This window comes from Rhinopithecus roxellana, chromosome 1 (assembly GCF_007565055.1).
Source record: "Rhinopithecus roxellana isolate Shanxi Qingling chromosome 1, ASM756505v1, whole genome shotgun sequence".
Classification (NCBI taxonomy): domain Eukaryota; kingdom Metazoa; phylum Chordata; class Mammalia; order Primates; family Cercopithecidae; genus Rhinopithecus; species Rhinopithecus roxellana.
The window spans coordinates 182,621,967-182,692,034 of NC_044549.1; the positions used below are offsets into that span (position 1 = coordinate 182,621,967).

At 48.0% G+C, this 70,068-nt stretch overlaps 2 protein-coding genes, 1 long non-coding RNA gene and 1 pseudogene across 9 annotated transcripts; 2 read left to right on the top strand and 2 right to left on the bottom strand.

The window, feature by feature from the left end:
• Positions 1-4,943: 4,943 nt before the first annotated feature.
• Positions 4,944-10,441, bottom strand: LOC115899689 (putative 60S ribosomal protein L39-like 5). Its single transcript, XM_030937999.1, has 3 exons — positions 10,391-10,441; positions 9,347-9,378; positions 4,944-5,124 (listed from the first exon to the last, which is right to left on the bottom strand). The coding sequence occupies exons 1-3, from the start codon at positions 10,439-10,441 to the stop codon at positions 4,944-4,946; spliced, it is 264 nt and encodes an 87-aa protein (XP_030793859.1).
• On the bottom strand, positions 8,835-28,264 carry AMOTL2 (angiomotin like 2). Of its 6 annotated transcripts, none has more exons than XM_030934080.1 (10): positions 27,293-27,416; positions 23,691-24,470; positions 20,483-20,789; positions 19,264-19,408; positions 18,780-18,872; positions 14,512-14,807; positions 13,077-13,384; positions 12,256-12,476; positions 11,373-11,476; positions 8,835-10,737 (listed from the first exon to the last, which is right to left on the bottom strand). In XM_030934080.1, the coding sequence occupies exons 2-9, from the start codon at positions 24,422-24,424 to the stop codon at positions 11,379-11,381; spliced, it is 2,202 nt and encodes a 733-aa protein (XP_030789940.1). In that variant the 5' UTR covers positions 24,425-24,470; positions 27,293-27,416; the 3' UTR covers positions 8,835-10,737; positions 11,373-11,378. The 6 variants fall into 6 exon arrangements, with proteins under 6 accessions (XP_030789940.1, XP_010363151.1, XP_030789927.1 ...); XM_010364849.2 differs by lacking the exon at positions 11,373-11,476 and adding an exon at positions 11,512-11,691; XM_030934067.1 differs by lacking the exons at positions 11,373-11,476; positions 27,293-27,416 and adding exons at positions 11,512-11,691; positions 26,637-26,655.
• Positions 27,455-30,735, top strand: LOC115898688. 2 transcript variants are annotated; one of them, XR_004058371.1, is made up of 5 exons: positions 27,455-27,829; positions 28,105-28,387; positions 29,475-29,608; positions 29,771-29,855; positions 30,212-30,735. It is a non-coding gene; the product is annotated as an uncharacterized LOC115898688 (long non-coding RNA). The 2 variants fall into 2 exon arrangements; XR_004058372.1 differs by lacking the exons at positions 29,475-29,608; positions 29,771-29,855; positions 30,212-30,735 and adding an exon at positions 28,615-28,863.
• A 25,467-nt stretch (positions 30,736-56,202) lies between these two features.
• On the top strand, positions 56,203-56,610 carry LOC104663573 (annotated as a pseudogene).
• The last annotated feature ends 13,458 nt before the right edge of the window (positions 56,611-70,068 follow it).

A 70,068-nucleotide genomic window follows, 5' to 3' on the forward strand; every position in this document is an offset into this window, starting at 1 on the left:
TAAAAACATTTAACACTCTTTCAGGATGGAAACATTCAACAAACCAGGAATAGAAAGAAATTTCCTCAGTCTGATAAAGGGCAACTATTTTCTTTTTGTTTTAAAAGCACCACAGCTTAACGTTGTATTTAATGGTGAAAAATTGAATGCTTTACCCCTAAGATCAGGAACAAGGCAAGGATATTTGTTCCCACCAATTCTATTCAACATTGTACTGAAGCTTGTGGCTAGAGTACTTAGGCAAGAAAATGAAATAAAAAGCATCAAGATTAGAAAGAAAGAACTTAAACTATCTCTATTTGTAGATGCCATAATCTTGCAGTATATAGAAAATCCTAAGGAATCCACTAAAAAACTATTAGGACTAATAAGCAAGTTCAGCAAGGTGACAAAACATGAGATCAATATGCAAAAATGAATTTTATTTCATGTACTAGAAATAAAATATGAGAAAATGAAATCAAGAAAACAATTACATTTATAGTAGTATTACTAAGAATAAGATATTTAAGAATAAATTAACAAAAGAAGTGTAAGACTTATACATTTTTCCCACTACATTCTAGTGGCAACAGTTGAGAAAATGGAGGGACATCAGCCTGGCCAGGCCACATTGTCAGGGAGGTACAGGCACACCCAGCAAGAATTCTCTGCCACAGCCTTGGGAATTCATGCCAGTTTGCAGCTGCTCTGCCTGACTTTAGTGCCCTTTTGCCCCATTTAGGAAGGTGGCCTTGGCTGTGATCACAGCCCTGCAATTAATGTCTCTATTTCAGGTTATGTAGGTGATGGGAACTCAGTGGTACAAAGTCCAGAATGGCCTCTTATTTTGAGAAACTTTCCAGGGATCGTGGCCTCTTCAGGCCTTATATACAGGCTGCACCTTGGAATGTTGGTTATCTACTACTTCCTGTTGCTGGCAAAAATGCAAGTTTTAAAAAATAAGTCTTTTATTTTAGGACAGTTTTAGATTTGCAGAATCATTATTAAGATAGTATAAATAGTTTCTGTATACCCTGCACCCAGTTTCCTCTATTATTAACACTTTTACATTAGCAAAGTACTTGTAACACAATTAATTGTACATGTAGCACAGCTAATTGTCATTAACTAAAGTTCATGTTTTTTTTTTGTTTTTTTTTTCTGTTCCAGGATCACATCTAGGATACCACTGTACCTTTAGTTGCCATGTCTCCTTAGGTGTCTCTTGCTTTTGACAGTTTAAAACGCAAGTTTTAGCTTCAACATGATGGTGTTGAGAAAGTCTGAGATCTGCAGTCAGACAAGCCCTGACTCATATCCCAGCTCTGCCCTTATTAGCTGAGGACCTACAGTAATTTCTTTAAGCCCTCTGAGCCTCAGTCTCCTCATCTGTAAAATGGAGGCAATAAAATCTAACTTGCAGGGCTGTATCTTGCAAGATAATACATGAAAAACACCCAGCACAGTGCCTAACACACTGGTGTGCTAAAAAAAAAACACTGTTCATAATGTGTCCCCTGCCTCACCCATCCTTCCCAGCGCTACAATCCCTCCTAAGCCACTGCCCTCTTCTCCTAGTCTTTGCTGTGCTGAGCAAGAGCCCTTGCTGCTGACACACACTCCATAGCTCTGGTGCTGCATAGATCCAACCTAACTCACTGTCATGGGAAAGCAACACCTACTAACACTGGCTGTCTCATAACAGCTGGATTTTCCCAAGTCTTTTCCAGTCAACCTTAGGTCCCAGCATGTGAGCCAGTGCTCCTCGTCATGGTGACCTACTTGTCAGGAACGCACAAGGCTGTTGGCTCCTGACCTTGTGTCAGTACCCAGAAGCTCTGAGTGTACTCCTACCCAGACCTGATCCTCACCCTGGTCTTGCCCTTCTGACGGGCCTGGTGGTGAGGGAACAAGCCTGCTGCCTGCTCCTTCAGGGCTGTATTGGTGGGGCCACCAGGACACATGAGTGAATTTTGTCCCATTCACCTGTTTGCCATTGACTGCAGATGCTGAGTGTTTGCTCAGAATAGAAACTCTCCTGTAGGAAGAGTGAGTCCATGTTCAGGTGACACATGAGTGCCTGCCTGAGAGGTGTGTGTTGGGCATGGGTGTGCATTCAAGCCTCCAAAAATGTGTATGTGTGTGCACGTGTGTGTATAAGTGCTCATGCCCATATTGTGTACCTGAAGGCTTATGCTGGGTTTTTGTAGCAGGTATGCATGTGGACAAGCCCATGAGTGTATGCCATGCCTGTGTGTTTGCTGTGAAAGTGTTTGTATGCATGTGGTGTGCATGAGCAGGTGTGGAAGTGCATTCAATGGAGGAAGGAATCTTCATCCTGCCACGTCTCCTGTGCCATATAACCTGGGCTCAGATGCAGAAGCAAGTCAGGTAGATAGAACCTTCTTCACAGTCATGGCCCTGTGCCTATAGATGCAGAAGCAGGACTCAGACCAGCTCCTGGGTTAAAGCACCTCTCATGTTCAAAGCTGGAGGTAGATGCGCTGAGCACAGCAAACAATGTCATTTTATTAAAAGAACAGCCTGTGTTGTGAGTGACCCACATATCAGGTGTTGAGAGCTGGTTTGTAAAGAAAGAAGGTTCTGAAAGGAGAGGGGAGACCAGGTAGAATGTAACTGTAGCCCCACTCAGGATGCTGGTGGGCCTGGGGCGATTTGGGGGGCCTTTCCTTCACATGTGTCCCTCCTACAATGCTCCTTTGCTTCCTGCCCCAGCCCCTCACCCCTCGGGGGGCTTCAACCAGTCGAAGTTCAAGTTTATAAACTCTCTTTCCTTTTATTAAAACTTCTATCTGGAATGCGCCTTTCTCAGTTACACACATGACTCACTCCCTTACCTCCTTCAAATATTTGCTCAAATGTCACCTTCTTAATAACTCCTCTTTAAAACTGCAACTCTCCTGCAGCCCCTACCACCTTGCTTCAAACTTCTCATCCCTCTCATCCTTCCCTGTTTTCCCCCAAAGCTCTTATTACCTTGGCACACAGTGCGGACCAGCACTGCAAGAGGACACACATACAGAAATTGAGGGGATGCATTTGGAAACTTCTATGCCATATCATCTCTAGCTATAGGATCTCTAAATTTGACATTGCTCAGAAATTCAAATGCAGATAGAAAAAAAAATCAACTGGTTTTTCACCACAGAGAGTTTAAGAATTATTGTTCTCCCATACTCTGTAAAGTTTAGTTTTCTGTTTGTCTTCCCCCACCCCACTCCTGCTAGAATGAAGTTCCATGGGGCAGGGATTTTTTTCTGCTTTATTCCCCACTGACTCCCAGTATATAGAATGGATGTGGCACATGCTGGGTCCTTAATGGCTATTAGTTGAGTGAGTACATGTGCAAGGGAAGGTCTGAGAGGTGAGTATCTTTCACTGGACATGGGATGGGATGGCAGCAAAAGTTCAACCACAGGCCCCTGAACTGACCACACTGTTCCCAGGACCAGGCCTTGATGGTCCAGCTTGGGGGCTGCAGGAAACAGGTGCAGGCCTGGAGCACAGGCCTTTGAAAATGCTGCCCCAAGTAGAGGTACACTGACAGGTGTGAGGGCCAGAGTCTTTCTTGTGGCACAGGACAGGTCCTCCTTTCCCATGAACTTGGGAACAGAAGGGGCAGGGACTGGGAGACAAATGCTTCCATTCCCCAGAAGGCATCACCAACCTCTCCCCCTCCCTTTATTGTGGTGCTCTGGCTTCCAGGGAGGAAGGGGAGGGAGGTTGGCACCTGGGGATGGCATGGAGGCTCTGGGAAAGCCTTTCCCTGGACCTTGCCTGGCTCAGATCTTTGTGGCCTTGATCGACAACCCCTGTGAGTTATTCTAGGGACCCAAACACTACAAGGCATGGCTGGGAACTGCTGCCCTGATAACAAGTGTTCCACCCCACCCTACCCTTGCCACTGCCCCTGCCCCTATCCTTTCCTTCAGGGAGCCCAGGGCTGTCAGGGCCAGGCAGGAGAAGCTCCAGGCAGGTGCGGCCCTCCTAGGGGTGGAGAGAGTTCTGATTCCGCCTGCCGTTCCCATGACTGGGGCTGGCTACTGCCCACATGGCAGTCAGCGCCTGGGCCTGACTCAGGTACCAGCCATCTGGCAGGGCCAGTTCTGGGCTCACACACCCACCTCCACCTCCACCTGCTCATCCACTCCGCTCCCCAAGCCCTCGGGCTCAGCTTCTCCTTCTCTGACCTGAAGACTCCACCCACAGAGTTCCTTTTACCTTCTCCCACCTCTCCCACTTTCAGTGAACGGCAAAGGGGCTCGGGTGCCTGGCCAAGGAGGAAGGGCTTGAGACCTTTGGTCAGAATATCCTGCAGGGCTACTGTTCAAGCAGGGCCACCTGTGACACCAGCGCAAGGACAAGAGTAAACGCCTGTATCATTGAAAAGTTCGATTATGTCTTTTTACCTGTGGCTCCTTCTCACCCAAGAGGAGCCGCAGACTAATGTCTGCTAGCAAGAGCTCCTCCATCCTGCATGCCCCAGCTCTCCTCCCCATCATGGTCCTGTGGGAGCAGAAAGGAAGCTGCAGAGGGGCGACTGCCAGGAGGAAGTGATGTTCAAGCTGGAGGAGAAAAGAGATGAGAAAGGCATGCGAGGAAAAGGATTGGGATGTGCAAAGGCCTGCAGTTCAAAGAGGCCACAGTGCACTTGGAGCCACCCCTGTGCAGTTTGTATGGCTGAGCGTGCACACAAGGCTGGTGAAATCCGGAGCCCCTGGGAAGGAGGCCTATTTTTCTTTTTTGAAATGAAAGGTCTCACGTGTTTATTACGGAACCCAGTCAACCAGCATGTTCCTAACAGATTCAGAGAGAAAAAGTATACTCCCAAAAAAACACGTCCAACTGTCCAGATAGTGGTGACATTTTCAGCTTGACATGGTAACGCGATTGTGACCTTCGGACAGCACAAATACGTGTGCCATCTCATGTGCAATTCCTTACAGACCCAGCTTGATTCTTCTCCAATGTCTCCTTTTGGAGTTGTACCTGATTTTATTACCAGTTTTCATCCGAATCCACTGGGGAATGGGACGATTTTGCTTTTGTTTCTTGGCCAGGAATTGCTTAATCTTGAAAGTCTTGTGAGAAGACATGGCGAGAGGCGGAGCCAAACACACACTACGATGGTGGAGAAAGAAAGAGAGGGGTGCCTGTTTTTCTTTTTAAGTTAAAAAAGATTATTATAATTTTCAAGGCAAACCTAGCTGTGGTTTTTGTAGTTAGTCACTCTATGGTTGATATTTTGGTATTTTTGCCATAATGCAACATGCTCTGAAGATTTCCATAGTACACTGTGTTGAGCAAGCAAAGGCTTCGGAAGAGAGACTGGGCAGGGCTCTTTTCAAGGCTCCTGAAGCTTGAAAAGAAGGCCAACTTGATGCAAGAAGAGACAAACCTGTGCAGGGAAATAACCAAATTATTGCCCAACACAAGTGGAATGTGCCCCCAGGTAGGAGCCTTTGGACTTGCAAGAGGCATTTATCTCAGGACAGATCATGACACCGGGCTGGCTCAGAATCAAAAGCTGACGGGTCCACAGACTAGAGTAGAATGTGTCCCTGTTGCAATCAAGTGCAAGTGGCATGGCTCTCCAGGGCACTCCGAGAGCCCACTGTCAGATATGCCCCACTCCCACTCCCGCTGGGGGCTGGAGGTTTGGCTGGTGGGTGAGAGCAGGGTGCACATGAGAGTCAATTACAGTTTGGTCCTCAGCGAACTGGTCAGCCCTTTCGTCCAGGCTCTGCGGTGATAACCCCATCATGCACCTGGACCCCAGGCTCCCTTTATGGGTACCTCCGCCCTACAGAACGGGCTGTTTTTAGTGGGTATCCAGAACCAGCCACTTCATCTGCAGAAGAAAAACCAACTTCATTGACTTCCAGATCCCAGCCTCACCTGGGAGAGACAAGGATGAACCGAAGTCCTGGGCACTTCCCAGAGCTCCATTCCCATCAGGGAAACACAATGCCCAATGCCCAGGCAGGCAAAGATTTACTGTGAAGCTAATGAACCTTGTACCTCAGGTGCTCACTTGAACAGGCCCCTTCCAAAACTCTAGACCTAATTTTGTATTCACCACTTTGCATTCTTTGTCTTAAAGAAGGTCCTCCAAATTATATAAGCTTCAGACCTCACAAAAGTGGACCCACCCCTGCCAATGCTCCTTGACTCCAGAAAACCTTAGCAGACATGGGCACCTCAGGGCTGACGGGCCTTCTTTCCAAACCTCAGGACCTCCACCCTGGCAGCCTAGGGAATGAGATGTCGGAGGCTCCAGCTCAGAGCAGATAGTGTCCTGGCTGCAGTCCAGCAGAGGTGCTCTGGGGTTGCTGGGCCCAGGATGGGTGAAAGGGGACTGTCTGCAATAGAAAGTTCAAAGTGTCAGCCTAGGAAAGAGGAGCCGACAAGTGTGAAGGCAGCAGACCCAATAACACTTCTAATTGTGTCCATATGGCCCACTGGTGGCGCATTTGGTGATGACCTGTGGTTGACCACTGGCTTAAAGTAGATGCTGTGATACAAAACACCACTGAATGGTGTACTTCAAAAGGGTGAATTTTATGGTATGTGAAATCTATCTTGTTTGGAAAAAAAAAAAGATGCTGAGCGTTCAATTGCTGTGGCACTTCTCCCATGTGTTAGATCCAGGCACGGCATGTCCAGGAATGCACTGCTGGTTGCGGGGGTTTCTGGACCACCTCCAGAAGGGTCAGGCACTCCCAGCAAGGCCTGCTCAGAGACGACTTCATCCTGGCCAGCCCCTTACTTGTGCTAGGAGATGGCAGAGTGGTACTGCAAACTTTCCTGTCTAGGTGGAGTTCTTCGGGGGCTGTAAAGTGGCTTTGGCTATCTCTGGGTGATGGCCCCATTTTTCTGCCCTTGTCTTGGCATATTTTCACCAAGCTTGCTGAGCCTGGCACGTACTTATGCCAGGGAAAGAGTTAACAATTAACCAGGAGGTGAGAGAAGTGAGAGAGGCTGGGGCAGCTACTCATAGGCTGCCCTCCTGCCCTTGGAGCCATGGGCTGCCCCCGAGCCACATCCCCAGCCCTGCTGGTGGAGGCACTGGGTGGAGGCAGGGCAGGCAGGTTAGGGCTGCCCCTCAAAGAGGAACTTGGGCTCCAAAGGGCCCCGCTGAGCCACCTGGGTTCTGGCCCAGGCTCCATCCCTTCACAGGTGTTAGACACAGAGGGCAAACACCTCCCTCCACAGGGCCTCACCATCCCTGCCACAGCCTGCAGCTTCACTAGCTCCGGAACTTCATTAGACTGCATTTCACAGGGCACCGAGCAGCTCACTCATCCCCTTTCCTGAGAGGAAATGTCACTCAGATGCACTGGTGACCATGTGGCTAGAGAGCACCCATGCCCTGCAGGGACACTAGCCAGAAGATATCGGTGCCCCCCACATCTGTCTCTGGGACACATGGTGAGGCACGCATGTGCACACATGCACACAAATGCACATGTATGTACACGTGCTGGGTACACTGGGACTGATTTCCTATTCTCTTTGGTCTGTGCCAAAGAAACATTAATGTGACTTTCCACAGACTGGATCTCACAGAAGGTGCAGATGCTTTGGAAGCCCCTGGCCAAAGGTACTGGGGTGAGATGGCACTGTTGTCAGGGCTTATTGTTCACAGGTCTGAGTTACCAAGCTGTGCTTTGGAGCTCCCTGCCACAGGCACTGACATTTTGTTTTGGACAGCAAGTCTCAGAAGATGTAGCCATGGGCTGGTGTGGCCCAGGGAGGAGCAGTGGTGGGAGGGTGAGGAGCCCTATTGTTCAGGCTGCCTCCACGGACCAGGCCTGCCTGAGTAACCTGACTCCAGTTCAGGACTCAATGGGAGGAAGGCCGGCATAGATACTGCCTCAGTGGCAGGAGGCAGGCTGGAGGGTTGGATGGAGGTGTGGCCATGGGGTGGGTTTGATGCCTCTGCATGGAGAGCTCCTCATCCAGTGGGGCCTATCACCATCTGCAAAGTTGCTGGAAAAGTTTTTGGATGTTTCCAATTCTTCCACCTGCTTGTCTCCATACTTTTGGCTGGTAAGCTGGCTCGGGAAGACACCTTCTCTAGGATCTCAACTTAGTTACTCATCAACATGGCTCCTGAGTTCCTACACTAGCCCTGAAGACACTTCGTTCACGGCCATGGTGGGGAACCGTTCGACATGTAGGCTGTCTGGTAGCCTGCTGCTGCCTCATGGCCAGCTGACTAATGGCCACATGCTGACGGGGAACCTCAGTGTCCTGCCACACTTGTGGAAGCACAAGGCAGGTATTTTGTTTCTGATACAAGAACAAGCAAGACTGAGAATGGTTTTCTCTTTTTTTGAATTGGAACAATATGCTTTCCTGAGCATCAGGAAAGAGTGGTGATGTCACAGCAAAGGAGGGAGGCAGTGGCTAAGAACACGCCACGTCCTTGAATGTCCTCTGCATGATGCCCGGCCTTCTGGATGGTTCGGACAAGACTTTATATGCTAGGTGGGAGTGGGAAAAGGAGTGGGGGAAGGATAAAGCCATCTTTGGACACCCACTCCCACTGTGGATAACCACAGCATGTGGCCAAACAAAGCTGATTAGAACAGAGCTACTTGGGGAGGCTGCCATCTGCCAGGCCCTCCTTCCCCTCCCAGTCTTCAAGAAATGTTACCTATGAAAGGGGAAAAATGCCAACCACATCCTCATTCCAACTGTGCCCTTAATGTAGCTTCACAAAATTCCTAGATTCTATTTTGGGTCCTTGAAGAGACTGGACTATGACTTGGGTGGCCCCCCAAAATCCTCACCCTTTCCCTTCCCTCAGTGCAAAGTCTCACCTGTGCAAAGACATCACTTTTAATTATTTTTTTTAATTAAAATACTGTTATACCCAGTGGAATGCGGCAGCAATCCTGGTACAGGGTGGCATAACAAAACAGCCATGTTTACATTTTAAATATTTACGATAACTTAAAACATACAGACACACATCATGGTCTTTGGCAGAAAACGTTCACAGCACAAAAAATACTTTAAAAGAAATACCAAATATTAATCCAAAATATATTAAGTCGTTTTTTTTTTTCTTTCACGATATTTTTTGCCTTTTTTTCTCTTTTTTCTTTTTGCTTTGTAAACAATGCACATGAACCAAATGTATTTTTCAGCTTTAAACGGGGGTAGGGGAATTTAAAAAAAATATGCAATTGTCCAGCAAATGCAAATGTTTAAAAAGGAAACTTGAGGAACCATGGAAATAAAACAACACATACCAAACCTAAAAACGATAAAGGAAGAACACAAAGAATCAAGGAGAACTAAAAACGGTAAAGACAAAACTGCTAAAACCCACCAATAGCTCCTGGGGCTGAAGTGAGGGATTCTCTAGGACCAGAAGTCGGAGTCACTGCTGCTAGCAGGCTGCCATGTGGGTGTTGCACCCCAATTCCAAAGCATCTGGTCCTGCTTCAGGGCACTGGGCATGGGTAGCTTGAGGAGCCAGCCTCCTGGGCACTGTTTTGTGATGGGGGCTCCATTCAGATGACTATTTGATTCTGGTAGCTCATTAACTAGTTTTCAACCGCTTTGCTCCTCTCCCAAACCCTCCAGGTGGGAACAAAGACACTTATGCGAACAAGACAACATCTCCAGTTTCTCAGAGAGAACTGGTACTGGGGAGGGCCACTGAAGCCCACCTGGGGGCATGGCAGATGTCTGTTCAAGGTGGCTCATTTCATCTGGCTCAGGGTTTATGACCAAACTGACAGGATGTCCCAGGGACAGGAGCTGTGGAGCCACTTCAAGAGGCTGGTGGTGGGGGTCCCGTGGGCATTTATAGGGCTCAAGATGGAGGAAAAGGCAGCCGAGATCCTGGGAATCAAGCAGCTTTAACATCCACGGGCCAGGAACTTGAGGAGGAGGCATAACTGGGAGGCCAGTCAGAAGTTTCAGGAACTGTGACAGTAGGAAGAGGGGAGCACAGCCCATGGAGACACATCGGAACCTGCAGGCCTCAGTCTTCTGTTCCACAAGAAAGGGAATTATATACAAACTGCACACTGTCTCCCAGTCCACTTAATGGTCCCTAACCCACAGCAAGTGAGAAGGTGAGGCTGTGGCTTCTCCAAGACTAACACCCTTAATAGTCCCCAAAAGATTCAAGTCTTAGTATCCCAGGAAGGCAGTGAGGAACTGAAGAGCAGATGAGGTTGGCTGGAACCAAACTTAGCCAGAGAACAATATGGCTGACTTAATTAGTGAACCAGTCCGCCTGGTGTCCACGGGCAGCCGTCCTTGGAAATTAGTCCCCCAACAAACACAGCCCCTCCCTCCCTGCCTGACTGACAACTGGCAGGGCAGAGGGAGCTCAGCTCCTTTCTGAGCTGTCAGTTGTTACCCCAGTAGCAGGCCTTGGGCAACAAGTCAAGGCTGAATCCTCATTCTCCATAAGGCCAGGAGGAATGTGGGCTAAGAAGCAGAGTCTTCTGCGGGCGCTGGTGCTCTCACAGCTCTCCTCTCCCCTGGGGTCCTCCTCCTGAGTTCCTGGGACCAGATGGTCAATAGGAGTGAGCGTCTGGCTGGGGAAAGGGACAGAGCAGCGGCTGACAGGCTGCTGAAATGGCTGAGAGTGGCACAGGGCAGAGGAGGGGAGCGAATGGCTCAGAGTCCTGAAGCACCACCTCCTTCAGATCAGTATCTCCACCATGTCTGACAAGTCCTGGACTCTGGATGTAGCTACAGATTCTGGAGAGAGACAAGAACACGGGCACATGCCAATGAGTGTTACTAGATTGCTTTTAAAATCCTGGCACATTTTAAATACAACGATCTTTCTTCACCAACTTTTCCCACCTCTGCTGCCCAGGTTCCCAGAACGTGGCCAACCAAGCACATTGCTCTGCACCCTCTCAGTGCTCAGCCCAGCCCACCAACCTCTGATGTGTAAGATGCATTTGTTTCTAACTTTGAACTGGTTGGAGGGCTTAGACAGAGCAATGGAGAGCCCTGAGGGAGGGAGGCTGCAGCATTCTTTTCATGCCTGTGGTTTTCTGAGATCATGAGGCACAGGCAAATATGCAAAGGCCAATGTGAAAGGGGAGTGGAAAAAGAAATGGCATCTTCTCAGATTTCTCTTTCCCGGACTCTCAACAGGCTTCCAGAGTGCCATCGGCATGACTTGCAAGCTCCATTCTCTTGGATAATCAAATTGGAAATTAACTATGTAGGGAAGACCATGAAAGAGGAGCTAAAGTGCCTCCCATCTGGTTGCTTTCTTTCTGAATTCTGGATCTGCCTCTAATCAGGGTTTCCAATTTCCCTGTTCATGCAACCACCCACCCCTCATGTTCACAGTGAGGTGGGCCAGGCGCGCTGCTCACCTCTGGCTATGCAGGGCTCCCCATGGAGTGCAGGCAATGACCCGGAGGGGGCTGGGAAGATAAGGCTTTGGTGTTCCAGTTCACACCCCAGTGCTCCCCTGGCCCTGCATAGCACAGAAGTGGGGTCAGGAGGACTTACCCAGAGAGGCTGCTCTCTGGCTACTGCTGCACCCCAGAAGGCTGTCAGGCTCCGGTGGCAGGCAGGTGGAGGTGCTGTCTGGGGGGCCATCAGTCTGGGTGCTCCCATCTCTGCTTCCGTGTTTGGCATGGGCAGCAGGGGGAGATGTGACCACTGGCTCCTCTGTGGGTGCCCTGTCTGCTGGGAAGGTAGGTGGATGGTTATTGCCATGCCTGTAAGATGTGGCCCTGGTGAAGGACACTGTAAGTTAACTGCCCGTACTGGGGAGTCAAGGTGGAGTGAGCTGCTCTTGATCTGCAAGAACTTTAAGACTAAAAATGCTCCTATTTTAAAATGGGAATAACTACCAGATTGGATTGGCTTCCAAATGTTTCGGGTGTTGGGACCCTTCTTTGTAGATTAAATCTTCTAGAGTTTCCGTGGCATCTGCTTAGAAGGAAGAGTGGAGGGGGCTTGCCTAGAAGGTGCATCTGCACAGGAAGCTCTCTTTTTCTCAGTTCAGTGGCTGGGGCTGAAGCATGATAGAATTTATGGCGATGGGGACTAAGTACCCCTCTTCACACCGGCAGGAGAGCCATGGGCTGTAGAGTCACTAGACGCAGAGAATAAGCCAGCTCCCCTGGGAGACAATCAGGAAGCCCTGGCTCCTATGAGCCTCAGTTCTGGGAGGAAAGGTCTGGCAATCTGTGTTCAGGCCCAGGAGAAACTACCTCTCAATCTATCCCAACAGCAGCCTCCTCTTACCTGTAGTCAGCCGAGCAGGGGCGTCTGCTGCTTGTCGCTCATTAGAAGAGAGCCCTTGCCAGCCCTGGGTTCCTGCTGCTGCAGCCACGAAGACAGATGGCACCGACTTAGCAGGCCGTAGGGAGCCCTGGGTGGCCTTGCCAGGGTCTCTCCTGGAGCGCTGCTGAAGGACCTTGATCACTGCATCCTTCTCCAGGATCTGGGCATGGAGCACCTTTAACCTGAGGGGTGACAGGCCATGCCCACACTGTCAGACCCATAGATCCAGCAGCCTCCAGCCTTCCCGCCTCACAGGAGTTAGAGGAAAAGCACCCCCACTCCCCTAACCCTGCCAGGCTGGATCCTTCTGTGCTTGTATCAGGGACCTAGAGGGGGCTTGAATATGGTACCACAGCTCTGGCATTTGATGCTCTTAGAGCCCAGGCTCTGAAAACCACCAGTGCATAAGGCCCCGGGCCCTTCCCACACCAGGAAAGGCAGGCCATCATGGATGGGTTCCAGAGTCATCAGATGATAGCGGCGGCACAGCCCTCATCCTGGAGGGCAGCACTCCTGAGAGGGGAGGCAGGACCCAAGCCCTAAACGGCACCCAACACCTCCACAGTAAGAGTCTCCTGGGTAGACCAAGGACTCGGTATTTTTAGGCAAATGCAAGTTTACAGTGCCTGGTGTGCCAAGCATGCAGGTTCAGCTCAGAAGCAGGAGGGACTGCTGAGCTGTGTGGGGAAAGTGGCTTGTTTATCAGGGATCAAGGGCAGGGCAGTGACTGGACATTGCCACCCGCCTCCCAAACCTCAGGTGCCTGGCCTGCAATGCCGAACCTGCTTTCCATCTCCTGGTGCCTGTGGCCACCAGTGAGCAGACCCTCATTGAAGCTGCTGCTGGGCGAGGGCTGCGGGGAGTGTCGGATGAGAGTGGTGTCACGTTGGGCAGCAGCCGTGGCAGCCGCATCCATGGCAAACTGCCTCATGGCACGTTCCTCCAAATACTTCTGTTCCCACTTGGTCATGTCGGCCTCCAGCGCCAGGATCTGCTCCTCCTTCTCTCGCAGTTGTTCTGACAGCCGCAGGGCACTGAGCTCTGGGGACCCACCACTGCCACTGCCACCACCTGGGGCGCCTGCCTGTCTCTGCAGAGCAAGGAGTGGAGACCGTGGTCAAGGGTGGAGGTTGGGGTGCGGCAGCCACTGGTCTTCACCTCCACACAAGGACTGTCACTCGTACGTATGCGTTGTTCAGCCATACACAGCATACATTTCCCCATCCTCCCTCTACCGAAATGGGGGTACAGCACAGGTCCCCATACCCCTGCCCTGAATCTTATGGCCAAGGGCATAGAGACCAAACAAATAATCCTCCAAACTGGCAAAGGGGGTGCTACCAATAGTTATACTGGGAAAATTGGTGTAAATTAGAACAGAACTGGGCAAACTGGGGGTTCAGTCATGCTAACTGTCGCAAGGGTAGGTTTGGGAGTAGAGAAATAACTATTTGGTTTGTAAACACCAAGAGTTGTTTACACAGAAGTCCAAAGTGAGGTTAAGCACTATGGATCAGGGCAACCATCTTTCCTCCCAATCTCGGGGAGGCATATAAAAGCTGGCTGGTGGCTGGGCGCAGTGGCTCATGCCTGTAATCCCAGCACTTTGGGAGGCCAAGGCTGGTGGATGATATGAGGTCAGAGGTTCGAGACCAGCCTGGCCAATATGGTGAAACCCCCATCTCTACTAAAAATACAAAAATTAGCTGGGTGTGGTGGCACGTGCCTGTAGTCCTAGCTACTCAGGAGGTTGAGGCAGGAGAATCCCTTGAACCTGGGAGGCGGAGGTTGCAGTGAGCGGAGATTACGCCACTGCACTCCAGCCTGGGCAACAGAGTGAGACTCCGTCTCAAAAAAAAAAAAAAAAAAAAAAAAAAAGCTCGAGGGCCTTCTGTATCCAGGTTCCTAACTTACTTTCTCTAGAGGTCAAGGACAATATACCCTGCTGCTGCTGAGGACAGGAGTCCCTTGAGGCTGGATGTGGGCCAGGTGGCAGGACCTCTGCTAAGACGACGAGTGGAAGGGCGCACGCAGCAAAGGTGGAGCAGACAGCAATCATCCTTGCTGCCCTGCAAGGGGCCTGCAGCCTAGATCTAAGTAGGGGCTCCTGGGGCCTCGGCCCCAGCCTCCAAACCTACAGTCCCCGAGGAGGAAGGGAAGCTGACATCCTCAGATGCTGCCCTAGCCTGGACACCTGCACAGGTTTTCTCAGCTCACCTGCTGTGCACGCAGGGCCTTGAGTTCCTGCTCCAGACGAGTCCTCAGACGCAGCTCCAGCTGCTCCCGCTTCTCACAGGCTGCCTGCAGCTGCCCAAGTGCCTGCTGCAGCCGCTCCACTTTCTCCACATAGGCCTGCTTCTTGCGCAGCTCCTCTTCGGCTCGAGCCGCCCGGCCCTGCGCATTGCCCAGAGCCTGCTCCAGCAGCTCGGCACGCCGCCGCTGGTCCTCGATGGCACCGCGCAGCAGTGCCATCTCTCGCTCCAGCTTCTCTTGCTCCTGCTGCTGCTCGTAGCCTGTAGGGAGAGAGAGGTTTGATCAGTGACAGTGACCACACTGGCTGGCCCCATTGCCTCCTGGGCTCTGTGCTGACCACTGGATGAGCACAGTTGCTTCTCATTCTCTCAACAGTAACACAAATAACACGAATAAGGTACCACTATTAAGCCTGTTTCATGGAAGAAGAAACTGAGGCTCAGGTTTAAGTCAGGAGTAAACAACTGGGCTACCCTGCCTTTCTACTGGGACATACTGCCATGGGACAGCCTCAAACACCATCCACTTGTGCCAGGGGCTACCATGTCTAAAACACATCCACAATATTCCTTGAACCTTGTGACGGCTAGAGACTGCTGAGGTAGGAACTGTGATGCCTATGTACAGATGAGAAAACAGTGGCTCAGGTGGGCTGTGACATGGTCCTCCTTCAAGTGGGAGAATGAAGGAAGAGGAAACAGAACCACCATCTGCTGTCCACACACCAGGCACTTACACATCTTATTCCACGAATCCTCCAGCCCCTCCAGGTAGGATTTGGGATCCCCAACTTACAGGGGAGGAACATAGGAGGTGAATGGTGCTGCCAAATGGAAACCCCAGCTGGCCACACTACAAAGGCCCAGGCTGCCTCTGGCTACATGGTGAGGCATTTGTACTTACAGGCCACCCAGAGCTCTGGGGCTCCTTCTGCAGACCCAGGCCGTTGAGGGCTACATTTCCCTCCATGGTCTGAAAAGACCACTGAGATGTGAGCAACCAGGCTCAGGAAGAAATGCAAAGTCTGCAGCACAATGAAAATGACTATGGCCCAAAGATTAGTGTGTAAGGGTCCAGCTATCCTGACTTTTGTATCATTTTGTTAATTACCCAAAGAAACTCTGCTCAGAGGCCCTCTCAGCATGGCCAGGAAAGGCCCAAACCAGACCACAGAGCCCTCCATCTCATGCTCTAGCCTTAAATCCACCTCCCAAGCACCTGCCCCTTGAGAGTCCCAGGCTGCCCCCTGAGGAGTGGATCAGCTGCCTTCCTTGCTGGAGAGCAGGAGGCAGGCAGGGCTGTGGGCCCCCGCTAATGAACCTAAAGGCACTGTCTCTAGAACAGCATTCTGATTCAGTGGAATTTTCTGCCAGAGTGGAACTGTTCTATACTGCACCCTCCAATGCAGTGGCTACTAGACACACGTGCTACTGAGGACTGGAAATGTGGCCAGTAAGACGGAAGAACTGAATTTTAAATTTTATTTATTTTCATTAACTTCAATTCTTGGGCCACATGTAGCTAAGAACCTATCACATAGGACAGTACAAGTTCTGCAACAGAAGAGTGAAGGCTTGAGACCTTGGCATGTGGAAGGGAGGATTCATTTACTCAGGACCCTGGGGCAGGGCAAGGAGGACACAGAGGCAACTCAGGTTAGCTCTTGGCTCATTTTGGATTTTTGAAGGCTGAGCCCAGGACGGTATCATTCTGTGGCGTGGAGGAAAATAAGGGGAAGTCCAATAATATTGAAACGTATGTGTTCATACTTCGCTGGCTTGACATCCATTGAGTGGGGTGGAGGAGCAGCCAGGTTTGGACTCAGGCAGGGAGGACCCTCCCCTACTCCACCTGTGCATTCACAATTTGCCCAGGGCCTGCATCTCATTTCAGCCTTAGCATGACTCTGTGGGAAAGGACTCTGTCTCATCTTATAGCTGGAGAATCTGAGGCGCAGGGAGAGGAGAAACATTCTCAAGGGGGTGGAGCTAACAGGCCGGCTTCAGGCCTCAAGGCCAGATCCACAGGGGGAACGGCTGCCCTAGAGGGGCCAGAAAGGCAGTGCTGGGGGACTGCGTGGCTTGCCTAGGAGGAAAAGCAGATGACATTGATGATAATGGCCACACTTTCCTAGTGTTGACTGATCCCAGATAAAAGGGAGGTCAAACAGACACATCTTTTCTGCCTTTGCAATAGCTACTACGGAGCAAGGAAGAGCTGCTTGGGTTTCCTCAACCCTAGGGGAGGAGGGGCCAGCGGACCCAGCCTTCTGTTTCCAGAGGCTTCCTGCAGCTTTGTCCAACCTCTAAGGCCCTGGTGGGGGCTGGGAGGCTTTGGGCTCTGGCCATCCCCTGCCAACAGGACCCTGATAAAGCCCTGGGCCTGCGGGATCTCGGGAAGGTGAGCCCCTCAGTAAGAAATAAGTGGCCCGGGTGCCGGTGGGAAGAGGACGCCCGGAGGCCAGCGGAGGCGGGCGGGAAGGCAGGCGAGGCCCCGAGGGGACCGGGATGCGCCTTGGGCAGCGAGCAAGGCCCCACCTCCACGTTCCAGGCTCCCTTTGTGCTCACCCTCCCTCCTCCTAAAAGCCGGGCGAAGGGCGCCAGGCAGAGCGCACGGGAGGGAGCGGCGGGGGGCGGGCCGGGAGCGGAACAGCTCGCGGCTCTGGAATGCCAGGCATCCAGGTCACCCGCGGCTGCGAGATTAATGGCTCCAGCGAGGAGCCAAGAACAGCCCGGCGCTCACTCGCTCCCCGGGGAGCGGAAACGCCTCCCGGCCGGCCCCCCTCTTCTCACCCCCTAGCAAGCTCCCAGAAACCCGCCCCATGGCTTCCTTTCTTTGGCAGAGCCAGGCCCTAAAAGTCCGCCTTCCTCCACAGGCACCCTCATCTGCTTTGCCCTTGCAGCTTCTCCTCCCCAGACTCCTCAGGGAAACCCCAGGGCTGCCCCATCCCCTTTCTCCCTCATTCCCTTTGACTCCTTCCCAGAGACCTTAAGCCGCTGCCACCTCACCCCACCCAGCCAGTAGAGACCAGCCTACCTCCTGCCCCACCCTGTCAATTCCTTCAGTGCTATGTTCCCCCATTCCCTGCCCTAGTCTTTGAACCCTCTTTGAAGGAAGATAGGGGTGCTGCCAGCCAGAGCTAGGTCCTCAAGCTGCTCCTCCATTTCTGCACCCCACACTACTGTTTGTGCCATTCATAGTAGAGTTCCTGTGAAGCCCCAAAGCCACGTTTACCCAGCTACCAACCACTCCCATTCCACTTCTCTGCAAACACCCTGAACGGCAGTAAAGCTCCTAGTAGGAGCTCAATAAATAATTGTTGTTAGTCTCTTCTGATTGCTAGAGCCTCCTACCGCTGAGCTCAGGGTTCCCTTTCCCACCCCACCCCATGTACCTCTTGAACCGCCCAATAACTCCTTCACCTCTGGCTGGCTCTCCACCCCTGCCATCCCCACGGAGCGTCTCTCTCAGGCCACTGGGGCTCCTAATCACCAGTTTCAAGGACCACCCCCCTTGTTCTTTTGAATCTGTGGAAACCTGCTCCTTTCTTAAGCTCACCACTTCTCTCCTGACCTCCCTGCCATGGTACCTTCCTGGGCCTGCTCCCATTCTCTCCTGAACATCTGCCAGATGCTCAAAACACATCTGCTAATTAATGAATGGACTAGTCAATGAACTTGCCCATTCTTCAAAGATGCTTAGACCGTCTCCTTTAGAATGCATCTGTTGGTTAAGGTCTAGGATCCCATTTTTGGCTGTCTCAAGTGCCTCCACTTGGCTTGCTATGGCCCAGTTCCATCATGCCCCCTGCCTCTCACATTCCCGTTGCACACTCCTGACCTTTCTGCTGCCTGGAACTCCCTGGGAAGCTCTCAGACGACCTTTCCTTCTCCTTCACCTCACCCGTGTTCAGCGTTACTTTGCCTCCCGCACTGCCCAATGCACTGCACTGATGGTCAGCACCGAAGCTCAGCAAATCACTGCTCCCTGGCTTTCCCTCTAGTGTCAAGTGATCTTCTTAATAGATACACAACTAGATCCTATTCTTCTTTGGAAGCCACTTCTCCCCACTATCCCCAGATCCAGTCTAGTGTTGGGCACACAGTAGGCAGTAAACCTGCTCCTAAAGTACTGCTTTGCAAGGGGGAAGGCCAATCTTCCTGGTCCAGAGGGTGTGCAGCAGTCCCATTGCCTGCACACAGGCCAGGATTCTTAGTGAGGCCCCTACTCACTCTGAGCAAGCAGCTTGGCCACCATGTCCTGACTGCCGGCCTGGGCCTCCTGTGTCTTGCTTGCCAGGCGGCGGTTTGCAGATTCCAATCTCTCTGTTTCAAGGGAAGGAAAGATGTTTTAGTGTCAGGTGAAGCTGCCAGCTTGGGATTTTTCCTGACATCCTATCAAGACAGGGCTGCATCCTCCACATTAGGGATGGGCCATAAGGAAACCCCGGCTCAGCTCAGGGCCTGATGGGAGGCAGCCTCCTCTGTCAGAAGCCATCATCTGGGCCACACGATGGGAGCTCCCTGAGGGGATCCGAGATGCAGTACATAGAGACAAGTGTCTCTCTATCAGGGCAGCTCCCGAGGAGTCTCAGCCTGGCTCTCTGAGTTCATCTGCACTTTTAGCAGGTAATAGAGTCCCAATTTTTCTCTAGAACAGAGGAAGTAAGCCCTCTGCAGAGGCTCTCCAACCTCCACCTGTGTGACTGGCTCTCACCTCTAAGATCCCGGTTGAAGTCTTGCAGCCTCCTCATTTCACTGTCCATCTTGTTCCTCATGGTCTTCTCCAGGGCCTCACGCTTGGAGGAGGCTCTGGTCAGGCTCTCATGGGCCTCAGAGAGCCGCTGGATTTCGCTTTCCAGCTGCAAGAGGCAGACAGCAGAGCTGAAGGAAGGTGAGAGCTCCTAGGGAGTGATTCCAGGCTGACCCACTACTCTCCATCAGAAAAGGTGACAGATGAGAGGACACCAAGCAGGAGCAAAACCTCCAGGTTTTGGTGGGATGACTATGGTGGGATGATCAGAAGCTTGTAGCCTCCAAAAGTAGACTGGACTGCTGGGACCAGCAAGCAACGGTCCATCAGCTGCCCCAAGGACCAGATGCTGAATGAACCTAGGGCCAGGTACTTTGGAAGTAGCTGCCTGCAGGGTGACTAAACACAGCTTCCCTGTGCCCAATGTCCAGAAAGAAACATTCTACGTTTGGCTGACTTCCACCAAGAAACTGAGTACGGTTGGCCAGAAGTGGGCACCAAAAGACTCCAGCCATGTTGGGGTGGTTTGACCTAACTTGGACACCACAGGACAGTCAAGGGAGGCCTGAGGCCATCTGCTAAAACTGAGCCTCAGCAGAAAACTGGTAACCCTTCACTAAAGAAGCAGGCACCAGGTCTAAGCCTGAGCCACCTCTGCCTGGTCCCCCAGGCATCACCGTCCACCCAGAGGGCCAGCTGGGCCCCAGCTGCTCCTCCCACTTGGCTGCTGGCAGGTTCCGCACGTGCTCTTAGCTGGCCTGTGATTCCAACAAGTCTTTCCCAGAGGAGAAGTTTTCTTTTTCGCCAGGGCTGGCCTGGAACAGACTTGCTGTTGTGTGGGGGACACAAAGGGCTCTCTGTGGGAGGTGTCCATGAGAGGGGGTGTGTGCAGGGCAAGGGTGCGAGTGTGCAAGGAGCTGGTGAATGGGCTCTTTCTAATCACCACTGGCCAGCAACTGCTCATGCTCCAGGCCTGCTCTGCCGGCCTCTCGGCTGTTCCCCAGCTGTCTGGAGTCAGCTCAGGAGGGTGCATGAGGGGTGAGGGAGGTGGAGAACAGAGGGATGGGGGAAATCAAGCCAAACAGTCTTCAGGCTCCTCTGCCTCTCCTTGGACTACCCACTCCCCAGTAGCCCCTCGGGGTCTCTTTCTGGTCTGGCCTTCTGAAGCCCTGGCAGGGCCTACCTTCTCAATACGGCTGGCCTTCTCTGCAGAGCTCTCCAGCTCCCTCTGCAGCCGCTCATTGTCCCTCTGCAGCCTGGCATTCTCCCTCAGCACGGCCTCCATCTGGGCCAGGTGGGCACTGCCCGAGGTGGCTGAGGAGGCCTGGGCACTCACTGGCCCCTCCACAGCAGGTGGGTTGATGGAGCTCAGGGGGCCATGGCCAAGAGCAGCTGGATGTGGGGGAGGGGGGTGCTCCTGGGGTTGCTGCAGGTACTGGTACTGTTGTTGCTGTTGGAGGAACACAGGCGGTACCTGGGCCTGCAGGATCCTGGGGAACAGAAGAGACGGTGCTCAGAGACAGCACAGACCCTTATGGCTCCCACCCAGAGCAGCCCGGAGTCGCCCCATTCCTAGGCATACAGGGAAAATGGTTATTATTCATAACTAATATATTATTAAAATTGCTGCAGATAATTATTCAACCCTCCAGTGGTAGGCAGGGACCCGTGGGGAAGGCCTTTTCCAAATGTTTCTGCCTGAGGCTCTCAAGAGTCAGACAGCAGAGCTGGAGGGGATTCATGTCAGGATGCTTGTTTCATACCCGCCTCACAGTGACTGGGGCCTTGGGGATCAGCCTGAGCACTCCTGGGCCTCCTAAGCAACTAATGCTTAAATATGTCATCTTGAAAAATGCACCGTGACACTTCTAGTCAATGGAAGGTTCTTTTTGGGGCTGGAGGCCATGTCAATCATGACTGAGCATATAACCTTCCAGGCCCTGGGACAACTTGGTGGCTGGGCCCCAGCAGCAACCTTATGTCTATTACACGAGTGGCCAGTTTCAAGACTGCCAAAGCAGCACTCATTTTCTCCTTTCTATTTCAAGTCCTGCCACCCCCCAGCCCCCACCCACCCAGAATCATTTTTAGAAGACTCCAGTTAAGGTTAGAACAGTGAGACAGATGCCAGGGTAAGAGTCTGAGCTCTAGAGTCTGACAAATAGGGGTTTAAATCCCTGCTCCAGCTGTTTAACCTTAGGCAAGTGCCTCAGCCCCACAGACTGGGCATTGCTCTGTTGCGTCATGAGGGTCTCCAGCCTTGCCAGGGTTTGTGAGGATGATGCTATGTAAGGCCGGGCAGAGTGCGGGGCCGGTGCTGGGTGGGTGGCAGGCGCTCCTGTGGTGGTGGCCCATCCTCCATCTCTTCTAGTAGGAACCTTGGTTTACCCTCAGTTCAGAGAATAACTGTGGCCCAAACTCTGGGTTTCCTTGGGAGTAAGGGCTGCCTCTAGACTACTGCAGTCGCTGAGTTCTGGGGACAATGTTGTATTGGCCTCTGGCACTGGTGTAACATCACCCCTAGGGCTCCGTGTTGAGGGAAGGAGCAAAGGCCAAGAGGACATGGGGAGTCCAAGAGCCTTTCTGAGACCTTGTGATTCCCAGTGTCACAACTGCCTCAGTTTCACAAAGATTCTTCCAAGTCCCAGAAGCCCCGCAAAACCCAAATTCCCCTTCTGGGTGCATCATGTCAGCATTCATGCACACCCAGCCTGCCCCTGCCTCCTGCCTCCATACAGCCTATGGCCCCCCTGCTCTTCTCAGGACCCTAGGCTAGGAGTCTAGCCCCAAGTTCCTAACAAATAATCTTCATCGGATCATCCGAAAGGGGATATTGGGCAGATGTATTTCTCCTACTACCTAAGGTGAGGCTTCCAGTAAGAGCTGGGAAGAGGGTCCCCCACTGGAGTGCTCAAACTCTCCATTCCACTGCTAAAATGGCCATTCTCAAGGTTGCTTCAAGAACTTGCTCCCCCCTGCACTGGGCCAGGCAGACACAACTGGCATTCTTTGGGGATGACTTAGCTCTGAGAAAGAATAGCAACTCCTTTCCCTTCACACTTGCTTTCCTTTCTCCTCGTCCTCTCCCTCCCCCGCTTTTTGTTCTCCTGCAAACAGTCTACTTCCTTGGCACGATTACTATCTTTTCCTGACAGAGTTCAATAAGGCTGGCCCAAAAGAAGAAACCACCACTCAGCTTCCGAAACTCTTCCTGACCGAGCCCTGAGAAGGGCGATAAGGTGCGAGTCTGGAGGGGGTGGAGGCTGGAGAGAAACCAAGAGGCTCCATCCTCTGGTTCCGCCATACCAACCCCATCATGTCACACATTTCTCGAGAGCAAGGAAAGGCCGGACGGTGGGAAAGTGGGTGACTAAAGGAAAACTCAGCAGGCATGAAGAGAACCAGACTTTGATCTTGGGCCACCAGAGGAAGAGTCTGAAATCCTTGGGGTCCCTTGGTGGGGTTTCCTGGACTCCCACAGCGGGAGATGCAGCAGTGATGGCTCTGTCTGCTTCTCTGAAAAGATGCTGGACCAGATGAGAAGCCTGAGGTGGGGCCTTGTTTTTGGAACACTCATTTCTCCAAACTCTCTAGACTTCTTGCCTCCCCCAAGTCTTCCTGCTTCCATTTTGGCCCCTCACAAACCATGCTCTGCATGGTAGCCAGAAAGAGCACTTAGAAAAGGAAAACCAAATCACATCCCCCGAGGGCCTCCCAGCATACTCAGACTCAAACTCTAAGTCCCTGCCCTGACCCAGCAGCCTCTTCTGAGCCTCCCCAGAAAGAGGCCCACCTGGACCCAGAATCCTGTCCCACTGCAGGCTGCAGATGCAGGGAGCATATGGCAGGAAATGGAGAGGAGAGACAGGGAAGCTCCTGCCCTGGTGTAAGATGCAGAGACATCTCTAATGAGGCCACCGGGCCTTTCCAGCCTCTATTTAGGAATGCCTCCCAATACTCATAGAAGGCAAGTTGCTCACATTTTCTTAAAAAACCTCCAGAGAAGGAGGTCCCACCTTCTTCCTACTTAACTTGGAAACAGTTTGGCAATGATTCCCAACCTTGCCTTTAGGAAGTTATTTCTGAAATCGAACCTTTAACCGCCTGTTGCGATTTGTGTCCTCTGGGGACGGTAGTTACTGGAATGCTAAAGCTCAGCAGACAATAGTGCCTATCTCTGAACTAAGGCAAGGGACGCCACTAACTTCTTAGGCCACCTCAGTTACGTCTCTCTTCTCTGCCAGGCAATAGCTGTCCCTTCTCAGGAAGGTTGGAGGTGGGGTGGGGATCTGGCCAGCTCTGACACAAGCTGTGATCTTGAGACTCTCCTCCCTGAGAGCCTGTGCTGGAGGAAACCCAGGAATTGGAAAGCCCAAGGTGGGGAGAATTACCTGACTTCAGCGTGCTGGAAGTGCGGGCTGCCGCGGGCACGGTACCGAGGGTCAGTGACAGCAGTGGTGGTCTCATGAGCTAGTACAACGTGAGGGTACTGAGGTGGGGGTCCTCGGGACTCTGGGCCCTCAGCAGGGGGGCCCCTCAGTGGGGGGCCCTGCTGGCTGCGGGCCAGCTGTGGGAAGCTGTGGGAGGAGCTCATGTGGCTGGGGGCCCGGGCGCCGTTCCTCTCCAGGGACAACTGCAGGAGCCGTTCGCTCAGCGAGCGCACGTGCCCGTGCCTCAGCTCCCGCAGGGTCTCATCCTGCCGCTGACTGCCTCCGGGGGCCCCACGGGGATCTCGGTCTCCCGCATGTGGCCGGGGCCCCACCTGCTGGGCCGCATAGTACTGCGAGTGGGCTTTGGCCTCCTCATAGGTGGGCAGCTCCTCTCCCTTGCTGGGCTGTGGGCACAGCCGGTAGAGGGTGTTCTCTGCCAGGTGGTTCTCACCGCCCTGGTGCTCCTGGCCCTGGGGCTCCTGCCTGGTGGCTTGCTGCAGCACCTGACTGTCCTCTGGTGCCAGGATCTCCAGGGAGGCCTGGGGGCTCCCTGTGCCCCCAGTTCCAGCCCCACCCCTCAGGGCCTGCTGCTGGATGGCTAGCAGCGTGCGTGTCTCAGTCAGGTTGCCATAGCGCAGCTGCTCCTGGATGAGGCGGTGCAGGACTGTCCCCGAGGAGTCTTCCAGTGTCCTCATGCTTCTTTGGCTTGCACACAGCTGCCTGGACAATGGCCGGTGGCACCTGGCCCCAGAGCACCGGGGGGGGGGGGGGGGGGGGGGGGGGGGGGGAGACAGAGAGAGAGAAAAGCAATCAGTGGGAGTCCATGGGAAAGGATGAGGTTTTCCAGGATTTCCATTATTACTCTGGTGGAAAGCATAAAAGTGAAGAGCAGGGGTGGGGCGGGTCACATAAGCTTGGATTCACATACCAGTGCTGCTATCTACTGATTAAGACAGTTATCTAACCTCTGAGCCTCAGTTTCTCCACCAGAAAAATGCAAAGAATTCTGCTTGACTCATGGAGATGAGAATAAAAACAGGCAGTGGCCTGTGAGCTCCTGGTACAGTGAAAATCCTGGTAAACAATGACTATGATAACATTCATGGTGACTTACTATTCCTGGAGAGAGACAACAGGAAACCAGAAGATAACCCACCAGGAACCACCGCCCGTACAGCCAGCTACACATCAAACAGCCTGATGGGCAATTCCAAGGCAGGCCTAGTTCAGATCTAACCACTTAGCTATTCAGTCTAGGGGTGGATGGGGCCCCAGTTTATTGGCAGGTGATAAAGAATGCATGCAGTCCAATAGAAGCCCTAGGCAAAAGGCCCCCAGGACCCTCTACACCGAGGCATGCCAGAGCCCAGCCTTGGCACAGTCAACCTACCACCCTCTAGCCCGCTGAACCCCTGCCCACTTTTTTTACTCTCCCTGAATCAGAGCGCTCCTGGAGGATGGGCCTGGGCTCTGCTTCATCAAGGGCTGCTGACAGAATGAATCTGGGGCTCCCTGTCATGGGATGACCTTGGCAGTCACTCCGCAAGGTTAACAGGAAGAAGGAGGAATTGCACCTGAATTGGTGAATAAGGGATGAATAAAAATGCTCCAAGAGGACAATGGTATTGTGAGATGAGGCAAAAGGGTGCCACCCATTAAGGTTAGTGGGTCAGTCTTTGTGCTGACAGTAACTGCAAGAGAGCTCCAGGAAAAAGAAAGGATGGCATGATGTCTTTGATTTTATATTATCCTCCTCAACACACACACACACACACACACACACACACACACACACACACACACACTTGCTACTTGGAAAAGACCCCACTGGTCCTCTAAGCACATAGGGGACAGGCACTCAGCATCTTTCTTGACATCAGTGTCAAGGAAGCCCATCTTGACTTGGGCCAACTGGAGAAGTAAGGGGAGGTTGTTGGTTGAGAGACCTGGGGCAGAGGAGAGGGGATTGTGAGCCTAAAGTGCTCGGAGATAATATCAGAGAAAGGATTTCCCTTCTAAGTCTGGGCTCCCAGTGGCTCACGGACTGGAAAGCTGCCTGTCTCTCTCACCCAGCTTCCTTTCCACGCCTCCTCCAACACAAATCTCCAAACTGGGTTCCAGGGAAAACTAAACAGAATCCACACTGCCACAGGTCCTGTGTGTATGGGCAGCGATTGGGGGGTGGGTGGGAGGAATGTGGCCCCTCCTCTGCCACTAAACTAGCCCTAGTGTCCTGCTTCAGTTTGGGCTATGGCATGTTAGCAGAGCAGTCATTCCCAATCCTTCCCTTCTCCCCACCCCAGGACTACAGCTGCCCGGGGGTGGGGAGTGGGGGAATGAGTCTGGAGGGCACCCAGTCATGCACCGCCCCCCCGCCCCCACACACAAGGAGGGGTAGATGTGCAAGACTCCGGAGCTACCCGAGGCAAAGCAAGCAAATGGGATTCAATTCGCATGGGATTCAGTTCGCCCTGGAGTTTTATCTGCGGGCATTTCCTAAGATAATCACTCTCTGGGCCGACTCCCACAGAGGCAGGGGAGCGGCAGGAAGGAATGCGGAGCCTTCCCGACAGATTCCAGGCGCTCCATAGTGTGCCCGGACTGGGAACAAGGAACACCTCCAAGGCCTCTCATCGCGAATTTGTCCCGGCCAAGCCCCTCGGATTCACGTCCTTTCAGACACCAAAACGCCTGAGCCTTTACTAAAACCTTCTTCCGCGCCCCCGGCCGCGCCCCTCTGCTGCGCTCGCCCGCTGCGCTCTCTGAAGGCCGCCTTTCTAAGCCAGCGCGCGTCTCCAGCCTTGGCCTGGGATCCCGCTCGCCTAAGGAACCAAAGTGACAGTCTCCAAGCTAGGAGACTCTCGCACCCCAGCCAGGGCTCCCGCCCCACCACGAGCCCGGGCGGACCTGGAGCACCGATGGTCGCTGGTACGCCTGGGGCGAGCCGGTGAGGGTAGCCCGAGGCCCGGAGAGGTCTTTAAGCATCGCGGGTCCGCCTCCCTCCCTCTCGAGCCCTCTTTGTTTTCCAAATACTCTAACGCTGACGTCACCGGGCTGGACAGCAGGCTGCATTCTTTCTAAGTGAGAGCCAATTCGTGGCTCCAGAGAGGATTTTCCAAGGAAGACAAAGAGGAATTCTTGGACTAGTTGGGGGCAAAGGCACCTGTAACCCCCACCTAACCAAATCAGCCCGCAGGACCCTGCAACTTGAGCTCCAAGCGGCGCCTCCATCCCTGTCCCCCGCCACCCCCACCCCAGCCTACCCGCAACCCGAAACACCGTCGCTGTTCTCTCCGGAGTCGGCCCTCTCCCCTCTCCCCCAGCCCCAAGGGACCCGCGCGCTTCTAGAGCCCCGCAAAGCCCGGGGCGCTGGGCTCCCGGGGTGGAACGGCCCTTGCCCAGCACTGCGGCTGCCTCGAAAGGGCGCACTGCGCCCCGAGGACGCTCGATTCTCGGGGCTCCGACTCCCGGAAAAGGCCGGGTTGCGCCGAGACTACAGCTTTGGCTGGGGCACGTTTCTGTGGCCTCGCGCGCTCTCCCTAGCGCGGAGCAGCCTTCCTTACCGCTGCGGCCCGAGGGTGCCCGGCGCAGTCAGACACCACAACCTCCGGGTCGGCCCGGCTCAGCTCGGCGGCGGAGATGTGTTCTCGGCCGCGGCGCCGACGCTCTGGCTGTTCGCGCCCCAGCGCGCAGCCCCAGGGTCGGCCTGGGCCGGAGGCGGCTGCTATGCCAGGAATGTGAGAGTTTCAGGTTCCCCCTCGGGATCAAAGCGAACCACAAATAACCTCTCAGCGCGCCGCCCTCCTCCGCCCTCCGCCTCCTCCCGCTCCCTCCTCCCGGTCCCCGCCTTCCTCCGGGGAGGCGGCGCTGCTGGCTGAGCGCCGGGCCGGCCCCCGAGCTCCGTTCCTCCTCACCCAGCGCCCTCCACGCCGCGCTGTGTCCGCCCCTGCCCCCCCGTTTTGCCTTGGGAGCTGCTGGAGACAATTTAATCCAACTCGGCTCATTATCGCCTCCACTCCCAGTCGCCGACCCGCTCTCACCCTTCATCCCTAAACCTATGGACGGGACGACAGCAAGGGCTGTACCACGCGTGTCCCGAGGTTGCTGCGAGAGGGGGCTCCGACTGTGTGTGTGTGTGTGTGTGTGTGTGTGTGTGTGTGTGTGTGTGTGTACCGGGAGAGGGGGGAAAAGGAGGAGGGACTGCAAAGACATCCATATCCTCTGGGCTGGGACAGTGCCCCGGGCGAAGTGAATGCTTCCAGCCACCCAGCCTCTTTCCCCTAACCCCCGCTGCTTTCACCCCCAGCGGCAACCTTTGAATTGCACTTTTGTTTACAAACACCTTTGCCAGCTCTTTTACGACCTGTCTCCACAGGAAGTGTGAATCTGGTTTGGAAAATCCGGTCAATTTGACCCACCTACCCAACAGAATCACCCGTCGTCAGGCGCTCTGTCCAATTCTTCCCCAAGGTGATAATAGGCGCCCCTTTACGCAGAGCGCAAGGTGTGCCACCGCTGGCTTTTCGCCCGGTCATCCGATTCAGCCCTGCCAAGCACCCTCCAACGGAGTTCTGTTATCATTCCTGTGTTATAAATGAGGGCACCAGGGCTCAGAGAGCTTAAGCAGCGTGTCCAGAGTCACACACAGCAAGAACCAGGTAATCAGCCACGGGGCTGCTTGGTTTCTTATTCTCAGAACCCCTCCCTGGCTATCAGAATCCAGGCTCCCTAGATGGACAGGGCAGACGCTGGGAGCCCTCCTCTATTCACCTGCCCTGTCCTTGTTTTAGTCTCTTTTTTACCTCCCCTACACCCCTGCCAGCCAGGGGTTTCCCTTGTACCCACTTTGGTGGCTGCTGTGTGAAATCCTCTCCTCTGCCCCCAGGACACTTCCTCTGCTGGGTGGAAACCCCTTCTTCAGAAAGCCTGCTCTGACACACTCTCCCCGTTCCCCACCACACAAGACCTCTCTACAAGTCAGTTGGGGTGAGGTGGGGGCAGTCGGGCCCCTGTCCACCGGGAGAGTCAGGGCTGATTTCTACCCCTGGCTAGGTCCTCCCCTCAACATGGAGTTTTTAAGTCCCAAATTCACTGGAGGGAACCAAGGACAAGGAAACTCTGCAAGCTTAATTGCCAGGGACATTGTTAATTTTTAATAAAACTCACAAAAAGTGTGTGTGTGTGTGTCCGTGTTTGTGTTTTACTTGGAAGCTAAATACTGTGTTTCAAATAGTGATTGAATCTGAGATGATTGAGCAAATGGATCATTTTTGCCAAGCTAAGGGATATTTGGCTTTCCAAGGATCCCCTTACAAAGAGAAGCTGTGATCAGTATACCACTGTAGGTAGGAATTTTAGAAGTGAAAGGAAAGAGGTCTCTGAGTGGCCTTACCTTATAGACAGTATAACTGGTGGAGGCAGGGGAGTGGTTGTGGACATGTGCACTCTGGGGCTGTAAAATTGGGGGAAAGACGGCATGGTACAGTCCTGTCTTTCAGGCATTTGGGAGGATGCCTGACAAAATGTTTGACAAATATTCTTGAGATGATTGCAGAAAGGCATCAGTTCAAGGCAGCTAGAGTGAAGGAGGTACACCTTGGAGCTGACAAGCCTGCTGCGGAGCCACACAGGCACCCATGATTGCTAATTTCTGTCCCCAAAGGGACAGAAGCGGGAGAGGGATCCCAAAACCTAAATGAGAAATGTACATGTACTTTTATTTTTCCTTTCCCTTTCTCTCTGCAGAAAGAACGGAGGGCACGATCTCTCAGGCACGGCTGCTGGGAGGCTCCGTGGAACCTGCCTAAGCTGGTGGCCATCCCAGCTCTGCAGGGTGGTTGGTTGAGAAGGTGACCACCGTTGAGATGTGCCAGAGGCAGGTATGCACAGGGGACACTGGGCGGGCCAGCCTGCTTGCCTACGAATCTTCGCTTACAGCAGAGGGAAGAGAGGCTCTCTTAGTGAGCCAGTGCTTTCTTCTTCCACTTTTGTCTCAGTCTACTTTGTCCCTTTCTCCTTTACCTCCTCTCTTCCTCCTGCAGGTTATGATTCTTCCCAGATGACAATGTGGCTGACTGGGTCAGGAATCCTACCCAGGAAAGATGCGGAGGTGACCTAATTCTCAGAGTAAGCCAGGCCGGAGGCCTTTGCTCTGGGAAGTGTAGCTCCTTGGGGTGTGGCTATATCATAGGTGTGTACAGGGCTTAGCAAGGGATTCAGGCACCCACACCATCGCCTCTCCTTAGCCCGGGTCTGGGTCTGTGCCTGGTTTATGGCCTCAGTCCAGCCCTGCAGCTGCATCCCACTGCATCCAACCAGACTATGAAAGTGAGCTCTTGGTGGGACCCTAGTGGCCTCCTCTCATACAGCTGGGAAGGAAATGTTCCCCTTACTTCCCAAATGGTCGCTTAGTGGAGGAGAGCTCCAGGGTGCAGGTGGCAAGATCAAAGGATGACTGTTAGTTTTGAAATTCACTTTTCCAGCTTCCTCTGGACACTCCCTCTGACAGCTTATGGGAACAAGAAGCCTACTGGAGCACAAAGCCTCACTGGAGCATGAAGCAAATTCATAGGAAGAATCTGAACATTAGGATGGAAGTTCTAGTGCTCCAGTTCCAAGAGCAGAAGATCCAAGTGGAGGGCTTTCTTCTCTTTGTCCTCCTGCAAACCCCTGTCCCCCCTTCACTCCCTTCTCCACCCCTCCCTTCATCACTCCCTCTAGGTTTTCTCCCCCAAGTCTTCTCCTTCCACTGCTGCCCCCTCTGTCTTTCACTCTCATACTTCAGGTCTGGAATCTCCATTAAGCACAAAGGGCCTCACGGAGTCTGTGTCTTTAGGGGTTAAATCCTCCAGAGTTGGAGCATTTATGGATTTAGGCCCCACAATGGTTTGGGTAAGAGAATGTTGTCCTAAAAAATGAAGAAGCGGCCAGGCACGGTGGCTCACACCTGTAACCACAGCACTTTGGGAGGCCAAGGCGGATGGCTCACCTGAGGTCAGGAGTTCGAAACCAGCCTGGCTAACATGGCAAAACCCTGTTTCTACTAAAAATACAAAAATTAGCCAGGCATGGTGGTGGATGCCTGTAATCCCAGCGCGGGAGGCTGAGGCAGGAGAATAGCTTGAACACAGGAGGCAGAGGTTACAGTGAGTTCAGATAGCACCATTGCATTCCTGCTTGGGTGACAGGCAAGACTCCGTTTCAAAAAAAAAAAAAAAAAAAAAAGGAAGAAGAAGCCCTGCCTCTCCAAACTGCACACATTCCTTGAGCCCCTGGCTTTCCTCTGTGGCCCTTTGCTTCTTTCTGGTGCCCCTGCCGGCCCAAGGCTAAGAGGATTCCTGTGAATGGTGAGGTTACACAATGGGCAGGGAGCTCTGAACCATGCTCCCATTTCCTCCCCTTTTTCTAGGGTGTGTAACTGCCCAGAGCCTTCACAATTTCCAGTCCTGCATGGAAGACTTGTCTGGATATTGGCAAATACTTGGATGAAATGCAGGATCACACACTTGAGTTTATTTTTGTGTGGGTAGCCATCAGACTGGGAAGGAATGGGGTGAGGATCTAAGAATGGGCACATTCTGGTGGGTGAATAAAGAAAGACCATTTTGAAATATCAATGTAACCCCAGATACCTGCCTTTTCTGCAAAGCTACCTTATACCGAGTGAATACTGATATTGTGGATGTGCCATTGCTGCCTGGAAGGATCCTCTGCTCTTGGCAAGAGGCAGCAGGGAATGTGAAGAGGCCCCTGAGTTTGCAGGAAAGGGCCTAGGGCAGGGTTTGTGCCTGCTGCTGCAGGGCCGGTGTGTTGGAAGAGTGCCCCCTAGTGAGTCACATCTCCAGTTGCTGGGGTCAGCTCAGCCCAGGGCTCCCTAGGTGGGTCTTGGGTCTGAGGTTGGGCGTGAGAGTAGGGGGAGAGGAAGGGATGTTTGGGACAGGATTTCATCCCGGGACAGGTGTCTCTCAGACCTCTCCAAGAATGGACTCATGGCTCCAGTTGTGTTTCGGCACTTTCCTCCCATTTCAGCCTCTGCTGGGCTTTCACGTGTTCTTTAAAGAGATACCGTCTTTAATGTAAACAGCCTCATATCATTGACGTGGGAAAACACCTTGCATTCACTCACCCGTTCACCCTTCCATATATCTATTCCATCATGTATTTTATACCTTCAATCAACAAATATTTCCTGCGCACCTGCTCTGAGCCAGCCCCTATGAGTCAAAGGGGGCTTTCATTCTTGCAGGGCTGGGAATGCCCACTGGGTGCAGGGGAAAAAGAAACAAGTACACTACAAAGTGGAGAGTTACACCTTGAAGGAAGGGACCATGGGCACAGGGAGGTAGTCATGATGGGCTTCCTGGAGGAGGTATTTCTCAAGCTGAGTGCTGAAGGCCAAGTTGAACAGTGAGGTGTTTTCCCCAGGCTGGCATCTGGAGAACATGCACTAGAAGCACAGACCCCCTGGTTCACTAAAACAGTGGCAGGAACTGTTGAACCATTCTTGGATGACCATTGATCTCCAGTCATCCATATGTCCCTCCCTAGGAGTAATCCTGGAGGGAAGGAGGACTACAAAGGCACATGGAAACTTGAGTGGAGGGTGCTGGATATGTTTACTCTCTTGACTGTGGTGTACATATGACAAAACTTACCAATCAAACTGTGCATTTTATTTTTTATTTATTTTTATTTTTTTATTTTTTTGAGACGGAGTCTCGCTCTGTCGCCCAGACTGGAGTGCAGTGGCCAGATCTCAGCTCACTGCAAGCTCCGCCTCCCGGGTTTACTCCATTCTCCTGCCTCAGCCTCCGGAGTAGCTGGGACTACAGGCGCCCACCACCTCGCCCCGCTAGTTTTTTTGTATTTTTAGTAGAGACGGGGTTTCACCGTGTTAGCCAGGATGGTCTCGATCTCCTGACCTCGTGATCCGCCCGTCTCGGCCTCCCAAAGTGCTGGGATTACAGGCTCGAGCCACCGCGCCTGGCCTAAACATTTTTTAAATTTTATTTTTATTATTATTATTTTTTGAGATGGAGTCTCGCTCTGTTACCCAAGCTGGAGTGTAATGGCGCGATCTCAGCTCACTGCAACCTCTGCTTCCCGGGTTCAAGCGATTCTCCTGCCTCAGCCTCCCAAGGAGCTGGGATTATAGGTGCCTACCACCTCACCTGGCTAATTCTTGTATTTTTGGTAGAGATGGGGTTTTGCCACGTTGGCCAGGCTGGTCTCGAACTCCTGACCTCAGGTGATCTGACCACCTCGACCTACCAAAGAGCTGGGATTACAGGTGTGAGACACCATGCCCTGGCCTAAACTTTTTAAGATGTTCTATGTTTACATTTGAATTTCTACAGAATATTCTTATTTTTCTTCTCTTAGTATGTTTCTGCTTTAGGTGCTATCTACCTCATTCCTACTATAGAAGATTAGGATTGTACACCACACACACATCTTTCCTTCATCCTCTTGACATGGCTACACAGCATTTTTAGTTAAATTACTATCCAATGTTTATATTATTGTGACTATGTAAACATTGTTAAGAACAGAATCATATACTGTGCTGTGATTAAATTTTCTTTCTTATACAACTTTTGTCTTGATTGAAGTTAAACTTGGCCTCATTTTTCATCTGCTTGGTGTTCTACATATTTAGCATTAAGATGCCCCAAAATCGACACACATAACTCTAAGTTTCCCTCAATGAACGTAGACCCACTGGTGTTGTATCAGGTCTATCTCTCGTGGCATCCCACCTGGAGAATTGGGATGATACACTCTCTGGTCCTGCCAAACAGCTTTCATCCTCAGATCGCCCTCCATCTTCACTGTGGCCCTTCCTCTCAATTCTCTTCTGTGTGGTCCCACATTTCCTGGGTTCGTTTTCTCCCTCTTTCTGGGTTTACTTGTCTAGTTGCTTTCTGAGAATGGATCTGCAAGAGGCAAATGTTTAAAAAACCACTTGTGTCTCAAAGTGGCTTTATTCTACCCTCATACACTGTTGATAGTTGCCTGGGTATAAAATTCTACGTGACAAAGAATTCTCCCTCTGTATTTTGAAAGAGTTGCCTCATTGTCTTCTTGCTTTTGGTGTTGCTATTGAGAAAAATAACGTACTTCTGACCGATGATCTCTGGATATAAAATGTTTTCTCTTTCTCTGGAAGCTCACAGGATTTTCTCTGCATGCCTGATGTTCTGAAGTTTCCCAGTAATGTGCCTTGATATGTTTTTATCCTTTATTCTGAGTCTTTGGTGAGCCCTTCAATCTGGCATCTCATGTCCCTAAGCTCTGGGAAATTTTCTCAGATGATTTAGTTGTTACTTTTCTCCAATTTATCTGTTCTCTCTTTTGGAACTTCAATTATTTGGATATTAGACCTCCCCAAATGATTCTCCAACTTTTAATTTTTTTCCTATTATCTTTTCTTTTCTGGGAAATTTCTTCCCTTCTATCTTTTTTTTTTTTAGCGAGTCTCGCTGTGGTGGGACCCAGTGCCAATCTCAGCCACTGCAAGCTCGCTTTTGCATTCTCTGCTCAGCTCACAGTAGCTGGGACTAAGGCCCGCCACTCGCCCGGTAGTTTTGTATTTTTAAGAGACGGGTTTTCACGTGTTGCAGATTCGCGCTCCTGACCGTGATCGCCGTTCTCCCTCCAAAGTGCTGGATTACAGCTTGAGCCACCGGCCAACCTCATCTTCTTGTTTCATGAGTTAATTATCTTCTCTTCTCCTCGAGTGGGGTAGTTTAATTATAATGAAAATTATTTTCTTTTCTTTTTTTTTTTTTTTTGAGACGGAGTCTCGCTCTGTCGCCCGGGCTGGAGTGCAGAGTGGGCCGGATTCTCAGCTCACTGCAAGCTCGCCTCCCAGGTTTTACGCCGATTCGCCTGCCTCAGGCCGGCCGCAGAGTAGCTGGGTGGACTACAGACGCCCGCCACCTCGCCTGGCTAGTTTTTTTTGTATTTTTTAGTAGAGACGGGTTTCACCGTGTTAGCCGGATGGTCTCGATCTCCTGACCTCGTGATCCGCCCGTCTCGGCCTCCCAAAGTGCTGGGATTACAGGCTTGAGCCACCGCGCCCGGCCATGAAAATTATTTTCTTATTCCGATCTTCACATTTCTCTGTTTCCTTAAAGTTCATTTTGTTCTGTTTGTTTGTTTTGGTTTCTGTTTTTTTGTAGTTAAGGCTTTCCTCAAATGACTTTGATTCTTGGCTGTCTGATCCTATTTAAGAATGAGGCAGTTAGCAGCTGATGGAAGCCCTGTGTGGGAGCAGAGCTGGATTCTTGGAGGGTTTCACAGAAAAAGGGTGGGATAGGATTCTGGCCCTAATATTGGGGACCCCAAAGTAGCACAATATGTAGGTCATTTCCCTTGGGCCAGCAAGATTTCCAGTGAAGAATTCTGCGAGCCTCCTGCCTGGAGGCTGGCAGATGAAGCAGAGTGAGGAGGGGTGATAAAGGGGGTTGGAAGGAATAAGTGTGACCAGGACCCCACCACTGCCATCCCTGCCTTTAGGCTTTCCAGATGATAACTCTCCAATTTGGCAGCGAGGAGGGATACGGAGTAAGGGGTTGATCTTCCCTTCATGAAGTGAGGGAGAGGATCTTGGAGCGTGCTCCCCTTCTTCAGGTTCTTACTCACAGCCCTGTTCTGGATCTCACCCTGGCCCACTTCATAGAGGTGTCTGGTGCCTCCTAAGCTTGTTGGAGATTCTTCCCTAAACGTTCAGCAGGGAGAAAGGAAAGAATCTGGTTTTTCTGCTTTCCCCTTTCCAGAATTTTGTTGACATCCCTCTCCTGCTTCTCCTCTCCTGCCTTCTTTCGCCGAAGGGTTTGGCTTTTTCTTTCATCTCTTGCCTTCCAGCAGGCGGAGTTTGGGGTGGAGCCAGGGTGAAGGTATTCACTCCTCGGGTTAGCTTCCTCTTTCTTTTTCCCACTGAGGTGGGTCATTCCAGGCCTTGTCAGGACTGGTGTGGGCACTTGGGCCAGGAAGCTGGCAGGCTCAGGGCTGTTCATCTGGTTCTGCCACTTCAGGGCTTGCTTTCCATGCTGTGGGCTGGGCTCCCATACATCCGCCAAGGATAAATCCAGGGGTGGGGATGCTTCTGTGAAGACAGTACTCTGGATGGTGTGAGGACTCTGTGCTTCAGCACTCCAGGGCCAAAGCCAAGACCTTCCAAAGAAAAACTTGAGGTCCTGGGTTGCAGAGGCCCAGGGCTAATCCTACGACCCCAGGGGGAGCATGATGTTCCCTTCAGACACCACCTTGTCTTCACCAAACCTGCTTATCCAGGAAAAGGCTGACCCAGAGCTGCCTTTGGGTGTAATTGGGTAACCTTTCCTCTTCGTATTAATAGGAGAAGGGGGTGGGAGAGAGCTCTGCCTACTCCACGCCCACCTTTTGCTGCCTTCTAAGGGCACAGCTACCCTTCAGCCCCTTTGGGAAAGTTCTGTTCTTTGACCTGGCAGGGTTGGGGCTGGAGTGTCTCTTAGGAGATATGATAATGTCTGCTTATTTTGTGCAGAAGCCCTCATTGTGTGCTGTGTGGGCACTGGTTTAAAATACCAGGGAGATTCCACAATCAGTGTTCTTCCTTAGAGATTCACAATGGCATCGATCTCTATGAAGAGGCTGAAAATTCCTGCAGAAAAGAAACCACATATTTTGTTTAAGGCACTCACATAAGTGAAGACAGACTGAAAGAAATTAGATGATCTTAAAGGATATCAAGCAAGAGACAAACTGCAGTATGGAGCCTAACATCCTAGTGGAGAATAAGATGGCTCCAGTGTTGAAGACCATGAATAGTGCAGTCTTAGTTAAGATAGTCATTGGCTAAACTGTTTTGGGGGTCTGGTGTTTCCTGGTTCCCCAGCATGCTTTCTCAGATCTTTTTGGCAGGGCACATCTTGCTCACCCCAGCACAAATCCAAAGTGACTGGCACAGGAGGAGAAATGGAATCCAGCACTTGTACAAAGGGGTTGGCCCTGGAGAGGCACAGAGAGTTTTTTCCTAGGAATCAGAGGGAAGTATCAGAGATACGTAGGCTAGGCAGGGATGAGAGCACAGGAAGATGTGAAAGACAGGGACCATGGAGTCAGAGCAATTATGAGTGTTTTTCTTTCTTTTCGAGACTGAGTCTCACTCTGTCACCCAGGCTGGAGTGCAGTGGCGCAATCTTGGCTCACTGCAACCTTTGCCTCCTGGATTCAAGCAATTCTCCTGCCTCAGCCTCCTGAGTAGCTGGGGCTACAGGCACATGCCACCATGCCCAGTTAATTTTTGTATTTTTAGTAGAGATGGGGTTTCACCATATTGGTCAAACTGGTCTCAAACTCCTAACCTCGTGATCTACCAGCCTTGGCCTCCCAAAGTGCTGGGATTACAGGCGTGAGTCACCGCACCTGGCCGCAATTATTAATATTTTTGGATGGTGTTGTACCTGCATTTTTAGTAAGCTATGACAATATAAAAGGGTATAATAAAATTCAACCATTTGGGTGTATAGTTTGAGAAATTTTGGTAATTATATGCAATTGTATAACCGCAACCATAATAAAGATTTAGATCATTTCCATCTATTTATTTTTTTATTTTTATTTTTTGAGACACGGTCTCACTCTGTCACCCAGGCTGGAGTGCAGTGGCGTGATCTCGGCTCACTGCAGCAACCTCCATCTCCCAAGTTCAAGCAATTATTTTGTCTCAGCCTCTCAAGTAGCTGGTATTACAGGGGCGCATCACCATACCCAGCAGATTTTTTTGTATTTTTAATAGAGACGGGGTTTCACCATGTTGGCCAAACTGGTCTTGAACTCCTGACCTCAAGTGATCCACCTGCCTCCATTTCCCACGGTGCTGGGATTACAGGCGTAAGCCACCACGCCCAGCTTCTCCATCTATTTAAAAGTTTCCTTGTTACGCTTGCAGGCAAGCTCCTGCCTTGACCTCCAGCCCCACCTCCCAGGTTCAAGCGATTCTCCTGCCTCAGCCTCCTGAGTAGCTGAGACTACAGGTGCCCACCACCACGCGTAGCTAATTTTTGTATTTTTAGTAGAGACAGGGTTTCACCATATTGGCCAGGTTGGTCTCGAACTCCTGACCTCAAGTAATCTGCCCACCTCGGCCTCCCAAATTGGTGGGATTACAGGCATGAGCTATTGTGCCCGGCCCAGACTATATTTTCATTTATTTTTGTGAATAGTTTGGAATGGAATTGCTGGGTATGTGAAAAGTGTATGCTTAACTTTGTAAGATACCACACGATTTTCCAAAGTGCTGTGCTGTTATACATTCCCATCAATAACGTGTGAGAGTTTTAGTTGCTCTTCATCTGACAACACTTGGTATTGTCAGCCTTTTAAATTTTACCCATTCTAGTGGGTAAGTAATGGTGTTTCAATGGCGTTTTAGTTTGTAACTCTCTGATGACCTGTAATATTGAACATCTTTTTCTGTGGTTATTGGCCACTCACACATCTTCTTTTATAAAATATCTGTCCAGGCCGGGTGCAGTGACTCACATCTGTAATCCCAGCGCTTTGGGAGACTAAGATGGATGGATCACTTGAGGTCAGGAGTTCAAGACTAGCCTGGCCAAAAAGGTGAAACCCCATCCCTACTAAAAAAAATACAACAATTAGCAGGGTGTGGTGGTGTGCGTCTGTAGTCTCAGCTACTCAGGAAGCTGAGGCAGGAGAATCGCTTGAACCCGGGAGGTGAAAGTTACAGTGAGCCAAGATCATGCCACTGCACTCCAGCCTAGAGGGCAGAGTATGACTTTGTCTCAAAAGAACCCCAAAACCAAAAAAAGTGTCTGTCCAAATGTTTTACCCATTTTAAGAAAATTGAGTTGTTTGTTTTGTTTTTAATGAATTGTGGGAGTTCTTTATATATTCTGGATGTAAGCTCTTTATCAGATGTATGTTTTGCAAGTATTTTCTCCCAGTCTCTGGCTTGCCTTTTCCTTTGGGTTGGAGATGGGCCACTTACTCTCTGGGCGACCTTGGACAAGTGAGTGCGACTTAGCTTCTCTAAGCCTTGTTTTCCTCATGTGTAAAATGAGAATTTAAAATGTTGCTTAGGGGTACCAGCAGCTCAGGAAGCCAGAGGACCTGCAGCAGCCAGGCAGCCCTGCTTCACCAAGGCTCTTGGCACCACTTGCTGCAGGCACCTGGCACGCACCCTCTCCACCACCAAGACACCCAAGAGGAAGGTTAGCTTAGCTCAGCCAAAGGGAGGTGAAGGAAGAGCCCAAGAGAAGATCTGCAAGGTTGTCAGCTAACCCTAAAGTGGAAAGGAAGCCCAAAAAGGCAGCAGGAAAGGAGAAATCTTCAGACAAAAAAGAGCAAACAAAAGGGAAAACAGGATGAGGTGGCTAAGCAAGAAGCCAAAGAAGCTTTACCTGCAGAAAATGAAGAACCAAAAAAATGAGGAGAGCCCAGGCTCTGATGAAGCCCAGAGAAAGAAGGTGACTCTGATTGATATGATCTTCCCTTTCCTAGCAGTGGTCTCTGTCCCTCTTCTTGTACAATCCAGAGGAATATTTTTATTAACTATTTTATAAATACAAGTTTTTTTAGCAACTCCAGAAACACTTTCAAGAAGGAGGGAATCCCTTCTCATTCAACTTCTAAGTGTAAACGCTTTTTTTTTTTTTAAAGGTAAAGTGATTTGCTGGTTGTTTATTTTTCGGTATGGCCAGATAATAGTGGCATATTGATTACAGAGGGCTTTGACTGTCTTATTGTCAGCTTAACATTCCATAGTTGGGGATGGGTTGTCTATACCCGATAATACAAAGCATCCAAAATGCAATTTGCAGTCACAGTCGTGCATTTACTACTTTTTAAACATTTTAAATTACTTCTATTCCCACGTTGTTTATAAGTAGAATTGTTAAAGAAAGCCGCTCCTTGATGATGGCGCTCCGTGTCAGAATAGTGTGCACTCGGAAACATCTTTGGTCACGGTAGTCCAGTTTTTCTGATGATGTTGGTAATGTGCTGTGAAAAGTTGACAATTTGAGTATGTGGTGTAATATTAAATTATAAATTTGCAGAAATTATGGGGTAACAGCTTATCAACATTTGAAAATGTTGATAGTTGATATCCTCTTAAGGAATATTTGCCTCTAAATTTTAACCTGGAAAGTCACTGGAATAATTAATAATTTTATTTCAGAAGTTTAAATCATTGCAAATGATATGATATTTAGTAAAAACATTTAAAAATAAGGCTGTTCACTTGCTCTTTTAAATGTATCATAGGGAATCTGAATATCATCCCAATTTAATACCCATCCATATGCTTTAGAAAAACAATACATGAAGGAGTTCTTTTTAAGTAAGAATCAGAAATTCTAGTTAGTTCTTTTTCTCCTTGAAGTTGTATTTCTATTCTCTTCTCCCACGAAATTTTTTACTCTTTATATATATAAATATATATAATTTTTTGCTCTTTATATATAAATATATATGCTTTTTTACTCTTTATATATAATATTACGTTATATAAATAAATGAAATATAAATGTGTATATATACATACATATAATTGCTAGCCTGCCCTATGGATTTCAGACCAGTCAATCTCGACGACTGCATGAGCCAATTCCTTAAAATCTCTCTCTCTCCCCATTTTATTGGTTTTCTTTCTCCAGAGAACCCTGATTGATACAGTGGCCAAGCTTATATTAACTGGTTTTTCACATTACAGGCAACATTCTCCTAGGATTTTGGTGAAAAAGGAATACATTTCTTGTCTTTAAGGCCCTGAAATTTTGGGGTCTGTTTATTACTGGTCTTACTCCATGCTAATACATGTATTTACTCTGTGCTAGATATTGTCCTGGGCACTGGGGATGATAATGTTCACCTCCAAGTTTTGTTGTGAGAATTTAACAAAAACTTATATGCAAGAGCCCTTAGCTTACAGCTGGCACGTAGCAGGTTGTGTGTGTTAATAAACTAGTTTTACAAGTGTCCTTATGTGTGTAAGCAGCCATAAGAAGCAGCCATATGGGGATGGCTGTGGGTGGAAAGAATGTGCCACTGGACTGATCAGGGGCCACGGACAGAGGGGAGACCCCTGGGCAGTACAGCCTGCAAATGTGGTAAGGATACCCTTAGCAACTTGCTCTTGGTTTGGTTTCCTCTGTAACTTCTCTTCTATACTGTCTCAACACTCACTTTCTTTCTGTATTAGTTATCTACTGCTGTGTAACAAACTATCCCAAAACTTAGTGGCTAAAACAACAATAAATAGTTAGAGCTCGCAGACTCTCTGGATCAGGAATTTGAGAGTGGCTTGGCTGGTGGGGGCTCTGCCGTGGGGTCTTTCAGGGGGTTGCAGTTGAGGTGTTGGTTGGAGCTGCAGTTATCTGAAGTATTCATTGAGGTTAGAGGACCCAATTCCTAGGTGTCTTACTCACATTGCTAGCAAGTTGGCGCTGCTGGCTGTTGACTTGAAGCCCCAGTCCTTTCTCCTCTTTGAACATGCATCTTTGGGGAATGCCCTGAGTCGCCCCTTTCTTTGCCTGGGAAGCTCAGTGTATCCTTAAAGTCTCAGCTTGGTGTTCACTGGGAGGAAGTCTACTGAACTTTTGGAAAAGCCAGCTGCCTATTGGGAGTAATTCCATTTGCTGAATTCCTAAATAGCTTCAATGCCAGCTTTCAGGTTGACTTAGGAAATGTCAGAGCCCTTGGCACACACTAATAACTTTCATTCTGTAGGACCTCGCTGGTCTCATGGGTACGATCCACCAGCATGGCCCTGAAGCTAGCTGCAGGAATGTCATCTGCATCTGCAGTAGGTGGAGGCTCAGAAGAGACCAAGCTCTCTCCACAATCTCCCTTCTCTCCTGAAATGGAGTTGACCCTTCACAACTGGGTCCCCTGTGCCCTTGCAGACCTGTCTTCACACCCAGGACAGGACTTCAGTGATCTTGTTTCCTTGACCAACTTCTTACTAGATGTCTTGCAAAGACAGGGGGTTGGGCCTTTCTCATCTCTTGGCACCCAGCACTTAGTAGCTGTCAGTAAAGACTCATTTTTCTCCACCCTACTGTCCCCACCCTGGTCCAAACCACCACTTTCTCCTTCCTGGTCACTGCAATAGTGTCCTCACTCATTTCCTTGCTTCCACTGTTGCCACACTTCAGCCTGTTCTTTGCATTGTAGCTGGAGTGCTCTTTCAGAAACATGACTTGGATTATACTGCTCCTCTTCTTAAAAACTTCCCAAGGCTCTTGGAATCACATCCAGAATCCACCCTTTTCTGCACCTCTCCTACAGCTCTCTTGCCTGGTCACTGGGCTCCAGTCACACTGGCCTTTTGGACCCAAACCTGCCAAGATCCTGCCCACTCCAGGGTTTTTGCACCTGCAGTTCCCAGCGTTAGGACTCTGGCTCCACATCTTCTCATGGTTGGTGCCTTCTCTTCCTTCCTGTCTGATGTCACACATCGCCTCCTCAGAGAGGGCCCCATGACCACCCAGCTTAAAACACTCCCAGCCTCGGGCACTCTCTGGCACCTTCTTCCTGTTCTCTGCATAGAAACAAGTCATTTCATCAGTAACTAATTATTTATGTGAGGGATTGTTTCTTTATGGTCAATCTACCCTCAACTGAATGTCAACTTGATTAGGAGGGACTTTGCTTTATTCCCAGTGCCAGGCACAGTGCCAGGCATGTAACGTTGACATAAATATTTATTGGATCAACGAATACAAAGAAGAAAGGGAGGCAGGAAGAGAAGAAAGGGAAGAAAAGAAGAAGATGGAGGGAAGCATAACAGATCAGGAAGGGGCAAATGGAGGGAGAGGCTCTTAACCCCCACAGTGGTTAAGAGCCAGGGTCATTGCCCCAGTCAGCCCTGGTGGTGTGTCATCTCGAGCGTGTGATCACTCACGTCTCTGTGCCTCAGCCCCTCCTTTATGAGATGGATTTTCCCTCACAGGGCTGTTATGAAGATGAAACAACATAACATATGTAAATACTATCCTGGCGCCTGGCACTAAAAAAGCACATGATTAATGGGGAAAAAGAAAGAGAGAGAGAACACAGTCTCTTCCCTGCACACTTACTGGGGAATTTGTTTGCTCTCCCTCCTTCCCCGCCATTCAGGGGACTGGAGCCCTAGGGAGCATCTGAAACCCAGGGTTGGCCCTAATCGTATGTCTTCATGTCCTGACACATGCTGGGGTCCAGTCTCCACCCTGTACTGGTGGCTATCCTGTTTATAGCCAGCAGACTGCAGTGGCTGAGCAGTCAGACTCCAGCTGGGGTTCCCTGGGAGATCTAATGTCCTCAGCACATTCCAGACCTGCTCCTTTGGGAGGCCGTGCCAAGACAGCATCTTCCCTGCCGCCTCATTTCCATGAGGAGCAATGGCTAAGGAAGGAAGGTCCGGGGATGGAGAGTGAGTTGGGGGGGTAGAATGGGATGGGGGAAGGGGAGAGAGCCCTTGGTGCCTGCAACTGCAAAGACTTTAATGCTGGAGACCTGGCCGGCTCATTTCCCCCTACACTTGCAGCTGATACCCACCCCGGGGCCCCCAAAGCCCCTCTCAATGACATAGTCAGAGGAGGAGGAATGCTCAGCCCAGGGCTCCCAAGAAGAACCAACTCTTCTTAGGGGTGCTTTCTTTTTACTTCTGAGCTGAAGGTACTCTCTTCTATTCCTACTATTGCCTGCATGTTAGTCTGTTAAGCAGTCACTGGAAATGGTGGGATGGGTCTAGGGTGGGGGATTGTAAGGCGCTGAGAACAACAATTCAGGAAAGCTTCTCTCCTCTCTTACTGGCTTTTCCACCTGGAACAAAAAGATGAGCCTCACTCTCATCTTGTGCAAAATAAGCATCGTAACAGAACTTAGCTCATAGATAAGATTGTTGTATATCTAATGGTTTCCAGCACATGCTCAATAATTACCTTCTCATGGAGCAGTTCTTTAAATTCTCACCTCTCTTCACCGCAGTGGGACCTCCCATATGCCAGGTTTCCCTCACTAAGACTCAACGGCAGTTCTGAGCCAGCAGCACCCTCTGCCAAAGCTGTTCATGAGGATGAGTCATGTTCTCTGGGAATATCTCCTCTTGCTTTAGGATGAGAAGGTTGAAGCTTTCTGTCCCTGTCTTTGTCTATTATTCAATTCCTTGGGTCTTTTATCAACATCATCCTTTAGCACAACCTTCCCTGATCACCTTATTTAAATAATAACACACTGTAGTACTGTCCTTTTTCCCCATTTTTTTCCTCCACTGACTTACTACCATTCTACCTATTATTCATCTCACTTATTTATTGTTTTATTGTTTGTCTTCCCTACTGTAATGTAAACAGCACAAAGTCAGGGAGTTTTGCCTGTTTTGTTTGTGTCTGTGTCCCCGATGGCTAGAACAATGTTTGACACGTAGTAAGTGCTCCATAAAAATTTGCTGAAGGAGTGAAATGAACTCTTGGACATTTGTTTTTGTCATGGGATGATCCATATAACATTTTGTTTGGTGGCTGCCTACAGGAAGCCACTCCCCCCCCCCCAACTCATTTAAGGTGCTTATAAAGTACCCTAGCAATATCCCTCTGAGTCTGAGAAATAGGCACTCACAGGATATGCATGTGGCTGGTCCCGGTCTGCTAAACTCTTCTGTGGTCTGATTGGTCCAGTGGTCTCATATCTTGCAGTGTGGTCACACTGTGAATATTATCAGTTGCAGGTGGAATGCAACTCAGTGGATTTAACTGGGGTGAGGTTAGTATCAAACAATCAGTGGGTTTTGCAGATGTAATGTCCTGAGCCTTGTATATTAGGAATCATGTTCGGCCATGAGTATTGGACACCACACTAAGAGTGGCTTAAACTTAAGTTAGGGATTCATTTTTCTTCCATAATGCATGAAGTCTGCAGGTGGGTTCTGGGACTGCTGTGGCAGCTCCATGGCATCTTTAGTGTCCCAGGCTCGTTTTATCTTTCTGTTCCTCCTTTCTTTGCCCACAGCTTCTAGACTTAGCCTGATGGTTGTTAAGATAACCACTGCACTTCCAGCTATCAAGTCAGTCTTCAAGCAGTAAGAGGACCAAGATTAAGCAGAGCAGGCAAAAGGGTGCCCTGAGTTAGTCTCCTTTAAAAAAGACCCAATCTGGCAATCTTTGATTTTAATTGGGACATTTAGCCCATTTATATTTAGTGAAATTATTAATATATTAGAGTTCAAATCCACTATCTTACCATTTGTCTTTTATTGATTTTACATATTTTGTTTTCCTTCTTTCTTGCTTTCTTGTGGATTAAGTATTTTTATTATTCCTACCCATTTAGATTATTAGTTATAGTTTTCCTATTTTTTTTCCATGGTCACTCTAGAGATTATAACATGTAGCCTTGACTTATTAAAGTCTTAGCCTATAATCCCAGCACTTTGAGTGGCCACAGAGGGAGGATTGCTTGAGCCCAGGAGTTTGAGACCAGTTTGGGCAATACAGGGAGACCTCGTCTCCACAAAAAATTAAAAAATGAGCCGTGTGTGGTGATGCATGCCTATAGTCCCATTTACCCAGGAGGCTAATTGGGAGGATTGCTTGAGCTCTGGACTTGGAGGCTGCAGCGAGCTGTGACTGCACCACTTCACTCCAGCTGGGTCAGCAGAGAGAGAGCCTGTCTCAACAGCAACAAAAAGTCTAATGTAAATTAATAATTTTGCCACTTCCAGGGCAATGTAAAGACTTGAGAATACTTTAACTCTCTCCCCTCCCATCTTTTCTGTTCTTGGCATGTATTTTAATTCCATATATATTTTATTTTATTTTGAGACCGAGTTTTGCTCTCTGTTACCCAGGCTGGACTTCAGTGGTATGATCTTGGCTTACTGCAACCTCTGCCTCCCAGGTTCAAGCGATTCTTCTGCCTCAGCCTCCCAAGTAGCTGGGATTACAAGTGCGCCGCCATGCCTGGCTAATTTTTGTATTTTTAGTGGAGATGCAGTTTCGCTATGTTGGCCAGGCTGGCCTTAAAATCCTGACCTCAAGTGATCCGCCAGCCTTGGTCTCCCAAAGTGCTAGGATAACAGGTGTGAGCCACAGTGCCCAGCCTAGTTATATATAGATTTTAAACCTCACAAAATATTATTACTATACTTTTACATATTGTAATGAGTAAATCATTTGGAATTACTCATCTATTGACCCGTTTTATTGCTTTCTATTCCTTCCTACATCTCTGTGCTTCCATTTGGGGTCATTTCCCTTTCGCTCTGTGAGTGTTTCCTATATCTAGATGGTAACAAAAGCTTCCCATTTTTGTTGGCTGGAAAAGGTCTTTGTTGCAACCTTCTCTGCTGTTTGCAAAGAACCAGAGTACCATGGGTTCCAAGGTAGGACACTGTGAAGAGCTGGAGGATGTGCGCTGGATGGAAAGTTCACATTCCTTTTTTCCTGGGCATGAGAGGCATCAAGTCAAGCCAGTGTTTGGCCGAAGTCACAGGCAGCTATTTGATTCTGACTTGGACCAAAAAGTCAGATCTGGCTCTGGTCCAATTTCCAAAGGGGAGCTGCTCTTGGCTGTTCCTCTTACAAATCAGATTTTCCCCTAGGCAGCTGTGGTGTCAGAATCTCAGTGTCCAGCCTCACTCTGAGCATGGTGGTGTGGAGAAGGAGGATCAGCGGGCCATCCCAAACTCTGCCTTCTCACCTACACAATAGAATAACTTTCTAAGGCCTATGTTTTTCAAAGCACAACTCATTTGGAAGCTGCTCTCTCCTTGTATTCCTCAGATAAGCCTCAGTCCTGTTTGGATAGAAGTGAATGGTCGTCAGTGTCCCTGGCTCTGACCATCTCTGGGCAGCTACAGCGGTCCTGGCTGGATTTCTTAGACTCCAACGGGGTCTGGCCCAATGTGAACGGGTGGACCCAAGGATCCCAGAGTGAGCTGGGCCATTCAAGGCTTCTCCAGCTGGTATTCCTGTAGCTTGTGGCCCCAGTTCCCCAATCCCTTCATTCTCTACTCCAACTCAAGTGGGAAAACCACACCAAGGTAAATGGTAGGACAAGAAGGCATTAGACTGCTTCTTTCCCCACCTCAAAATCACAGAGGTCCCGCCTGCCAAGGTGTGTAACTGCCTATATTGAGGATGCAGGAAAGAAGGAAAACGGAAGCATAACTTGTCTCTCTCTGACCTCTGACTCTGTGGGCAGGAGCGAAGTTAGAATGCAGTTTTGGCAAGCTGCTAGTGCTTAGCTATTTTTTTCTACAGGCTAAACAGAGGAGGCAAGAGCCTTTCCTTCTCTAAATTTTGTTTTGCTAAGTAAAACAAAAACTCATTCTACACTGTTCCTTCTGTCTGTAACATTCTTTCCCTAGATAGCTCACGGCTCACTCCTTCACTTGCAGGTCTCTGCTCAATGCTGCCTTCTCGGAGAGGTCTTTCCTCTTCACCCTATTTAAAGCTACAACTACTATCATCCCCACCTCACCATTCACCCTTAAACCCTGGCAATTCCCCAGGTCCCTGCACTGCTTTATTTTTCTCTGTCACTATCTTACTCCATTTGTGAGGCTATAACAGAATACCTTAGACTAGGTAATTTATAAAGAACATAAATTTATTATCTCACAGTTCTGGTGTCTGGGATGTCCAAGATCAAGGCTCTGGCTTCTGGTGTGGGCCTTCTTACTGTGTCTTCATATGGTGGAAGGTAGAAGGGCAAGAGAGAGTGAATCCATGATCCATGTCTGCAAGCCTTTTTTTTTTTTTTTTTTTTTTTGAGACAAAGTCTCATTCTGTCAGCCAGGCTGGAGTACAATGGCACAATCTCTGCTCACTGCAATCTCCACCTCCTGGGTTCAAGCAATTCTCTTGCCTCAGCCTCCCAAGTAACTGGGACTACAGGCGCCCGCCACCACGCCTGGCTATTTTTTTGTATTTTTAGTAGAGACGGGGTTTCACCATGTTAGCCAGGATGGTCTCCATCTCCTGACCTCGTGATCCCTCTCCTCAGCCTCCCAAAGTGCTGGGATTACAGGCATGAGCCCCTGCGCCTGACCTGCAAGCCTTAAAAAAAAAAAAAAAAAAAAAGCCAGCAGCAGCATTAATTCTTTCTTTCTTTTTTTTTTTTTTTTTGAGACGGAGTCTTGCTCTGCCGCCCAGGCTGGAGTGCAGTGGCCGGATCTCAGCTCACTGCAAGCTCCGCCTCCCGGGTTCACGCCATTCTCCTGCCTCAGCCTCCCCAGTAGCTGGGACTACAGGCGCCCGCCACGTCGCCCGGCTAGTTTTGTGTATTTTTTAGTAGAGACGGGGTTTCACCGTGTTAGCCAGGATGGTCTCGATCTCCTGACCTCATGATCCGCCCGTCTCGGCCTCCCAAAGTGCTGAGATTACAGGCTTGAGCCACCGCGCCCGGCCGCATTAATTCTTTCAAGAGTGTGGAGTCCTCATGAACTACACACCTCCCATTAGCCCCCAACTCCTTGTACTGTTGTATTGGAGACTAAGTTTCCAATACGTGAATTCTGGGGGACACTAAAGCGGTCAACATGCTTTATCATCTGCCTTCACTCATTAGACGTCGGCTACATGAGCACTGGATGCTGTATGTTTTGTCCTCTGCTCTGTCCCCAGAGCCAAGAATAGTGCCTGGCACAGAGTTGGCATATGAGTTATTTATTGCTTCATAACAAATTATCCCAAACCTTAGTGGCTTATAACAACAATGTTTGCTAACTTACAGTTATCATGGATCTAAAGTCTGAGGGCCTCACGTCCTCCCTGAATGGCCAGAAGTCACCCTCTGTTTTCTTTTCTTTTCTTTTCAGACGGATTCTCACTCTGTCACCCAGACTGGAGTGCAGTGGTGTGATCTTGGCTCACTGCAACCTCCGTCACCCAGGTTCAAGTGATTTTCATGCCTCAGCCTCCTGAGTAGCTGGGATTACAGGCACGTGCCCCCATACCCAGCTAATTTTTATATTTTTTGAGTAGAGACAGGGTTTTATCATGCTGGCCTGGCTGGTTTTGGACTCCTGACCTCAAGTGATCCACCTGCCATGGTCTCCCAAAATGCTGGGATTATAGGTGTAAGTCATCATGCCCAGCCCACCCTCAGTTTCTTGACACATGGGCTTCTCCATAGGGCAACTTGCAACATGGCAGCTACCTTCATCAGAAGGAAGAAAGATTGGGATAGATGGAGAGGAAGAATAAAAACAGGCAGGGGTTACTGCTGTTGAGCAGTGGGTTCTTTCATACACTGGAAAGCCAGGGGACTTGGGCATCAAAGAGCTTGCCTTTTCCACTTGTCACATGCTTCATTTTCAAGATTGGTTAACTTCCACTCTGACTCCATCCTCCTCTTTCACCCACAAATGCATGTGTGCCCATGACATAAAAATGGGAGGACAATTCATTCCTCAGAGAGGTGAAGAAACTGGCAAGCTTACATACTGGGCTCAGAGGTTTGTGAATTGCTTTCAGAGGAAAAGCTGGGGAAATTTTTTTAATTTTGGGAAAAGCACATTTTTTCCCACTTGCACAACTCAAACAAGGCTGAACACTCCCATGCTGGAATTTTCCAAACGTTTTCCATTTCTCAGATGGAGAGGAGAACAGTTAGACAAAGAAAAGCCTTGTTTCTAAGGGATAAATGAGCTATATCTGTGGTGTACCTTTTGTATGCTCACATAAACTTGCATTTCAGGGACACAGAAGAGATAAAAACACAGGAGGCACAACCAGGACGGCTGGAGGGACAAAATCAACAGTCAGGAGACCACTGCCTCAATCATGGGGCTCAGACATACTGTGCTATCAGAGATCAGGAAGAGAGGTCCACAGGGCTGATGTGGGCAAGGAGGGATTCTGGAAATGGATGGGTTAGAGTTTCACCTTTGAGTGTGAAGTGTTTGAGGAGGAGGTGGGCATGATAAGTGAGGAACACAGCAGAAGACGCAGGGCCATGGGAATTTCTGAAGCGTGATCATGTGTGGAGAAGCAGACCTGAATACACAGAAGGTAGAATAATGACAGACTTCTGGATAGGACCTTTCTAAGGTTAAGAGGTAGGATTAGCAGGACTGGCTTTTGGAAGAGAGATGAGGAAAGTACTCAGTTCTGGTGATATTAGCTCATCTCTGGGCTCTTGGATACTGCTGCCAGGGAAACAACAAAGTGCACCCTGATTCTTTGTTGTCGGCTACAAGATTAGGGGAAAACCATCATAGGAGACAAAATAAGAGCAGGGTCACACTAGAACTTCTGTGCAACTTCCTTCCCTGTCCCTCCCAGCTCTGTCCATACCACTTCCTGTCTCTTTGTCTCCTGTCCCAACTCTATTTTTCTCCACCACACTTTACCAACACCTGAGACATTGTATGTTCACTTATTTGTCTTGCATATGGTCTGTTCTCTTGGCTGGAATGTAAGCTCCAGGTGCCAGGATTTCCAGAGACTACAAGAGTGCCTGGCACAATAAATATCCATTGAATGGAAGAAGGAGTAGATAATATGGTCCAGGCCTGGTTTCAAAGTGACAAGCTCTGCTGACAGAGTTTGAACTGGTTAGGAGAACCAGCAGTCAATTTGCTACCATGCCCACAGCCAGGGTAGCTGTGTAAGGTATGAGTGTGTCTTTACCTGCCAAGAATAGCTTGCTCTTGTGGGAACACCCTCACCTCAGCTGGGGCACTAGGGAAAGCTGCAGGTGACATCGGCCTCCTTCAGGGGTACATCTGTGCTCTTGCTCTGACTCTGCTCAACAGTGTAACGTCCCAGATCTCTGAGTTTGGGGCTTCTGCTGCACTGCACCTCTGCACAGCCTGAGCCTCAGCTCCCTGGATGGCCCCTCTCCCCTGCTGCCCTCCTGCCAGCCTCAATGGGCACCATGGATTGCTTCTGTGTGAGACCCTGGCTGGAAAGGGCAGGCAACTGGGGTTTGCTCTTCCCAACACCCACCCAGCCCCAACAAGCACCAAGAAGAAGGGCTGGCAGAGACGTGTCCATGGCTCCATGACCCCGTAAAGTATCCTTCATTTTTCTCACAAAATGAGCCTCTTATTCTTTCTTATATTTTCGTATGGTACCCAGAAGCCCCTGGATTTCCTGGCATTTATGTAAAGAATTCCAGCTATTCCACCCATAATTTTCACACACAGCCCCTGCCAACAGACTTTGGCCATCTCGGGGGCAGCCCACGACCGTGACCTGAGCTTGTGCTCCTGAGCTCTGGAGATCTGGTAAGGACCCTGGCTTCCCCGCTGACCCCTTGTGTACTCTTGGATATTTTTAAAATGCTGCCGGATCACGAGGTTAGGAGATCAAGACCTTCCTGGCTAACACGGTGAAACCCCATCTCTACTAAAAATACAAAAATTAGCCAGGCGAGGTGGCGGGAGCCTGTAATCCCAGCTACAAGGGAGGCTGAGGCAGGAGAATGGTGTGAACCCAGGAGGTGGAGCTAGCTTGCAGTGAGCCAAGATTGCGCCACACTGCACTCCAGCCTGGGCGACAGAGCGAGACTTGTCTCCAAAAAACAAAACAAAACAAAACAAAAAACAGTCTTGGCTGGGCACGGTGGCTCATGCCTGTAATCACAGCACTTTGGGAGGCCCAGGCGGGCGGATCACTTGAGCTCAGGAGTTTGAAACCAGCCTGGCCAACATGGCAAAACCCCGTCTGTAGAGATTAGCCGGGTGTGGTGCCACATGCCTGTAATCCCAGCTACTCGGGAGGCTGAGGCAGGAGAATCGCTTGAACCCAGGAGGCGGAGGTTGCAGTGAGCTGAGATCATGCCATTGCACTGCAGCCTGGGCAACAAGAGTGAAACTCCGTCTCAAACGAACAAACAAACAAAGAAAACCCAAAAAACAAACAAAAAACACAACAAGTCTTATTTACTGTTATGGATATATAATAAACTACATATAACAGTTTGTTAATTTCAGCATTTCAGTCCTTCCCTTCCACCCCTCTCCTCTACCCCATCCCCGGGCAATCGCTGATCATCTTTCTGTTCTTATAGATTAGTTTACCTTATTGAAACATTTATATAAGTGGAATCATTCAGTAGGCTCTTTTTTTGTCTGTTTTTTTTTTTTTTTTTTCACTTAGCATAATTCCCTTGATGAGTCATCCATGTCGTGTGTATCAATAGTTCAATGCTTTCTATTGCTAGGTAGTATGGCATTGTATGGATGGAGCACAATTTGCTTACTCATTTCTCTTTTAATGGACATTTGGCTTTTTTTTCCAGAATCATTACTATTACAAATAAAGCTCCTAGGAACATTCATGTTCAAGTATTTGTATGGATACATAGTTCCTTTTATCTTGAATAGTCACCCAGGAAAGAAATGACTGGTTAATATGGAAGGCATATGTCAACGTTTAAAGAAACTGCCAAACTGCTTTCTGAACTGGTTGTACTATTTTACATTCTCACCCACAACATATGAGAGTATCACTGTCTCTGCCTAATCACCAATGCTTGGTATAGTAAGTCTTAATTTCAGCCATTTTAAATGATATGTAGTAGTATCTCATTGTGGTTTTAATTTGAATTTCCCTAGTGGTTCATGCTGTTGGGCATCTTTTCATGTGCCTGTTTGCCAGCCTTACATCTTCTTGGCAAAGTGTCTGTTCAAATATTTAGTCCCTCTCCCCCTTTAAAATTGGATTCTTTTTTTTCTTATTGTTGAGTTTAAGAATTCTTTCTGTGTTCTGGACAGAAGTCCTTTATCAGACATATACTTTGCAAATGTATTCTTTCAGCTGTGGCTTGTCTTTTTTATACTCTTAATAGTGCATTTTGAAGAGCAAAAGTTTTAAATTTTGATGAAGTCCAATTTATCCACTTATTCTTTTATGGACTCTGCTTTTGGTGTTGTATCTAAGAAACCAATCACCAACACAAGGTCATGAATATTTACTCCTACGTTTTCTTCCAAGAGTTGTATAGCTTTAGCTCTTACATTAAGGTCTATGATCCATCTTGAGTTAATTTTTATTAATGGCAAAAAGAGTGACTCCAAGTTCCCCTTCCTTCTTTCTTTCCTTCCTTCCTTCCTTCTTTCCTTCTTTCATTTCTTCCCTCCTTCCCTCCCTTTCTTCCTTTCCTTCCTTCCTTCCTTCTTTCCTTCCTTCCTTCCTCTCTTCCTTCCTTCCTTCCCTCCCTCCCTCCCTCCCTCCCTCCCTCCCTCTTTCTTTCTTTCTTTCTTTCTTTCTTTCTTTCTTTCTTTCTTTCTTTCTTTCTTTCTTTCTTTCCTTCTTTCTTTCTTTTTTATTTTTCTTTTTTGACTGAGTCTCACTCTGTCACCCAGGCTGGAGTGCAATGGTGTGATCTTGGCTCACTGCAACCTTCACCTCCCAGGTTCAAGCGATTCTCCTGCCTCACTCTCCCGAGTAGCTGGGATTACAAGTGCCCACCACCACACCAGGCTAATTTTCATATTTTTAGTAGAGATGGGATTTCTCCATGTTGGCCAGGCTGGTCTCAAACTCCTGACCTCAGGTGATCCGCCTGCCTCAACCTCCCAAGTGCTGGGATTACAGGTGTGAGCCACCGCACCTGTCCCAAGTTCTTTTTCCTTCCTCCTCCTTCTCCTCCTCTTCTTCTTTGTTGTAGTCTCTATTTTGCATAAGCTTTTCCAATTATTTCAGCCCTGTTTGTTGAAAAGGCTATTCTTTCTCTACTGCATTACTTATGAGCCTTTGTAAAAATAATCTGTTGTTCATGCCTGAACAATTAGGCAAGAGAAAGAAATAAAGGGTATCCAAATTGGAAAGGAAGAAGTCAAATTAGCCTTGTATGCAGACAACGTGATTTTATATTTAGAAAAACACAAAGACTCAACCAAAAAACTGATGAAATAACTCAATAAATTTGCAGGATATAAAATCAGCATACAAAAATTAGTAGCTTTATATATGCTGACAACAATCTGAAAAAGAAATCAAGAAAGTAATCTTATTTACAATAGCTACAAAAAATAAAAAATACCTAGGAATCAACTTAACCGAAGACATGAAAGAACTAACTCTTTAGGGAAAACTATAAAACACTGATGAAAGAAATTAAAGAAGACATTTAAAAATGGAAAAATATTCCACGCTCATGGATTGGAAGAACTAATATTGTTAAAATGACAATACTACACAAAGGGATTTACAGATTCAATGCAATCTCTATCAAAATACCAATGACATCCTTCATAAAAACAGAAATAACAACCCTAAAATTTACATGGAACCACAAAAGACCTTGAACAGCCAAAGCAATCCTGAGCAAAAAGAACAAAACTGAGAAATCAAACTAGTTGACTTCAAAAAGCTATAGTAACTACATCGGTATGGTACTGGAATAAAAGCAGACATAAAGATAAATGGAACAAAGTAGAGAACCCAGATATAAATCCATGCATTTACAGCCAACTCATTTTTCACAAAGGTACCAAGAACATAGAATGGAGAAGGGACAGTCTTTTCAAGAAATGATGCTGGGTAAACTGGATAACTAAATGCAGAAGAATGAAAGTAGACCCCTAACTCTCACCATATGCAAAAATCCAATCAAAATGGATTAAAGACTTAAATCTAAGACCCGAAAGTATGAAACTACTAGAAGAAAATGTTGGGGGAAAAGCTCCATGATATTGGTGTGGGCAAATTTTTTTGTGCAAGACATCAAAAGCACAAGCAACAAAAGCAAAAACAGACAAATAATAGTACATCAAGCTAAAAACTTTTGCATAGCAAGGGAAATAATTAATAAAGTGAAGAAATAACCCAAAGAATGGTAGAAGCTATTTGCAAACTATCCACCTGACAAGGGATTAATAACCAGAATATATAAGGAGCTCAAACATCCTAGTAAAAAAACACAAATAATCTGAATAAAAAGTGGGTGATATCCAAATAGATATTTCCCAAAAGAAGACATACAAATGGCTGACAAGAATATTTAAAGATGCACAACATAACTAATCATCAGATAAATGCAAATCAAAACCATAATCAATACCATCTCACCCCAGTTAGAATGGCTTTTGTCAAAAAGAAAGGGAATAACAGATGCTGGCCAGGATGTGGAGAAATGGGGAACCCTCATACACTGTTGGTGGGAATGTAAATTAGTATAGCCACTGTGAAGAGCAGTAGGGAGGTTTATCAAAAAACTGAAAATAGAACTACCATGTGACCCAGCAATTCTGCTATTGGATATATATCCAAAAGAAAGAAAATCACTATATATTGAATATAGCTATTCCACTGATTTATTTTATCTTTGAACTAATGCCATGCTGTTTTGATTATGGTAGCCTTATAATAATTTTTGAAATCAGATGTCAGTCCTCTAACTTTTAACTTCTTCTTCAGGGTTGTTTTAGATGTTCTAGGTCCTTCCTATTTCCATATAGATTTTAGGATCAATTTGTCAATTTATTTAAAAAAAAAATCCTGCTGGGCTTTTAGGTAGGATTGCTTTGATTCTGTAGCTCTTAGCTATTTTACTTTACTGCTTTCCCAGGCCTCAGTTCACCCCTCTGCAATGTGGAGATGTTAATTTCTGCATTGCAAGGCAATTGGGAAGTTCAAATGGGCTGATACTGTAAAAATTCTGACACAGTGCTTGAGCACAATAAATGCTGAAAAATGTTGGTTCTTTTATACCCTGTCAGAATGCAAAACCTTGCATTTTAAACTGAACTTTTCCTATAGATCTCCCTCTGTCACTTTTGGAAATCCACCATAACATCCTGGTCAGCAGTGAATATGACCTTTATCTTCTTCTCTCTTTGAAGTAGTCTCAAAAGTAATGGCTTCAGCATCTGTCTTCAGTATCAATCACCATAACAAAATGTGGGCCTAAATTCCAGTCATTATACTGCTGAACTTCCACGAGTCACAATCTCCAGACAGAATTCTTCCTCTCTAGGTTTGATTCTTTCCAAAGTTATCTGAAACCCAATCTATTAGTTAGGAATGTTTTCACTTGCAAGTGACAGAAAATTTGGCTAATGGTAGCTTAGACAAATAGGGTCTTATTTCATTCATGCAACAAAAAGATTGGAGGTGGTTTCTGGTGTTGGCTCAGCTGGTTAAAAATATGACCAGAATAGGAAAGAACTTCTCTTTTTCTGGTTTGCAATATTTAGTCTGATGACTTTCACCATGGAGCTTGTTTTCTCATAGTTAGAAGATGGCTGCCAGGGCTCCAGACAACACAACATCATAAGTTAAGAAGAAAGATGTGGGAGAAATGGAAGCATTCTTAGAACACCTTGCCCCTCAACAGACTCTACTTCTTTTACATTGTCCTGAATAGGCTCACATGGCCACTCCTAGCTGCAAGGGAGTCTGGGAATGCAGGGAACAGGATTATTGTAATCCATCATTCAGAGCTGGACACATTTGCACCCTACACAAAGCCAGGACTCTATTAACAAAGAAGATGTGGCCTCTTTTACCAAGGACCCGCCAACATGGGCTGCGTTCGCACCAAAACCGTGAAGAAGGCGGCCCGGGTCATCATAGAGAAGTACTACATGCACCTGGGCAACGACTTCCACACAAACAAGTGCGTGTGCGAGGAGATCGCCATTATCCCCAGCAAGAAGCTCCGCAACAAGATAGCAGGCTATGTCACCCATCTGATGAAGCGGATTCAGAGAGGCCCTGTAAGAGATATCTCCATCAAGCTGCAGGAGGAGGAGAGAGAAAGGAGAGACAATTACGTTCCTGAGGTCTCAGCCCTGGATCAGGAGATAATTGAAGTAGATCCTGACACTAAAGAAATGCTGAAGCTTTTGGACTTTGGCAGTCTGTCCAACCTGCAGGTCACTCAGCCTACAGTTGGGATGAATTTCAAAACGCCTTGGGGACCTGTTTGAATTTTTTCTGCAGTGCTATATTATTTTCAATGAATCTGGGACAACAGCCAAAAAAAAAAAAAAAAACCACACACAAAGAAGATGTGAAGAATGAATATTAGGTAGTTAGTGGACAGTGTATTTTATATTTAGTTTTCATAGCTGAAAGTGGAGATAATAATGAGATTATTGTGGGGATTAAATGAGGTGTTGTATAGAAGGTGCTTAGCACTGTGCCTGGCCCATGTTAAGTACTGAATCAATGAAAAATATAATTTTTATTACAGATATCTTCCTTGAAAATGCACAAGGAATTCCTTCACTGTCCAAAGAGCCCATTTGGTCCTCAGTGAAATTAGCTCCTCACTCTGTGCATGACATCTTTCCAACACCCTCCTCCATCCCTGACCACAAGGTGTTGCTCTAGCAGATGTAGAAGAGAACTCATTGTGTTCTAGGGGGTGGTGCTGTGGTAGAGAACAGGGCAGACAAGGCTCCTGCCCTCATGGGCAACAGGTAATAAATACACAAGCATACAGATAAACAGGAATGAATATAGTTAGTGATGAGGCTATACAGGAAATACACTGGGTAAGCAGCTGTAGCCACTGCAGGAAGCCTCTCTGACCAGAAATCCTGGGAAGACCTCTCTGAGGACACACTGCTTGAACTGAATCTTGAAGGATAAGCAGGTGCCTCCAAGAGAAGCCAAGAAAACAGCAACAGCAAAGACCTAGAGCTGTTATGAGGGTGGGTGTTCATGAAGAGGCTAGAAGGGGGTCAGATGGCCCAGAGCCTAACAAGACTGGAGGAGGAGGAGGTATGAAAAGTTGCAGAAAAGGACTAGGAGATGCAGTTTTGGAGGCCATGTGAAGGGGTGGCCTACCCCTCCACACCTGTGGGCGTTTCTCGTTAGGTGGAACGAGAGACTTGAGAAAAGAAATGAGACACAGAGACAAAGTATAGAGAAAGAAAAAGTGGGCCCAGGGGACCAGCGCTCAGCATACAGAGGACCCACACCGGTCTCTGAGTTCCCTAGTATTTATTGATAATTATCTTTACCATCTTAAAGATAAGGGAGTGGCAGGACAATAGGATCATTGTAGGGAGAAAATCAGCAGTAAGACATATGAATAAAGATCTCTGTGATATGAATAAGTTTAAAGGCAAATGCTGTGCCTTGATATGCATATGCAAACATCTCCATAAACCTTTTAGCAGCATTGCGCCAGTAAGTCCCACCTTTTGCCGTAAGGTGGTTTTCTCCTATCTCAGTAAACAGAGCACACAATAGCGTTTTACACCGAGATGTTCCATTGCCCAGGGACGGGTAGCAGACAGATGTTTTTCTCTATCTCAACTGCCAACAACCGCCAAAAGGCCTTCTTTCCTCTTGTACTAGTCCTCCTCAGCATAGACCCTTCACAGGTGTCAGGCTGGGGGACGATCAGGTCTTTCCCTTCCCATGAGGCCATATTTCAGACTCTCACAGTGGGGAGAAACCTTGGACAATACCTAGCTTTCCTAGGCAGAGGTCCCTGCGACTTTGGCAGTGTACGTGTCCCTGGGTACTTGAGATTAAGAGAATGGTGATGACTTTTAACCAGCAAGCTGCCTTCAGGCACTTGTTTAACAAAGACACATCCTGCACAGCCCAAAATCCATTAAACCTTGAGTCACCACAGCACATGTCTCTTGCAAGGACAAGGTTGGGGGTAGGGACACAGATTAACAGCATCTCAAATACAGAACAAAATGGAGTCTCTTATGTCTACTTCTTTCTATATAGACACAGTAACAGTCTGATCTTTCTTTCTTTTCCCCACAGCCATGTGATATGGTTTGGCTGTGTCCTCACCCAAATCTCATCTTGAATTGTAGCTCTCATAATTCCCACATGTTGTGGGAGGGACCCAGTATGAGACAATTGAATCACGGGGGTGGGTCTTTCCTGTGCTATTCTCATGACAGTAAATAAGTCTCATGAGATCTGATGGTTTTATAAAGGGGAGTTTCCCTGCACAAGCTCTCTTCTCTTGTCTGCTACCATGTGAGATGTGTCTTTTACCTTCCGCGATGATTGTGAGGACTCCTCAGCCACGTGGAACTGTGAGTCCATTAAACCTCTTTCTTTTGCAAATTGCCCAGTCTTGGGTATGTCTTTATCAGCAGTGTGAAAATGATCTAATACACTGTGGTAAGGAGTTTAAATTGTGTTTCAAGTGCAACATGCAGCCATCAATTAATTTTTAGCATAGGACAGATATGAGCTGATTTAAATTTTCAGATGGTCATTTTCACTGCTAATTCATTCATTCAACCACTATTTAATGAGTGCCAGGCAATGTGCTAAGCACTAGAAAGAGAAATAAGATAGTGAGCAAAACAGAAAAATCTCTGCCTTTGTGAGTGATCAACCATCCCAGTTTTCCAGGAATTTCTTGGGACATAGTAATTTCAGTGCTAAAATAGGGACAGCCCTGGGCAAACTGGGATGGTCACCCAACATGGAGCATACATTATCTCTACTAGACACATAAAATAAGCAAAATAAACAAGTAAATTGTATCATATGTATGAGAGTGATAAGTATGGGGATCTAAAAGTTTGAGTAGGGGGAAATGTTTTTTTTTTTTTTTTTTTTTTGAGACGGAGTCTCGCTCTGTCGCCCAGGCTGGAGCGCAGTGGCCGGATCTCAGCTCACTGCAAGCTCCGCCTCCTGGGTTCACGCCATTCTCCTGCCTCAGCCTCCTGAGTAGCTGGGACTACAGGCGCCCACCACCTCGCCCGGCTAGTTTTTTGTATTTATTTTTAGTAGAGACGGGGTTTCACCATGTTAGCCAGGATGGTCTCGATCTCCTGACCTCATGATCCGCCCGTCTTGGCCTCCCAAAGTGCTGGGATTACAGGCTTGAGCCACCGCGCCCGGCCGGGGGAGATGTTTTAGATAAGGTAACTAGGGCAAGTTCTCCTCAGAAAGAGCACTAGCAGTACAAGTATTTGGGGGAGGAGCATTTCTGGGAGAGGGAACAGTCAATGCAAAGGCTCTGGGGACAGTGTGTGCCTACGGGTGTTTGCAGAGCCCTAAGGAGGGCAGTGTGGCTGGAGCAGACCATGTGAGGGCCAGAGTATTAGGGAAGGAAGTCAGAGAGGTAGGGGACCAAAGGCAGGTTATGTACGGCCTTGCAGAGCACCACAAGGACTTCAGCTTTTCTTTGAGATGGCAGCCATCAGAGGTTTGGAGCAGAGGAGTGACACGGCTTGACCTTTCACTCATGAGTATTGTTCTGGCTGTGTTGAGAAAAACATGAAGAAGCAAGTGCAGAAGCAGGGGGAGCAGTCAAGAAGCTACAGCAGTCACCTGTAGGTGGGAGAGGTGCAGAGGACTTGGTCAGGGAGAGGCATATTCTGAAGGGGGTATCATCTGTGTGGGTTGAACGTGGTATGGATGGTGAGGGAGACGGTGGGTGAAAGGTGATCCTTTGCCTCTGGTTTGAGCAAGAGGGTAGAAGGAGGGGCCACTGATGAAATCAGGCTTCGGGTAGGGGCAGGGAACTAAGACTTCTATTTGAAGAAGTGTGTGAGATGTGCAAGTGGAGATATTGAAGGAAGAGAGGGCTGTGGGAACTCGGGGCTGCTTGGAACTTAGGGGACAGCTGTGGAGTGGAATGTAAGTTAGGGAATCCTTAGCAAATGCATGGTATTTAAAGCTATGGGGATGGGGAATGTAGAGAATACAGACTGAAATATTGCTCCCAATTCTTTGCTCCCTGATAATACATACTTTTGCCACTATTTCATGGTGGGTGGAGTGAACATTACCCTCTTTGACTTTGGACTGGGCCACGTGACTTATTGGCCCAATAGGATGTTAGCAGATGTGACGCTTGTGTAGTTTGGCTTGGCAGTTCATGCCTCTGTCATTGTCAGGACACACCCAAGGGAGCTCAGCCCAGACACTGAATAAGACACATCAACAGAACTGTCCCAGCCACCCCACAAATCCACGTCTCAAGCAGAGCTGCAGCTGGCCTGCAAATGCTGAGCAAGAAAGAAATGCTTATAGTTGTATATACTTCGTGGTTGTTTGCTGTGCAGCATAACCTGACAGATATACCTCCCTTTGAGTTCTTGTGCCATTTTCCCCTTAACTCCAGCTCTCCTCCACATTCCTTTTCTTATTCAAGGTCTTCAAATTCTGTCCCTCAGCCCCTGCTAGACAAGGTGAGGGGATGAGAATAGTGCTTTGAGTCAAATAGTGGTAACAGGGGTGTGCAGTATTTCAGCGGGCCTGGAACACTTTTCTCATTTGGTCCTAATGAGCTCATGCTGCAGGTAGTCTTACACTAGTTTTACTGAGGAGGCAGCCAGTGTTCAAAGAGAAAGAGAGTCTTGCACTGGGTCCCACAGCTGGCAGGAGATGGAAGCCTAGGCCTTCTTGGGGCCAAGCAGGAACAGAAAAGCAAGCACTGCTATCTGGGAACAGGGTGGAAGGGAGAATTGGTTTTCACTCAATAGCCATTTTTTTCTTTTGAATTCTGTACCAGGTATATGTGTTACACACACACACACAGAAAGAGAGAGAAAGAGAGAGAGAAGGAATAATATGGGATATTTACAAATATAGAGAAAGAATCCATTTGCAAACTGAAGGGGATGGTGAAAGGGAAGCAAAGAAGCACATTCCCCCCACCCCCCCATTTTTCCAGTTCTGTCCAAGAGCGGAGATCTGACGTACAATAAACTACCCATATTTCCAGTTCTGATTTCCAGTTGTGATTTCATCCTCACCAGGCCTCCCTTTGGATAGAGAATTACAGGCTGGAAGCACCAAGAGTTCTAAGGAGGAGTGCCCCAGTCTGCACAGAACTCTGCCCAGCCTTGTGTGAGTGTGCTTCTTGAGATCTGGAGCCTCTGGGCTGCTGGCACTCCCGTTTTTGGTGGCAGGGTCAAGAGACTGAGCAGGAGTCGGGGCTACTGCCCCAGGTAACTCCACTGAGGTGTCTGTCTGGAGAAGCTTTACCTGAGAGACCAGCCCCAAATCTCCCCTGTTAAGCCCTGACACTTCTCGTTGCATGGAAATGGCTGTTAGTAATAGCTCAAATTGAGTGTGGGTCCCTTTTGTTTTAATCCACAGACAGATAAAGTTCACAGCTGTCCATAGCTCCTCCCATCTTTTGGCCTTGGCTTTCCCATCTATAAAAAGTTGATGTGCTTGTTGTTTGTGTGTGTGTGGGGGGGGGGGGGGGGGGGGCGGGCATGGGGGAGCGGTGCACAGTGAGAGGAGGGAAAGGTTCTCAAAGAGTCTGGAGAGATAGTTATCTAGGAAGGAGGGTGGATTCGAATCACTGCGGAACAAGGTTGTAGTTTGAAAGGCAAGCTCCACAATGACCATAGCTTTGTTTTATTTTCTTTTCGGTCGGGATATATTAAAACATTTCAAACTTTCCACTGACATGAAAGGAGGGAGTGTGATATTCAACAAATATGGGTACAGACTTCTGGAGGCAGCAGGCTGGCTGGTGGGACTTGAAAGGGCTGTATTTGCTATTGCAGAAAAGAGAAACTCTTCTTTCAATCCAGCATCCCAAGAGGCCCGGACAATTGGTATAAATTCGGAAGATCAGACGTGCAGGCAGACAAAACCAACATCTGCATTTGAAACGGGCTCCCGGGGCTCTTCAAGCAGGGGAGCGGCCGTTGCAGGGCTCCTCTAGGCCAGATTACATCCCAGAACGCCCAGGCAGGACGCTCCTGCTTGAATTGTGAACCCTGGGACTCTGCGTCCAGGAGGGGCCCCCAAACCCCGAGCTAAAAGCCAGAGGTCCGGGGAGCAGGCGGGTGCCCCCAGACTTGGCCATTTTGCTTAAGGTCACCTCCAAACGGGACTGGAATAAACCCTCCTTGTTTGCCTCTCGCCAGGCCTAAGCCGCGGGTCCCCTTGGGTGTCGTCCAGGACGCCAGGCGCGGCTGCTTACAATGGTTCTCAGACGACAGATGGCGGGCGGGAAGGGAGGGGGCGCGGGGCAGGTGCGCTGGGGAGACGCGCCGCTGCAGCGCCGGACGCCAGGCTGCAGGGTGAATAGATTTGCAGCCCGCCGGCGGCAGGCGGCGGCCGCCGAGCCCTGCGAACAATAAGTGAATTCTCCGAAGCGACTGAAACCCCCCGGGCTGGGCCACGCGCCAGCCGGGGAGGGCGGACCGTTGTTCTGCGCAGGCTGAAGCTGGCCCATCCCGGTGCGCTCGGAACCCCCAAGGGTCCTGGGCCGGTGTGGGAGCCAAAGCCGCGTGTGCGATGGGGTACTCAGTAGCCTTTAGAAAGAAGTGGTGTCTAGTGTTGACTGATGAGCTCAACGTCATGAGCCACCCGGGTCTGGGAGACCCAAGCGGGGCAAGTCCTGAGTCAGAGTTGGGAGCGAGAGCTGCATCCCGGCCATGCCCTGCCACTCGGCAGGAGGGGTGGGGCGGGGGGCAGTCGGTGGGCTCCCTGAGCCGCTATGGAGAGGGCTCACCTTCACCATGTCCCTCTGGTTGTCAGGCTTTTACAACTACTGTGATGGGCTGTATCCCCTCCTTGTGCTTTATGTTCCATTTTAAACTAAATGAGCCAGAACTGGTAAGGCCGGTAGCCTGAAAGCAAGCCCTTTCTGACCATCCCTTGGGCCTGAAGCTTTCCTGAGGCCAAGGAGGCATTCTTGTGAGTCCTCAGCTAAGTGTAGTGTTGGGCCCTTAGGGAAATCATCTGCATCCTCTGGAGACATTGAGCAACTGGGCGAGTCCACTGCAGATGGAGGCAAGACCTTCCGGCACGAAGTGCCAGACTGCGTGTTGCTGAAGAGCCAATGGCAGCCCAAGTGACCAGGGCTGTGAATGTTGAAGTTCTGTGTTTTTGTGGCTTTGAGAGGAGTATGTGGGCTAGTTGGGCCTTTAAGAAGTGCTACAGTGACCTTCCTCCCCTCACCCACACATTGTTGTGTAAATACTACACAGCAAAAGAAACAAACATGCCGGGCTCTTATTTGGGGAGAAATTCCCTCTGGTAGAGGCAGATTGGGCTCCAGACCCTCGCTCACCCAGATGCCTTTGTGGAGCAGTTGCCTCGTCAGAGGAATCCCTTATCGTGGCTGCAATTCCTGTCCTGCCTTTCTCTAACAGCCCCATCGCTTTGTGTCCTTGCTACAATTGCTCGGCCGGACTGTTTCTAAAACATTATAGGGTAACTCCTGCCTCCTTGCTTTTTTTAAAGATCTGTCTCTATTCTGAGGTCTCTCCATGGCTATGCTATACATATGATATAGATGTACTGCTTGTATAACCGTGAAGAAGTCATTAAAACCAGTCATTTAACTAGTTTAATCATGATTATCATCCCTCCTTTTTTTCTTTAAAGCGACATGTCACACCCTATTAGGAGAAGATTCTGGCAACTCTGCTGTGAAGAGTAATAGAACACCAGAGTTGGAAGGGAAATTTCACCTTTTTCCGGTGCAGTGTTCTCAGGCTTTGTCATTCAAACATCACCTTTGTGATTTCTGTAATATCAGGTAACACCTGTAATATTATTAATACTTTTCCATAAATCCAATTTCATACGTAAATTTCATTTTTAAAAAGTCACTTTAGAGGTGATTCTAGGGACATGGTAACTGGAATATGGTCTCCTTTCTCTCCACTTCCAAATGAATTTCTGTGCCTCTCAAGCTAAACAGTTGTAGGAACCAGTAGAAAGAACAGAACTAGTAGGTCTTCCCCATTAGGTCTGCAAATACTGAGGTGTCTCAAAGTCTGAGAAGTGAGTGCTGGAGCGAGCTTGGACCCCAGAGACCAACGGAAGGTTAACATTGCACTAGATGAAGACACCTGGACCCCTGGACCCCTGGGTCCCATCCAGAACTAAGAAGTTGTTGAACCAGGGGGTTAAGTTCCATAATTCCTGAGGTTGGGAGACCCTATAAAGCCCAGGTCAGGGAAGCCTTATCCAGGTGCCTGCACAGGAGATGGGCAGCATCCCCGCATCTCTACTTAGGATGGAGCTTTTCCCCTCCTTTTCCTCAGTAGAACATCTGTCCTTTAGGGTGTTCCTGTCCTCAGATCTGAACCCAGTGAGCTGGCAAAGAGAGGGAGGTAAGGAGGGACAAACAAAACACACATCCAGCGACACAGAGCAGTTGAAAGAGGCAGAAGACAACATGAATTTAAAAAATAATAATAAAAAGCACCTATAGATACGTAAATGGGGGAAAAAAATAATTTACGAAGCTGTAAAAAAGAAAAAAAGTGATTTCCCAGCTAAACAACTCATCAGATGACTTGAAAAAGAAAATGGTCACTACAATGGAGAGAGATGATTGGGATGGGAAATCAAGGTCAGCACTCAAGGGCAGCTTAAAGCTCAGAACAAAAATATAGAGATGTAAATTAGGGAAAAGATCAGTCTAGCAGGGTAGATCTAATTACCCAACATGGATGAATGATAAGACTTCCAAAGGAGAAAAAGGAAGACATGAAAGAAATAATAAGCATAATAATAATTTTAAAAACCACCATTGTCCTGAGGCAAAGAAAGATTTGAGACTAAAGATTGGAGATTGAAAGAACTTGGTGATTTTCAGGCTGAATGGATTAAGAAATTGCCTAGGCCTGTTTCTAAACTCTAAGGATAAAGAGAAAACTGTTACAACATACAGACAATTACCTTAACTTACCTAAAAAGAGAAAGAATCACACTGACATTAGACTTTCCATCCAGTGCTAGAAGCTGGAGACTAGTGAAATATACTCTATAGGACCACACCTAATCAAGTGATTCACTTGTTATGGAAAAAGAAAAATATTGAGGCTAATGCTATTTCATGAAAATATTCAAGAAAAGGTGTTCCCCCAAAATAAATGAACCAACCGAGAATAAACTGGAAAAGTAGAATAGAATTTTCAAATCAACAAGGGGAAAAATAGAAGCCAGCAAAAATAAGAAAAAGCAAAAAGAGAGAAGAAGACAATTACTGTCCGTCCTTATTATTCTAGGATTCTGTATTTGTGAATACAGCTACTCACTAAACTTTATTTGTAACTCCCAAAATCAATACTTGGAGAGCACTCATGATCATCTGTGGACGTGTACAAGAGCAGCGAAAATTTTGAGTCACTCAACAGACACTTTCCCAGCTGAGGTTGAAAAAGGCAATGCTCCACATTCTTGTTTCACTTCTCATACTGTAAATTGCAGTTCTTTTCTCAGACTGCTTAGTGTCATCTTTGTGTGTTTCTGGCTGGTGACTTCTGTGAAAATTGATTACACAAATTGAGTCATTCTTATCATATGCAACTTGTAGGTTCGTGCAAAAATAATTGCAGTTTTTGCCATCACTTTTAACGGCTAAAGCCACAATTACTTTTACACCAACTTAATACATCAGAGTTGAGGGGCTGGGGGGAAAAGCACTCAGGGCACATAGCACCAGCTCTAATAATTGAATTTGCTGCAAGTCCAGTTGCTGAAATAGCCTGTTGTAACTCTAAGACCAGTTTTACCTAGTAGCTGCTGAAACAACCTGCCGTGACTCAAAGATTGGTTTTATCTACCTCCTTCACTCACCAATCAGGGTTTGCCAGTTCCCAAAAGCTTCTCTAGCACTAATGAGCTCTTTTCAAAACAATAGGTAACATGGCTTTTTCTAGTAAAACCCCCAAACTTCTGTTTGTTTTTCAGACATACTGAAGGCCATCCCAGTCTGTGCGTATGCTCTGAATCGCAATTCTGTGATTCCTAAATAAAACCCTGAATTTAGAGATTCATTGCTATGTATTATTTTGATTTTCACATCTCCTTAAAAATGGCCCCCAAGTGTAGTGCTGAGGTGCTATCTAGTGTTCCTGTGTGCAAGAAGCTGTGATGTACCATGTGGAGAAAATACACGTGTTAGACAAGCTTTGCTCAGGCATATGTTACAGTGCTGTTGGCTGTGAGTTCAATGTTAACAAGTCAATGATATATATTAAATAAGGTGTCTTTAAGCAGAAACACACTCACAACAAAGTTATGCATTAATTGGTTGATGAAACGTAACCCAGAAAGTCACAGAAACCTAACCCTCTATTTCCTCTAGGAGGAATGGTTCAACATTCACCATTTAGCATTTTCAGTGACTCTGTAAAACAAAACCACTGTGAATAATGACAATGGGCTGTCTTAAAACACATAAAGTAGGATGGAGGAAAGATTAGTAAGTAAATTAACAACTTCCTTAAATGTGGCTGAACTAAATACTTCAGTTTTTTTTTTGAGGCCTTATAATGTTTACAAGAAATATCTAACACAATGTGATGATAAAATGGTTAAAAATAAGAGTGTCGATAAAGAGGTATCTTTTTGATACCTTTTTTAAGACAAAAGAATGTAATAGGCAATTAATTGGCAATACTAATCAGACAAGTTGGAATTTAAGGCTAAAAGCATGAAAAGATTAAGGAGGGAAACTGTGACATGAATTGAGTATAATAAACAAAAACTAGTGTGCAACAGACAGCATAGCAAGCAGCTGAACAGATAAAAAACGATACGACTACTAAATGTGGTAAAAACACAGATATATACAGAGAATTTTAATACAATTCTCATAACTAAACAGATCAGATTGAAAATTAATAAGGCTTTGTCAAAAAAGTATCCAAAACTTGAAAATAAGGCAGACATTTGGTTATCATGTCTTTCCAAAGTCGTATGGGGCACTGAGCCACCCAAAGGGTGTTTAGTGATTTAGTGACTGTACTTTAGTCAACCCTTTCTTTATGATTGCTTAAAGATCTTACACATAGAACGGTTACATTTTAACTTGCATATTTTTGTCTAGTAAATATGCAAATAATTTCTGACTTGTAGAAAAGATAACCTTAACGTTTAAGATTTATTGCCTTATAGAACATTAACCAGTTTTGTATCTAATCAGACAATCTTACTCTAATGTTCCTTCATTAAATTTCCTTTAAATATCCAGTACTCAAATTTCCTTTGAATCATCTTTCTTTCTTTCTTTTTTTTTTTTGGAGATGGAGTCTTGCTCTGTCACCCAGGCTGGAGTTCAGTGGTGCAATCACAGCTCACAGCAGCCTTGAATTCCTAGGCTTAAGGGATCCTCCTGCTTTGGCCTCTAAGTAGCTGGAACTATCGGTATGTGCCACTACACCTGGCTGTCATACTTTTAACTTTTTGAAAATTATACTTATTCTTAAAGAGGAATCAACTAACATATTCAATTCTTCAAATTCAGTAGCCAAACAGAATCTTCATTTTTTGAGTAAATTAAATATATTCATGGAACAATGGCAGAAACTTAGCATGTACTTGATGAAAACTTTGACACATTTTATTAAATACCGGTTTTATGGACTACATTCTCCGATCATAATTCAATAAAATCAGTCATAACTAGTTAAGGGGTGACCAAAAAATCAAATCCATCAGAAAATTAGGAAGCGTACTCTTTGAAAATGCTTGTATGTCATCAGGGAACCGCAAATTAAAATAGCTACAAGATAACTGTTAGAAGGGCCAAAATCCGGAATACCGACAACACAAATACTGGTGAGGATGTGGACTAACAGGAACTCTCTTATTAATTGCTGGCAGGAATGGAAAATGGTACAGCTAACTTTGGAAGAATTTAGCGGTTTCTTTAAAAACTAAGCATACTCTTGCCATACAATTCAGTAACTTAGTATTTACCCGGATAAGTTAAAAACTTCTGTGCACTCAAGAACTTGCACATGGATGTTTATAGCAGTTTTATTCATGATTGACAAAATTTGAGAGCAAACAACTTGTCCTTCAGTAGGTGAATGGATAAATAAACTGTGATACATCCAGAAAGTGGAATACTATTCAGTGCTAAAAATAAATGACCCATTAAGCCAAGAAAACACATGAAAGAATCTTAAATGCGTATTTCTAAGTGAAAGAAGGCCATCTGAAAAGACGAACTACTGTATGATTCCAAATTTGGTGTTCTAGAAAGGCAAAACTAGAGACAATGAAAAGACCAGTGGTTGCTGGGAGTTGAGGGGAGGGAGGGATGAATAGGTAGAGCACAGAGGATATTTATGGCAGTGAACTATTGTGTATGACACTATAATGGTGATGCATGTCATTACACATTTGTCTAAACTCATAGAATATACAACACCAAGAGTGAACCCTAATGTAAACTAGGGACTTTGGATGATAATGATGTGTCAGTGTGGGTTCAGAGATTGTAACAAATATAGCACTTTGGTGTGGGATGTTGACAGTGGAGGAGACAGTCTTGGGGGGGGGCAGGGATGGGAGGGAGCAGGGGGTATATAGGGACTCTGTACTCTTCTATTTATTTTTCTCTGCAATTTATATATATATATATTTTTACCCAATATTTCCAATATTTGTATGTGTGTATATATATGTATGTATATATATTATATATACGCAAAAGATGAAGGTTCTATTTGGCTATCGAATTGAGGTAATTAAACATATTCGTGGATTCCTCTTTATGAATAAGTATAATTTTCTTTTTTTTTTTTTTTTTTTTTGAGACGGAGTCTTGCTCTGCCGCCCAGGCTGGAGTGCAGTGGCCGGATCTCAGCTCACTGCAAGCTCCGCCTCCCGGGTTCACGCCATTCTCCTGTCTCAGCCTCCCGAGTAGCTGGGACTACAGGCGCCCGCCTCGTCGCCCGGCTAGTTTTTTGTATTTTTTAGTAGAGACGGGGTTTCACCGTGTTAGCCAGGATGGTCTCGATCTCCTGACCTCGTGATCCGCCCGTCTCGGCCTCCCAAAGTGCTGGGATTACAGGCTTGAGCCACCGCGCCCGGCCGAATAAGTATAATTTTCAAACAGTTAAAAGTATGACAGCCAGGTATAGTGGCACATACCTATACACACACACACCCCCGACACACACACAAAGATTGGGTAAAAACGATTGAAAGTTATATTATAAACTATCTAGAAAGCAACGATCTATTTCAGTCATATCAAAACCAGTAGAACACAATGAAAGCTTCACTTACAGAAATTTATAAAGTGCTTTCATTATTTAAGAAGAAAAATGAAAAATAAAGGAACTAAATATTAATGTTATGAATTAGAAAAGCAAAATAAACCAAGAGAAATAAAAAACTGGATCTTAGTTGTAAAGAGAAAAGAAACAAGAAAAAGGGAATTAAAAAAGATAAAAACTGAAATCAATAAAGTAGAAACAAACAAAAAAATGATCAAAGGACAAAGAAACTTCAGAATGGGTTTTTTGAAAAGGTGAATGAAATAAACCTTTTCACAAACTTGATCTTAATCCTTCAACCAAAGGAAGGAGAGTGCAAAACCATGACTAAGAATGAGAAAGGAAACATAACTACAGATGAGATTAAAATAATTATAAAGAACATTGGGGCTAGGCACGGTGGCTCATGCCTGTAATCCCAGCACTTTGGGAGGCTGAGGTGGGCAG

Coding starts and splice junctions, on each gene's coding strand:
- AMOTL2 (XM_010364850.1), bottom strand. CDS start 28,264: ATGACCGGGCGAAAAGCCAGCGGTGGCACACCTTGCGCTCTGCGTAAA. Junction 12,477..13,076: donor CACCAGGAGATGGAAAGCAG/GTTCGGCATTGC, acceptor GTCACCCCTCAG/GTTAAAGGTGCTCCATGCCC. Junction 11,689..12,255: donor CCCTGCTCGGCTGACTACAG/GTAAGAGGAGGC, acceptor CCTTCCCAGCAG/ACAGGGCACCCACAGAGGAG.
- LOC115899689 (XM_030937999.1), bottom strand. CDS start 10,441: ATGGAGAATGAGGATTCAGCCTTGACTTGTTGCCCAAGGCCTGCTACT. Junction 9,379..10,390: donor GCCCAAGGCCTGCTACTGGG/GTAACAACTGAC, acceptor TTCTGGTCCTAG/AGAATCCCTCACTTCAGCCC. Junction 5,125..9,346: donor TTCAGCCCCAGGAGCTATTG/GTGGGTTTTAGC, acceptor CCACCATCGTAG/TGTGTGTTTGGCTCCGCCTC.